This window comes from Plectropomus leopardus, chromosome 1 (assembly GCF_008729295.1).
Source record: "Plectropomus leopardus isolate mb chromosome 1, YSFRI_Pleo_2.0, whole genome shotgun sequence".
Taxonomy (NCBI): Eukaryota; Metazoa; Chordata; class Actinopteri; order Perciformes; family Serranidae; genus Plectropomus; species Plectropomus leopardus.
The window spans coordinates 24,354,815-24,426,532 of NC_056463.1; the positions used below are offsets into that span (position 1 = coordinate 24,354,815).

The 71,718-nt window shown below is 38.5% G+C and overlaps 6 protein-coding genes across 6 annotated transcripts in view; 2 read left to right on the forward strand and 4 right to left on the reverse strand.

Moving 5' to 3' along the window:
* Positions 1-1,361: 1,361 nt before the first annotated feature.
* Positions 1,362-4,188, forward strand: LOC121944443 (nuclear factor 7, brain-like). The gene has a single exon (XM_042488233.1). The coding sequence runs from the start codon at positions 1,545-1,547 to the stop codon at positions 2,967-2,969; it is 1,425 nt and encodes a 474-aa protein (XP_042344167.1). The 5' UTR covers positions 1,362-1,544; the 3' UTR covers positions 2,970-4,188.
* A 1,017-nt stretch (positions 4,189-5,205) lies between these two features.
* On the reverse strand, positions 5,206-28,415 carry LOC121956484 (consortin-like). Its single transcript, XM_042504767.1, has 13 exons — positions 28,336-28,415; positions 24,718-24,804; positions 24,023-24,415; positions 21,574-22,289; positions 19,459-19,489; positions 17,214-17,300; positions 16,537-16,618; positions 15,128-15,149; positions 14,886-14,952; positions 12,847-13,412; positions 12,168-12,356; positions 8,996-9,149; positions 5,206-8,357 (listed from the first exon to the last, which is right to left on the reverse strand). The coding sequence occupies exons 2-13, from the start codon at positions 24,728-24,730 to the stop codon at positions 8,149-8,151; spliced, it is 2,529 nt and encodes an 842-aa protein (XP_042360701.1). The 5' UTR covers positions 24,731-24,804; positions 28,336-28,415; the 3' UTR covers positions 5,206-8,148.
* Positions 28,416-30,006: 1,591 nt separating this feature from the next.
* On the reverse strand, positions 30,007-37,944 carry tfb2m (transcription factor B2, mitochondrial). Its single transcript, XM_042504888.1, has 10 exons — positions 37,815-37,944; positions 35,898-36,260; positions 35,127-35,310; positions 34,822-34,913; positions 34,524-34,677; positions 33,624-33,772; positions 33,343-33,432; positions 32,778-32,837; positions 32,534-32,682; positions 30,007-31,421 (listed from the first exon to the last, which is right to left on the reverse strand). Exons 2-10 carry the CDS (start codon positions 36,183-36,185, stop codon positions 31,232-31,234), a joined length of 1,356 nt encoding a protein of 451 aa, XP_042360822.1. The 5' UTR covers positions 36,186-36,260; positions 37,815-37,944; the 3' UTR covers positions 30,007-31,231.
* A 306-nt stretch (positions 37,945-38,250) lies between these two features.
* LOC121956642 (saccharopine dehydrogenase-like oxidoreductase) lies at positions 38,251-48,987 on the forward strand. Its single transcript, XM_042505018.1, has 12 exons — positions 38,251-38,529; positions 40,641-40,753; positions 42,297-42,377; positions 42,882-43,011; positions 43,113-43,162; positions 43,934-44,064; positions 44,351-44,468; positions 45,078-45,197; positions 45,336-45,392; positions 46,395-46,506; positions 46,975-47,056; positions 47,492-48,987. Exons 1-12 carry the CDS (start codon positions 38,331-38,333, stop codon positions 47,580-47,582), a joined length of 1,284 nt encoding a protein of 427 aa, XP_042360952.1. The 5' UTR covers positions 38,251-38,330; the 3' UTR covers positions 47,583-48,987.
* Positions 48,988-57,210: 8,223 nt separating this feature from the next.
* Positions 57,211-66,540, reverse strand: gcfc2 (GC-rich sequence DNA-binding factor 2). Its single transcript, XM_042505136.1, has 18 exons — positions 66,172-66,540; positions 65,744-65,845; positions 64,945-65,163; positions 64,546-64,794; positions 64,252-64,352; positions 63,350-63,504; positions 63,041-63,224; positions 62,545-62,668; positions 62,369-62,420; positions 61,610-61,707; positions 61,131-61,330; positions 60,901-61,045; positions 59,813-59,934; positions 59,489-59,565; positions 58,838-58,904; positions 58,560-58,706; positions 58,302-58,438; positions 57,211-57,718 (listed from the first exon to the last, which is right to left on the reverse strand). The coding sequence occupies exons 1-18, from the start codon at positions 66,503-66,505 to the stop codon at positions 57,589-57,591; spliced, it is 2,643 nt and encodes an 880-aa protein (XP_042361070.1). The 5' UTR covers positions 66,506-66,540; the 3' UTR covers positions 57,211-57,588.
* Positions 66,541-67,775: 1,235 nt separating this feature from the next.
* The window catches only part of gfod2 (glucose-fructose oxidoreductase domain containing 2), a 7,282-nt gene continuing 3,339 nt past the window's right edge, over positions 67,776-71,718 (reverse strand). Inside the window, exon 3 of the mRNA XM_042505246.1 lies at positions 67,776-71,382. Within this exon, the coding sequence (XP_042361180.1) occupies positions 70,481-71,382 (902 nt within the window). The 3' untranslated portion in view covers positions 67,776-70,480. The remainder of the gene's footprint in view (positions 71,383-71,718) is intronic.

Consider the following 71,718-nt stretch of genomic DNA (forward strand, 5'->3'; position numbering starts at 1 on the left):
AATCAGTCAGTATTTGCCTTATGCAGTGAAAACACACATCCTTTGCATGGAGTTGATCATGTTACTGATTGTGTAAAGTCTTGTGTAATGTTAGCCCACTCCTCTGCAATAGCTGTGCGCAGTTGCTGAATATTGGGAGGAATTGGGACACGCTGTCACACACACTGATCCACAGCATCCTGAACATGCTCAGTGGGTGATATGTCTGGTGAGTATGCAGGCCATGCAAGAAGTGGGATGTTATCAGCTGCCAGGGATTGAATAAAGAACCTTGCAGCATGGGGCTGTGCATATCATGCCGCAACACGAGGTCATGAGTTGACACACTCCCTAAAAACTTCTGACATTGTGTTGTCTGATAAAACTGCACATTTTAGAGTGGCCTAATCCTGTGACAAGCCACAGGCAGACCTGCGTAGTAATAATGCTGTTTAATCAGCATCTTGACACATCTATAACGTGGATGGATAATCTTGGAAAAGGAGAAGTGCTCACTAACACACATTTTTTAAATCTATTTAGACACAACAGAAGCCTACTTTTGAGGGGTGTTATTATGTTCTTTTGAAGTGGAAACCACAAATTATTACACAAAGAACTCAGTATTGCTTAAAAGTTTTAGGCTGAGGAGATACTTCATTAGCTGTATAGCTCCTCAATACTGTCTTTGATGGACTGCCTTCGCTGTGATATTTATCAATTCAAATCATATTTATGTGTTATTATAATGAAAAAAAAAAACCTGATCATTTATTACCTCCAACAAGAAGGTTTACTTTTGATGCTGTTTGTCAGCAGGATTACAAAAAAACTACAGGCACGATTTTCATCAAACTTGATAGAAGAGTGAAGCATGGACCAAGAAAAAAAAAAAACATTACATTTTGGAGCAGATCTGAATTACTGAGCACAGACCAGTATGATTTTTCACTTTCGTTAATGTGGCAAGACAGAGCGTTTGGCTTGGCAAGATAAATGCCATACATCTTAAATTCCAGTAGAGGGTGCTAAACTTCAATAGGGACAAAATCAGTTGAGGAAATATGTTTACTCCATTATCACAATCCACATTACAATTCTGTTTTCTATACCATGATTGTTATGTCTACATTTCCCGCACCATAATGTTAATAAAAAATAATAATTTTAGTGAGATTGCCATCACGTTTTTGGAAAAACACACATTGGGCAGCTTGCATGAATGGGAGAATATGAGAAAACCAGCAGAAAAAGTAAAACTGAATGACAAATTTGATTCCTGGATGTGCATGCTGAGAGAGTGCTGTCATTCAGCTGTGTGAAATGATCACATGCAGATATGCTTTCTGTCACTTGATCCTGTCACCTGTTCCCGGTTGAAAAACAAGAAGTTGTCAAACTGGTTTAGTGTCAGTCACCCTGTAAAAGTGAAAGAAGTCAAAGCTGAAACACCATTACAGGATGTGAGATCTCTATTGGACAACACACGCTTGGAGTTAATCAAGTGGAGAAATTAAGAGACTATAAGTTGGTGAGTCACTGCCAAAAAATAACTTGAAAATCAAATGGCTGAGAAGACTGCTCTTTTTGAAAGTTTCCTGACCTGCCATGTGTGTTCAGAGACTTTCAGAGATCCTGTGTCTCTGAGCTGTAAGCACAACTTCTGTTCAAGCTGCCTGCAAAAATTTTGGGAACAAGCTAAAATCAGAAACTGCCCCATTTGTAAAAGAAAATCTTCAAAAGATGATCCAGGGGTGAACTTTGCTCTGGGGGAACTAGCTGACTCCTTTGCTGGTAGACAGAAAACTGTATCATCTGAGACAAAACAAGAAGAGAATAAGGCCGAGGTGGTGTGTTGTGAACACCATGAAGAGCCTAAATTCTTCTGTAAGGATGAAGACAAAGCTGTGTTTTCTGCCTGTGAGATTTCTGTCCATCAGAGTCACACGGTGGTTCCTATAGAGCAAGCAGTCAATGACCTGAAGGACGAGCTGAAATTTGACTTAAAGTCTCTGCAGGACAAGAGGGACAAATACAAGCAAGTGGAGGAAATATACAACGAAGTGATTCAGCACTCCAAGAAGCAGCTATTGTCCACAGAGAGGCAGATCAGAGCTGAGTTCAACAAGCTCCACCAGTTCCTGAGAGAGGAGGAGGAGTCCAGACTGGTAGCTCTGAGGGAGGAAGAGGAGCAGAAGGGGAAGACTATTAGCAGAGAGATGAAGCAGATCCAGGAGCAGATCTCTTCTCTGTCAGACAGCATCTCTGCTGTCGAAGAAGAGCTGCAGAAACACAACACAACGTTCCTCAGCAGTTACAAAGCCACTCAGAGCAGAGCCAGGGTCCAGAGCTCACTGTCAGATCCACAGCCGGTCTCAGGAGCCCTCATAGATGTGGCCAAACACCTGGGCAACCTGTCCTTCAGAGTGTGGGAGACAATAAAGGAGCAGGTCCACTTCAGTCCTGTCATTCTGGACCCAAACACTGCATCCTCCTGTCTCTATCTGTCTGATGATCTGACCAGTGTGAGACATGGAGACACAGAGCAGCTGCTCCCTGACAATCCAGAGAGAAACACTAATTATGCCAACGTGCTGGGCTCCGAAGGCTTCAGCTCAGGGAAACACAGCTGGGAGGTGGAGGTGGGGGACCATCCTCGCTGGAATATTGGCGTAGCGAAAGAGTCCATTGACAGGAAGGGAGAGAGATTTGCCTCACCGGACTGTGGAGTGTGGTGTTTATGGCACGGCGATGGAAAATATACTAATGGAGCTGCTAAGCCCGTCACAGTGAAGAGTCACAAGAGGATCAGAGTCCAGCTGGACTATGAAAGAGGGGAGGTTTCCTTCTACGACGCCGACGACATGACCCACATCTACACTCACAGAGACACTTTCACTGAGACTATCTTCCCATATTTCTTTATCGGACAAGTTGATGAAGCTGAAACTGCCGATATCAAAATCTGTAAAAGTCATATTTCTCTGTGACGTTCAGACATGTCTGTTTACACTTTAGACTGACTTCACTGTGTCTCACTTAAATAATATATGGCAAAAAACTTTCATACAGGTAAGAATCAAGTAAGTTATTAAGCTGGTTTGCAGCATCTTGTATTTAATCAGACAGCAATATAACGTGTGATAAATCTTCAATACTCCAACTTTTATTCTTATTCTTTAATATCTTGAGTTTTAGTTTTAAAGGTTCCTGGATCTTTTGATGATTTATTTCAGTTTTGTTCATGCTGAAATTTCAGTTTTACACTTTGTGGTCAGAATCTGCGGACACACTCTAGCTCTTATTTATTTCTTGATCATGTTTTGTTCTTCTGCAGAATTGATTTGTTGTCAAAAACTGTCTTTACAGTCTGACATGAATCACGCAAAGTAGTTTTCCTCATCATTTATCATTTGAATACAAGTTTTTTTTAAGAACACACAAATCATTGTTTCAATCTAAAACTCATTACTGAAATATCCTGTGCCAGAAAGGATTTAATTATATTTTGTTTATCAAATGTTTATAAACATGGCTACTTCTCCTTTTGATATTTTGCTTACATTTTCAGTGATTTCAAATTATTGATTTTATTATTTTATTAAATTATATGATTTGTTGTGCAAGTTGTGCCATCTTTTGCTGAAACTGTTTCACATCAGACGGAGAAAAACTCTAACAAATCAAAGCTTGACATCAAAGACATTTATGGGGACATTTTTGCAGATATTTATTAAAAATCATTTTTTCAGTTTGTATTCACTTACCATTAAAAACATTTACATACTTTGATAATTCTGGTTAATTTAGCATCTGTAAGGAGACCACTTCTGCAAAATGCCAGATATCATCGAAGGTGAGTGGCAGATTAGGTGTGCTTGTATAAAACCTGCTAAACTGTGTGACGTTGGAGTCAGACATGTTATTATCCAGATAGTCACAGTCTATTTGAAAGGTATGCATGTTAAAACTGTGAGAAAAAATTAATACGTAAAATAAACAACTAACAACAGAGAACCCTCATGAACACGAGCCAAACAATATGGCTTTTTGAAACAAGAAATGGGCTTTCAAAATGACTGGGTTAGAAAAACAATTTAACATACAGCACTTGATCCAAACAGACCCCTTTTTTAACAAAAATGTGAAAATATTTATTTTTCACAAATAATTAACTGATATCAATTAATAAAATGATGGTTTAAAACACGCTACATGTATGTTTCTTATTGTTTTTGTCATCATGACTCAAATATCCTCAACTTGTGTGTTGTATTTACTAAAAAAAATGGTAAAACCTAAAGAATGAATATTCTGTGAACATAATCAATAAGATATATTATAAGCTGATTGTATTATTTAAAAAACAAACAAACAAACAAAAACAATTCAGAAAAGCGCTTACCTGTTTAAATAGTATCTCCCCTATTCATTTTCCGGTTACACACTGTTAGGAAGAAAAAAGTAAATGCTAGAAATCTATCATATGATTTTTTGATATGTATAGATAACATCTCATATTTACTTTAAAAACAGCCTAAACACAAATGATGCACTTTACCAATATGATTTATAGACTGCAACCTGCACTGTGCTTCCTCCTTTCCTCATGGTCCACCATGCTTGTTAGAAAAGGAGGCGTGGCTTTATGTCCACTTTTGAAGATGTGAAACTCTGTGATTGGCTCACAGACTTCACATCAAAGAAGTACTTAGCAGTGATCAAACAGTAATCATAGCTCCAGACAACCTAGAAAACTTGCATCATCCAAAAAAAACAAATACATAGTTTACAGGTCAAGGTATAAATGTGTCAGTTTTAAATGTATTGTAGCTCAGACTCATGAGGTGTGTTTATTTTATAGCAAATTTAAACATGCATCCTGTATCAGAGAAGACTTCTTCTACTTTTGGGATATACTGAAATGTACCACAGGACTTTTTAACATTGGCAATATAAAAGTTTGTGGTGGTAGCCCTTGAAAGTTTTAGTCTGTTCATTATATCCTCCACCTGTAGTCTTTTCTGCTAAACGTAATGGTGGTATGACTGGAGCAGTCACATCCACAGTTCGACTTACAGACACTCATCTTGCACAAGTCAATTTTTAAACTCTGCACACTAAAACTGGAAAAGCTTTTACATCAGCTTCAAACTTTTTAAATACCACAACTTTCTGACTGTATGAACAAGAGCAGTGGCAAGTACTGTTGCAGGAGAAAAAGAATGGAGGCTCACAAACAGCTTTTTTTCAATGGCTTTAACAGGAGACATAACAAGGTGTTTTTTAACAACAAAAAAGAAAAACCTCATCTTGTTATTACGATCTGTAAGAACAAAGTGAAAGAGTTCATCAACAATTCATAAATCGCCTTTCCTCGGCCTAATAACAGTGCTACACAGTACTGATTCATACACACTAAACTTTTTATTCATTCGTTTCTAAATGTTCTTTTAAAACCAACTGGAAAAATAAATGAATATATGAAATGCTTCGAGATGGAGGAAAAATTATCTATAAGTAATCTGTGTGTAAAGAAGATAAATAAAAATAAACAACCCAAATGATGGTATTCAGAAGAGTTTGGTTATAAAAAAGAAAAGAAAATTCTCCGTCAAAGCCCATTAAGAACAAAAGTGATATAAGAGATGAATAACCTATTAAATGTATGATGGAAATAATTAAGTTTAACCAGCTACACTTGACATCCCTCGTATCATAAATAATTAAAATCATCCAGAAGATTAAATAAGAGGTTTTCTGAGTGAAGGTCATCTGAACCAGCCAGAAGACATGTGCAAATAAAAACAAGAGTCAATCTACTACTCTACATTGTGGGAAAACATCATATCTCAAACTAATTTTCAGGTTTTAGTGAGTGACACAATATGAATATTTTATGTTAAACTGTTATAAATGCATAAGTAAGACACTTGAATCTCTCCTCTCTGATGGAAGTTTTTTCCTTTACGTCCTGACGATCAAGAGGTTTGACTAGGGCAGTTCTCATAGCATCCACTATGACACCACATGAAAGAAAAGATAATTACCGGGACACCAAACATTGTAATATGTGAAAATGAAACATAAAAAGCATGGACGCAGGGCTAAACAAAAAGGGATTCAGCAGTAAAGTGTGAGAATAAAGGACTGATTTCATGGACAACATATAAACAGTCCTTCCCCTGCCTGAGATCAGTTTTTCGTCCATACCCCCTTTCCATCAAATTAGCTCTATGTCTTGAGCTGGTTCCATTCAGGACTCAAAGAATCTGCGTTTTCACCAGTTTTGATCAGTACCATTGTAACCAAGGATGTTTCATTAACTGATGGCGTTACACAATGTCAAACAATTTCTCAGTTGACTTCTCAATTCTCTATTTCTGACCTGTAGAATATGACACGCCCACTGATGTCACATGTTGCACTTCAGGTCAAGAAAACCTGCTATTTTCAGTTCCAGCTGAGGACCAATTTTTCTGGTTCTGAACCAATTTATTTTTGGTTAAAATGCTCTGAACGATCAAAAATTGGGTTTGGGAAACAGAATGGAACCAGTTGCTTGTTGGTGGAAAAGGGTACCAAAAAGGTCTTCTGTTTCTACCAAATACTAAGCAGATGTTAACAGTTTAGAGTTGCAAATAATTATTTTGGATAAAGAAAAGAGGAAAACCTTGACAATCACACACTGAGGGTGATGGACAGATTCCCAAAAAACAGCAAACACACAGGCAGCTTCAAATGATCCCATCGACATCAAGGCCTGTACTGATAAGAGTGCACTGAATAATGATTGTTTCCAACATAACAATTATCATTAATCTGCATTTTTAATGAAATAATACATGCCTAAACAGACCCACTTAAGAGTTGAGTATTTTATGTTTATGTTATTTCTGCATAACTGATGTTCACTGGCATAAACTTTTCACACTGAACCCGAAAACAGTTTGTGAATATTTTTTGTTTCAGCTCAAACCATGTAAAAGCCTGCATTTAGTCCAGGACCAACACAACAATTCCTGTAGAAATATTGCAATATTAAAAAGCAAAAAAATCGTACCATAGTCTGTGCAACATGTTAAACATTCTTGGTATGATATATACAGAGGTGCACTGTGTTCCTGTACATGTTGCACATGCTACACAAAGCTAAATTTACCTCATTGAAACCCATAAACTGATAGTTTGGGCTTTTAGTCTCCAGTGGCAGCCACGTCAGCTAACTGCAAAAAGTTGTACAGAAAAGGGGCAGCGACAGGACGCTCATGTCGAATATGTGCAGGGGAGAAAGTACAGTGAAAGCAGAGCGCTACAGCAACTGCTCACTGCAAATCAATGCACATGGCATGACACCGTGTGATTTTCCCCCACCTGACATATCTGATGTGTCTGATGTCCATTAGCAGCTGAATTTGATAAATACCAAAATAACCTTTTCAATCCTTTTTGTTTTTTTTTTTTACACAAATGCCCCACAGGTGACATACAGCAAAGTTTAACATTAAACTCCAAACATTCATTCATGATGAACATAATTAAGACAACAATTTCATTCCAAGTAGTAGACCACAGAATTGTTTGTTCATTTTAAAATTTTGTTTGCAATTTAAAAAAGTCTACAATAAAAGCAACACTAGTTGTTGCAGCAGTTTGTAAATGCCCGTTGTTCCGCTTCCTGTTTGTGCAGTGTGTATCTTTGTGTGTGTGTGTGTAGAGCATCCCAGTTAATTATGAATGTTTTCTTTTTAGATATCTGTGGATTGCAGCTGTAATTATTTAGTTTTAGAAGCTCTCTGATGTGGACCTGGTTTGAGAGGGGTGTTGGTTCAGTTCTTCCTCTTCTGTTTAAGCAGTCTCCATTCTCCAGTCATCTTCTTTTTCTCTCTGCTCTACTTTCCCTCTCAAACCAATGTTGTAAAGGGACATCTGACCTCTGACGTTTAAGCTCAGTGAGCCCTGGGATTGTATTCAAAGAGCATTAAAAATGTAGTAGAGTGGGCTTTCAAATGCCAGCCATATTTTACTTAATCATTGAGGCAGCACAATAGCCACTTACTCCGTATAGCGGCAGGGACTCCAGCAGCCGCCTGGCACCATTACCGCAGAAAACACTGTCCCAGGAAGCAGCCTGGTGTGATACAGGGAGGCCAGGGGCTCTGTTATCTGCTATGACCCGGAGGCAAACCAGTGCTGGATGTGAGTTATCCCGCGCTGTATCTGGCCAAAGTAGAAGTCTGCATTTCTGGAGAAGTCCTGACAGACTGACGAGTGGGCATCGCCCAGAGCACAGTAGAGGGCGGTGCCACCCACACTGATCACCACAGTAACCAGACAGAGCAGGAAGAGAAGCAGACAGGAATCTCCACCGCCAACATCTACAGAGACAGACAGACAGAAGTATGGGAGATATAATGGGGTTTAGTTTTTTGTGTTTTTACACTTGATTCTATGAATATATTGTTATTAATTGTTTCTTTAATTACCTTAAAACAAACACACACACACACACACACACACACACACACACACACACACACATATACACACAACATGTGCACAGTAGATATATATATATATATATATATATATATATATATATATACATATATATTATATAATTTCAGTCATCTCACAAACACACGGAGTAGCACTTTATCAGTTTATCTATTTTACTAATATTGTTATTTATGTGATCTGTTTGATTTCATTTACTATCTTTTGATTGTCAAATGTTCTGCCAATAAAGCCTTTTGAATTGCAATGAACTGTATTGAACTGAGAAATACGTTGGAGGAAAGTTGCAGAGCAGTATAGAAAAGACGAGAAGTTGCTAGAATTCATCTACTATCTTTGACAATGTTGTCGCAATAGATTTGTTCTTTTGGTGCAGGGGACCTTTAATTAAACCCTGCAAATGTTACAAATAAGCTTACTTATGGTAAGGCAATTGAATAGCTCAATGTTTATGGAGAGATAGGAATATCTGACTTGTAGGAAATAAACACAAACACACCATGCTCATAGCCGTCATCAGGGACTTTGAAGCGGACGCGTCTTTTGGCTGGAGGTTTGTCAGGTCGGGGCTCTGAGCCGGCAGACGCACTCACGTTGTCCACAAAACCCTGCCGCTTCTTTAATATGGAGACCAGGCCAGAGGCAGGAGATATCTGACAAACAAAACAAGATATGTAAGGACACATACATCAACATAACCTTATCTCTATTTATACCAAAATACAGAATTATCTGTTCATCTCCATACGCCGACAACACAGTGAATGACGAATAACATGTTTTACAGAGGGTGCACCTCACCAGCCATGTCCACCAGGTGTCAGTATGTCACAAAGGCAGTAGTATTGAGCTTTAAATCTCTTTATCACACTCCCTCCAACAGATTTACACTCATTTACAGTCAATCATACAGTACCAGGAACTGCTTCCCTATGAAAGACACATTATACCTCAAACAATCAACATTTTTTTGTTGTTCTGTAATTGTTGTTGTTGATATGTGCTGACTGTGAATTTCTATTTGATTGTTTCCTGCTTTCTTTTATGCGTCCTAATGTGTGGAGCACTTTGCAATGGTTTTGAAAGGTACTATATAAATAAAGTTATTACTATTACCCCAGGCTCAATGCTTAAGTGCTAAAAATACATATAATGACTGGCATGGGCTTTGGTTGAGTGGTGGTAAATTGTCAAGGTCAGGCAGAGTCCCTATCATATTTTGCTTAACATTGCTCAATATAGACTCTGTGTGGATGTACCAGCATGATAGTTTGCAAAGCAAAGCCATAAAAATTATATTTTTTTCTAGTCTGTGTACAATAAAGATCAAATTCAGGTGTTGTTTGACTGAAGAAGTTTATATAATATCTGACTGTAGTGTAATAAACACTCCAGACACATTAATAAGTCCATGCTATTCGCAAGTGCCACTGTCGAAAGGGATACTTCGCAGATTTTCAACCAGCTATGTATAATAACTTGAACTTTCGATTGTATTCCAAACAAATTCATTATGTCTTCACTGAATCTAATCTTTACTTTGTTTCTTGTTGACAGACAATTATTAAAGAGTGTTAGCTGTTTAGGCTAAACAGCTGATAACACAGCGACATCACGTGACTGTTCTGAGGAAGACTGCGACATGATAGAAGTCGGAACATGTCAAGGTAAAATTTAACACTCTTTAATACTTGTCTGTCAACAAGAAACAAAGTAAAGACTACTTTAGATTGTACTTTGCATTTTTATACGCTCATCAGCACAGCGACAAAGAGTAAAGAAGCAGACTGATAGAGACCAAACGATGACCCAAACTGTGTCATCCCCCCACCACGGACACAGTATAGAAACGGATCAATAAAGAGGCCCTCCCCCCTTTCTCTCTCTTTAAGGCAGACCAAACTCAAAGCAAACTGTACAACTAGGTAGTGCTGATCAAATATGAACCAAAATTCTGTTACTGTATTGCCTATTTCTTGGCTAAAATGTGTTCAGAAACATACGTATTTTGTGCACTATTTGGCAATGAGAATTTGGGAACAGGTAGCTGGTGCCATACTATTTACTGCTTTGAAATAACAGCCTGGTTTTATAAAAAAGACCATGTTTCCAGCAATAATAATATCTCCTTGGCCGCTCTATATCTTTTATCTGGTAAAAGCAGGCCACTTCTCTGGTTTCCATTGTGCCTGGGTACTTTCTGTCTCCGCTCCATGTGCATCTCCCTGCAGCTACCTCTCTTTCATTTATGTCTCTCCCTGTTCCCTCTCTCTGTTCCCTCTGAGATTTAACGATGAAAATTAGTCAGAAGCAACTGATGTTAAAGTCAACTAATGACACAACCAATGTTAAATAAAGTGATGTATTCATTCTGAAATATTTATATTCAAATAACAACATAGTAATCCTGTTGGGTGCTGAAATTGCAGGTGCATGACATTTTTAGTTTCCTTACTTTTCTTTTAGCATAGGAGAGTTAAAGGTCAAATCATCTTCCATATCTGCAAAACGAATCCATATTCAGAGATATCACGGTAATGGCTGCATAATACCATTAGGGCTGCTCAGCAGGGCACCGTGCTGTCTATTATAAAGCGCCTCGATGAGCAGATACACACAGACAGAAACCTTAGAGAAGAATTTCACTGCTGGAAAATGGGTCTTTTCAGAAAACTGTCTGTCTGTGCAGTAGAGAGACACAAATACTTTGGTGCTACATGAACAGAGAAAACAGAGAAAAAGGGCTGTGGCGTTCGCTTTTGCTCAAGAAGTAGAAAACCTACAACTACCAGAATGCAAAGTGCTGCAACGGATGAATACATGCTCCCGCTGGTGGGTTTTGTGATGCATCCTGGCCACTTTTCTACAGGAAACCATATGAATTTTGAGTAAGAACTAGGCAATGGCACCCTGGTTCAGTACATGAGGCAAAGGTATGGTGCCCACTTCCTGTTCAGAGATTCTCATTACAGCCAAACAGTGCACTAAAATATGTTTCTGGAGACATTTTAGGAAAGAAATAGGGACATCATCTTGGTTTATATTTATGATCAGCACTGCCTAATTTTACAGTTGGATCTGAATTTAGTCTGTATTTGACAGAGAGAAAGATTCTTTGCTCTTTGTGTCCATGGTGGCAGGCAAACAAAAATACCAAAGTACAATCTGTAGTTCGAGCAACAGCCCTAATGCCAACGACAGTCCACTGGATGATGTGTTTCAAGTAATCCAGCGAACTTGAGCTGAGAGATGAGCAGAGAGATCTGAACTTGGTAAAATTATGGTAAATAAATGGTAAAATTCCTTCCATTTTACCATAGTTCATTTACACAGACTACTCACAGTGTTATGATAAACAGCAGGTTGAAAATAGGCAAAGTAAGTCCTTAAAATGGTCGTGAAACTGCCAATTTGAAGTTAATATTTTAAAAAATTGGTTAGGGTTTGTAATTACTTTACAAGTTTAACAATACCACCATACCAGACTACGTGCATTCTTGTACAATTGCTTCTAAAACTTCATTCAGGCACAACAGCACTCTTGCAAATGCATCAACAAATACCCACTAAATCAACTAAATCAATGTGACATAACTTGCTAAACAAACGAAAAGCCTAACAGAGTTACGCTTCTCTCTTACTCATCCACAGCAAAGCATGATAATACACACCTCCTCTACGGTGATGAGTTTAGCCATGTCGTCCAGTGTGGCAGCTTCTGCGATGATGTCAACATGCTCTACTTCGTATTCCTCCTCCTCCTCTTCTTCCTCCTTCACCTCCTCACCCTGGTCCTGCTGCTTCATGTGAGCCTCTTGAGGAAGGCGGGCCTCCTGGTGCAGGCAGGTTTCAGTGCTCTCCTGCAGTGAAATGGTGAAATGCAGTTGTAACTTCCACATCGATAAACAGTTATGAAGACAGTAAATCGGACTGCTACAACACAATTCTCACTGAAGCCATGGAAACCTCTGCATGTTGGTGAAAGCTGTTAAATGATGGACAGATTGCAAAATAGTAATCTGGATCACAGAATGTGTGTTATATTTCCAGCAATAGAAACAGTGGTTTGTTGAAATAAATAGAGGAACTGTGTAGTCATCATGACAGTAATCGTGAGCTGCCATCATCATAACAACTTCAAAAACCTGGAGCAATGCAAAGCTCATCAACAGAGGAAAACAAATACGCTTCTAGTCCTGGTGAAACACTTTATCTGACAAGTAATTTAAGGAAAGTAGAGTGCTAGATTATCGCCAAAACAAACAAACTAGGAACCCGCAAACACTGTGAATGACAGACTTTAAAATTTTGTATTTGTATTTCTCTTTATTTACAAATTCTGAAATGTACCTGGGTCTCCTCATGCAGCTTTTCCTCAGCTCGGGCTTCCTGGTGTAGCTGTTGTATCTCCATCTCTGCCCCGCTGACCACAGTTTCCACTGGGAGAGCTTGCTGACAAAAAGAAGAGTCGCTTTCCTTCTGCTTTTCCTCCTCTTCTTCCTCTCCCTCATCTTCCATCTCCAAAGCCTCGGCTGCCTCCTCCACCTCCCTCTCCTCTTCCACCCTTTTTGCCTCCTTTTCCTGTATGGGACCTAATTCTCCTCCCTGCTGCTCTGCGGGCTCGGACTGATCCATTTCTCCAGCCGTAGAGGGGTGCAGTCCATTTCCTATCATTGAGATGGTGTATCCTACCCCTCCTTCTGCCTCTCCACCCTCTCTGTCGCTGCCTTGCTTGTCAGTCAGCTGATCTCCATGGAAACCGTCCCTCCCCTCTACTTCCCTGTCTGGGTCTTCCCTCTCCTTTTCAGAGACCTCAGGGGAACTGAGCCTATCAGTCAAATTAATGACTGGATGGCTGCTCTGAGAACCGGAGGAGTCTTGGGCTCTCTGCTCCATCCCTTTGTCCACCTGATGGGCTGGATGAAAAAAAAGAAACAGAGAGTTGCGGGGGAGAGTGGCGTTGAGGGGGGGTAGACAGAGAGGTACATGATAAAGAGGACACAGAGAAAAGGTTTTAAGTATCAAGTAGTTGATGGAGCTATTAGTCCATATTTCCGTTGTTTATGTAACAAAAATCATAATAAATGCTTTACTGTGACAGTGTGCTACATGTAGGGAGAAATGCTCTCGAATAAAAACCCAAAGTGGTCAACAGGCATGCATAGCCTTTTTAGAATAAATTGTTTCAACACAGTTACACTCACAATGTACAATGCAATGTGAGCTGCTGGAATCAGATTTTTTAGTATCCACTGCCTAAAACTTCCTAAATGTGGCAAGACAAACTGTAAACCATAGCAGGGAGTCTACAAATGCTACATGTGCCAAAAACAGACCCAAAAGTAGACAGTATATAGCATGTCCAAAACGGAAGCCAGTTAAGACAAGACAAGACACGTTGTCAAGTAAACCCCTTAACCCCTTAACTACTATAATCACAGAAAATATGGAGGCATGTACAAGCTGTTTGAGACCCGCTGTGTGACAGAACATGTTTATTCTGTTTTTAAGCCAGCCTGTTGATTGCACTGACCCTTAAATTAGCACTGGAGAGAAGCACCACCAATGACCAACTTGGACATTAAAGAAGTTTTATTCTTATCCTTGAAGTCCATCATATTCCTTTGTGTGTTTCTGTATGAGAAGCCACAATTGTAGAGGTAAAACTAATAATCACTATGTTCTGTCTCTCTCCTAAACAGTGAGTTACACCAAAGCAAGTGAGTGCATGCATGCCACACACACTGAGTTAGATGTGTAATGAAACTATCCCGACCTTTGCACTAGTGTCTGATTAATGAAACAATTCACTGATAACATACAACATGTCTAAAAATTAAAAATGTCATACCTTGAATAAGAGCTTACTGCTCCATATTAATGACTTTGCATGCTTTAGTCCAATTACAACAAGTTGTGTATGAACGCACCATCCCAATTCACACCGCTGCACTGTACCAAATACTTCCCGTGGTGGCTGCTGTAATGCAGCTTGGCCATTTTGACACAGAACACAATATGGCGGCCTGTGGTGTTGGGCATATGAAAATGCAGAAGTACAATCTGCAGTTCAGCTAACAGCCCTAGAGCTGGAAAACTATTGAGCTGAGAGATAAGCAAAGAGATCTGTGTGCTGGTGAGGTGGATGGAAGTTTACCGTAGTTCATTTACACATATTAACCACATTGTTATGGTACACAGCTGGTTGAAAATCCACAAAGTATCCCTTTAGGGTCCACTTATTAACTTTTTCCAAAACCTTTAACTGAATCAGATGTATCTGTTAATTAATAATTCTTTCACTTTACAAATCTGGAAAAAGCTAGTTAGTTTACAGTGAGTTGGGATATTCCTAATCTGATATGACATAAATGCACACACTCACTCACCTGAGGTACATAAAGGCAGTGCACCACCTTCTTCAAGTGTAGGCCTCAAAAGGTCCACAGATGCACACTTTACAAACACACAGAAACATACACAAAAAAAGCAAGTAAATATATACACTGTACAGGTCAGTAATGTGAAATTTACACATTATTTTAAGTTTAACCTACAGGTTACATAATTACATTATATTAACTCTGTTGTACACCCACACAGATACACACAACAATGATGAACGTCTTACCACAGCATCTCTCGCTCCTGGTCTGCGAACAGAAGAGAGAAAGAGGGACTGAGTGAGATGGTGAGAGTATTGAAGGTTCTGATCTTGGTTTTAGTAAATGAAGACGTGAAAAATGGGTGACCCCTCTCCACTCTCCCAATCTAATATTAGCTCCAACGCATTTCCCTGGCTATTACAACGTGTGCATGTGAGTGACACTGTGTGTGTGTGTGTGTGTGTGTGTGTGTGTGTGTGTGTGCATGGGTTAAGAGAAGTGAAACCCTATCAGTGTGATGGCTCAAATGTCTGAAAGTGCAGCAGCAGCAAAGGGCCATGTGTTTAAACTGTTAACGCAGTGCAAACCACACAAAGATATACAGGCACATAACTACACACACGCACGCACGCACGCACGCACACACACAGCACCTGTTTGAGTGGGAGAATACAAAATGCGCAGGTGTATTTGTTGCGAGACGATGTGTGTCTGGCAGGTATAACTCACTTTAGACTTCCTATTAAATATTGACAAATGCCAAGGTGGACTTCACTTGACTAATTTGTTACACTTGCATGAGCACATCCCACAACAGACACACGTCACACACTCTTCACAAAACAACACAGTAACGCACACACAACAACTCGGTATTACAGAAGCACAATAAAAGATCCTGATATGCAAATTTGCAGTCAAATGATTATTGTGTTGTGAAATGAACATTTTCTGGAATATTTCATCAATTTGCAAATATGTCAGAAATCCCTTCATCCCTTACAGGGAAAAGTAGAGAGACAGACAAAAAAGGGAAACACCCATTCTTATTTTGAAGTGGGTAACTAAATCCCAAACTGTCTTATTTGCACCCCTCTCTTCTATTTTAGTCACAAAGGAACAGAGTTAAAAGGGGTTACATGTTAATGATTTCTTGACTAAGTGGGCAGCAACCCAGCATCTCCTTCACTGTCATAATTCAGCAATAAATCACTGTTCTCTTGGTTTACTGATAACTACTTTACCAATTAACAAGACATAAGGCTGATATAAACAGGTTGTGTCTATTTTTAAAATTTTGATGAAGCTAGCTTAACTTAATCTAGCTTTTCCAGTCTAAACCAAACATGTGACCTATTTCTGCAATTAAATGGATACTGATGTTTTTGTATGACTTTGGTTAAGACAGTAAAAAGGCATATTCAACAACATTTTGGGAGGGCTTGTGATTTAAAAAACTATTTCTTAAGGTCACCTTGATTGTAAGAGAACATTATAAAACAAATATTTCTCTTGTGATTTTGAGAGCACTCTTGAGACCATGAGAGCAGAATAAAAATGCTATTACCGTTCAGAAAATCTAGACATTTAGGTGACAATAAATAAAAACAATACAAAGAACAAAGAGTACAGACACACATGTATATAGACTTACCGACTGTGAGTTTGGCAGATGTTTTTAAGAGTGTCCAGATGCTGGGTTGCCAGGCTGGAGGATGGACTTCTACACTGACTCTCTAAGAGACAGAGAGACACACAGAGATACAGGGAGTTAAAAGCATTGTTATAACTATGAGGAAGCCTCTGTGAGCTGAGCTCCCCTGTAAGCAATACAACAAGTGCAATCTCTATCCACAATCCTGAATGTTTCCTGATGGAATTTAAATGATATGCTCACGGAAACTACATGAAATATATATTAATGGTATCCAATCGACAAGAGACTGCAGTCGTACTTTCAAGTAGTCATACGCTTGATAGCTGTGCGTATGGGTATATACCATGACAAGGAGGATTGTAACATGAAGGCCTCAATTAAAACTGAAAACTAGTTTATTTTACCATTGTAGTCCTTATAAAATTCTTGTATGTACTGCATTATCATCAATATTTTATGCTTTACATGTGATCATTGGTGCCTTAATGTTAGATTTTTATAGCTTCTGTTTATAGAGACACCAAAATCAAAGTTTAATCCTTGATGGTAAAAAGACTGTCCAGAAAACATGTATTTTTAAAACGGAGAATTTATATGAAAATTACTAAAAATATACACTATATCTGTGTATATGTGTGTCTGAGGCATGTGTGCTGTGTGTGCATGTGTGTTACCCCACTGTTCTTGAAGAGCATTCAGGTTGTCCAATACTCTCTGGTGATAGAGTCTCTCTAGTTGGATGCACCATAATGCCCGCTGGTCTGAACATCACAGGTTAAGAAACTCATAAATACACAGACACGCACACTGTACATATTAGAGGTTGATCAATAGTGGATTTTTAAAGGCTGAAAGAATAACGATAGTTTGGAACAGTAAAAATGAAAGTGAATTTAAGTGTAAATTAAAGTGTTAAAAATGAGCAATCTTTGTTTCTTATTAGGAACTGGATCAGTAAATATATAAGTCAAAGTAATAAATACCTACATTAATATATAAATCTGAAACTGAACATCAAACTGACCTTAAAAAATCTAGATGAAAGGGATTATGTTTTTTCAAGCTATTAATTACAGCTCGATGGGTCTTGATCTTTGGGACCTATGCTGACACCAATATCAGGGAGTAAAAAAACATATATTTAGGTACATAGAAACACACTTTTTTACAGCTGTCCCTCAAGCACTTGTTACAAAGATATGTATATAATAGTGGCAGGATATTTTACTGTTTAACAATAAATTTAATTGTCAAAAAAGCCATCAGTGCACTATTATAGTAAACTTCATTGGGAATTTAATAATTTTCAATTACCCCAAGCAGCTTTTTCTGCGTGATGTTCAGTAAAAAAAAAAAATTTAAAATAACTTTTCATATGCTGACATAAATATATCTATCTCTATTGTGACTGACCAATAAAATCAGCCATAGAGATCAGAGATAAGCGGTATTTTTCACTGATATAAGTCTACATTTTGTGGAGATGTACATCCTCATGTGACTAGTGGAAGCTGTGCAGTCATCGGCCACAATCGGAGCCCAGTTCCACAGATAACGATAGTTCATTAAACGTCCTATCGCCTCTGAATAATTGGCCATACTGAAAAATCACTCGACCACTATTGCATAGCAAGCCCTACAGAGAACGTTTTACTCAAAAAAATCCATCAGGTCAAAAACTTTCTTTTCTCTACATTACAGCTGACAGTGGTAAGGGGGGGACTAACAAAGTAGGAGGACAAAGAGAGATGGAGGCAGGAGGAGAGGGGGAAACAGATTCAGGCCAAAAGAGATAAAGGGAGAAAGCACTCTAGGATGCAGTCTCATGTTTATGGATATGAGCAGCCAGAACACAATCCGTCTTTGACATGGCCGAATGCGTTCTCTCTCCATCTCTAACTATTGCTCTATACATGCATCACAAAGCTAAGCTTGCATTACCCTTTCTTTGACTCTTTCATTTATGCCTTCAGACTTCCCTCTGATTAAACCTGTCAAAATTCCCAATTCTTTCTCATGCTAACTCTCCTGCTTTGCTAACTTCCTTCCTTCCTTCCTTCCTCCTGCTCTGTTTTACACATTGTCCATATGGACAGTAAATCTTTAGTGTATTTGAAAAAGAGTACCTCCTTCCATGCGTGTGTGTGCAAAGTATTCACTTTGTGTGTGCATCATACAGCGTGACAATCAATACCACGGCTCTCTGGTTGAGGAACAAAGAAGCTTTTGATTTATGACAGCTTTAAAAGTTTAACCAATTAGCATCATTTAAGGAATCTTCATATCATCAGTCCGGTGAACATCTTTGTAACTGGGTGTTGATCATCATTATTTTAATGTTTACAGGAGAGTTTACTGTAAATGCTGCAATTCTTCTTCATCTGACAAGTGAATTTCTTTGGTAACATATTTTAGTTTTCAATCATGTCATGTTTTAATCTCAGTATCTCACTTCCTACTGCCTCTGGGCTTTTTGTATAAGCTAGCTCAGCTACTGGTGCTTTTCCTCTCTCTTGTCTACCCTTCTGTAATTACCTATCTTCATGTTCTCCTTATTGATTTGGTCTCTTTCTTACTTTCTTGTCTCTCTCTATTCAGCGTTTTCTATTTTCCCCTTCTCTTTTCACAAGTTCCTTTTCTACTTTTTTCTTCTGTCTTCTATCTCTTGCTCTCTTTTTTTAACCACGCTGTCTATAAAGTCAGTGAGGCACAAGGTTATCCACTGAAATTTAAGTCACTCCATATCTTCAAGCTCTGAATCCAGTGTGTGAAATAACACAGATTACAAAACAGAAAAGAGGAAGTTAGCCAAAGGACAACATGTAATTAAAAACAGCAAGCAAGAGGTAAGTGTATGACACTCAAAACCGATATCACCAATATGCACATATAGACACGCCAGCATAATGATAAGGATACAGTCTCCCTGAAGGACAAAGGCCTCTGCAATCTGCAGAGAGAGAGAGAGAGAGAGAGAGAGAGAGAGAGAGAGATTACAACTTTAAAAAGTGCATGCTTTTATTACATCAGTTATGTCACAGGAGCTATCAGTAAAACTGGCCCAAGGGGCTTTGAAACCAGACTGAAACTACTCTTCATGTAGAGTGGTTCTCTGACACGACCCAAGATCCGTCAAAGAAAAATTTGACTTGAAAAAGTACAAGAAAACAGGTAGAAAAAATGTCATAAGACCCCACATGACTTCTATAGTCATTAACTAAAACAGAAAACGGAATCTGACTTATGTCAGAAACATAATAAAATCATTACGCAAGTTCCTAACATGCTGGAGAGACAGAGTGAAAACGAGAGTGAAAAGCAAGACACAGAGACAGAAAAACACGAGACCATGGTTGACACACTACCTCTCTGCAGCAAGTGTTGCTTTCATGACGCTCAGCTGATCTCAGAACAAGAGAAGTGTGTGTGTGTCTGTGTGTGTGTGTAAGAGAGAGAGAGAGAGAGAGAGAGAAAGAACAAGGAGGAGGAAAGGAGGGCACAAGAGGCACGTGCATTTCTTATAAAGTGAGGGGCGGTGATGAAGGAATGACAAGTTGGAAAGAATAAAAGTTTGTTTTCTGTTTTTTGACAATAGTTCCACATCAGCTACAGATAAGGCTCACAAATCCCAAAATGACAGTCCATGATATAAATTACCTTCTGGAAACTTCTTTTCCCTTCCTCCAATATTGGGGAGAGTGTTTGTGATTTTGGCTCATTACGTTTATCACCTATAACACTTTTAAATGAAATAAAATAACTGAGAAAGATTTACAAAAGTGTAATGTATTTGCTTGAGAAAACAATGGTGCTCTGTTTTTCTGAATTAATGAGATTTTGTAAATTCTGAAAAACAAGGATTTAGTTTACATAAAAATTCTGAGTTAACAATCTCATTATTCAGCAAAAAGGGCAAATATCTATTTCCACAAGTGAACGCTTCTTTGAAGATTGAACAAAATGTAGTGAATCTTTTTGTCATAACATGTAAAAACTTGTTTTTTCTTTGTTAATATCTTACAAAGTCACTGTTGTTGGGCAAATAATTTAGTAAGCAGCAGTTCTCATACACAAGGAGATTTTGTGCAATGATGCCTATTTTCTCATAAAAAAGCATGTGCATAGCATGTATGCAAATACAAACACACACACCTGCAAATACACAAGCATAATGACACTGAACAAGGGCAAATTATTTATTTTACTGTGGCACTTTTGTGTAGTAAGAAAGCTTTGGATTAATAACAGGTTGCTGTTTGCATTTGGCTTAAAGCAGTGTTTAATGTTGTTGAGCTGTCTGATATAAGGTAAATTTTTTAAACTTTTATTTCCACACACTGACAACACGACACGACTATTCAGTGGTTAAGACCTTTCTGCATTTCGAAGACACATCTTTTTATGATGAAATCCTGAAAAATCATAAATCATTAGCTACTGAATTTTATCAAAACTTGAAAAAATGAGGCAGAACACAGATACATGTATTGATGTGTCGTGGTAGAACATCCCCTCCCACCTCTCTCTCTCTCTCTCTCTCACACACTCACACTCACACACACCTGTTTGCCTGGAAGAAAGCTTAGCTTAAGTGTGCCTTGTGGAAATTTACATTAGTAAATCAAACTGACAGAACTATTTACACACCCCATAACATACGTGTCCAGTCATGCAGGTCTGTGTGTGAGAGAGAAACGAGCAGAGAAAGACTGAGTGTGTGTTTCTTATGTAGTGTGTATGTGGCTTTTGTGCATACTTGCGTGCATGTCTCTGTTTGTGTGTATAGACGCTGAAGACACCCATGCCTTAGGGTACAAAGTGCCATTCCGATTATAGGCCTGAGTGGATAACGGTGATTTAATAACAAGTGTGAGAGCAAGAGTTTAAAGAGGCTAAATGACAGAAAGACAGCAAGTAAAAACTTGGAGAAACCGTCAATAAAGAGAAGAGTGTCTTTTCAAACGAGTGATCTGGTGGTGATACGCAGCTTGCAGTATCTGACATCCTGTGACAGAAATAAAACAAACAGGTTACCTGGTGAAGGTGCTGTGGGAGGTGAGTGTCATCTCCTCTTTGTGCCAGCTCCTCCAGAGACTCCAGCAGGGCAGGGCTTGGAATAGGCCCTGTGGCGCAGGTGGAGACTGAGAGACAAGTGGGCACAGGTGTAGGGGTTATGTGCTCAAAGTTTGAGGTTACAGGTCCAGTTATGGACTCTGTAGTGGTAGTCGTAGGCCCTGGGGTGAGGGTTAGGGGTCCTTTTGTTGTACTTAAAGGAATGGAAGCAATAGAAGAGTTGAGACTCGTGGTGCCAGCCATTACTGTAAATGTCTCTACAGTTGAGGTGAGAGGTCCTGCACATACGCTGGCAAACCCTGTGGTGCATGTGGGCCCATGATTAAAGACAGGCTTGGTGGATGAGGTAAGAGGTTCTGTCGTGATATTTTTTGCAATCCTGTCTGTAGCTTCTGTGATACACGTGGGCCCAGGTGGGCTGGTAGGCCTGCTGTCTGAGGTTATAGCTATTGTCAAAGAGTCTACAGGCCCTGTTGTGAATGTGGGTCCCAGTGTAATGGACCCTGTGGTATAGGCAACTGATTCAGTGTTATGAGAGTCCACTCTGACATCACTCTGGCTCAGTTTCACTTGACTGGCAGGATACGCAGTTTCTGGACTGGCCGCTGGAATGAGAGGGGATGCAGGCTCTGGACTGGTCCCAGGGCTGAAAGGATATGGAGTCTCCAAGAGACTGCCTACAGAGGAAGAGAGACAAACACTATATTTCCTGCAATATGTTTTTTTGCACCAATTTATTGTGAAAATCTCTATTTATTCTGCTACCAATATTGGGTTTGAGAGATGAGACTTATAGTAAGTCTGTTAACTGTTTATGTACCAAATACACTGACTAGATAGTGACAGGCAGCAGAGTTATTGCAAGGGACAATTCAGCTGGACACACCTTTGGATGCAACTATGGACACTTTTAATTTTGTGTGTGAGTACGCATGTAGACATGAAAAAATGGGAGCTATGCGTTTGTTTTATTTGACAAACACTGTTACAGATAACAGTGTCTGGCTAGCAAGAATGACTCTGTGTGTGTGTGTGTGTGTGTGTGTGTGTGTGTGTCTGTGTCTGTGTCTGTGTGTGCGTGTTTCTCTTCTGTTCCTTTTGTCTTTGTCTTCATGCATTCATCTCCCCTCTCCATCTATACATAGCCTTCTTACATCTTATCTGTCCTGTTTTACTCGCTCGTGTCTGTTAGTCATGTGATCAGAATGACATCATCACTGCCAGTCGGCCTGACCTCAATCCATAATGCTGACTGCTTAAAAACACACAAAAGACATTACAACAGTGAGTAAGCCAGACCCTGACCAGTGTTGACCTTTAATACACTGTTGCCTCTTCATCATCATTAAGCAGTGAAACTCAATACTCCATGATTTCAAAAATCATAGTAAGTGTCCATCTTAAAACAATGATGATAAATACATGTTCAATCAATATTTGTGAACAAGTGTCTTCCATAATCAAAAACTCTTACTGGGGTGCCTAGTAGCTCAGTTGGTAGAGCGGGCGCCCCATGTACAGAGGCTACATCCTCGCCGCAGCGGCCACAGGTTTGACTCCAACCTCGGTCCTTTGCTGCATGCCAACCACTCTCTCCCCCTTTCACACTAAAAGCTGTGCTATCTTATAAAAGCAAAAATTCACAAAAATAGTCTTCAAAAAGAAAAAAAAACCTCTTGCTCTTGCACTGCAATGTACTATTTCGTTTTATTTTATTTCATATTATATATGTGCGTGTGTGTTTGCATCTTTGTCTCTGTCAGTCTAATGCAACCCTCCTTTTAAAGCTCCACTGATCAATATTTTTTTATATCGCCAATGAGTGTATCTGTAATATGAATGCGGTCGCTCACACCGACAATCACAGAGAATCATCATGCAGCTTTGCAGCTATACAGAACATTTTAGTTCCTTTCAGCTCATAGTTTTACCATCTGCAAAATTTATATATAGTTCAGTCTAAATCACTAACTCACCCACTATCAGCAGCTTTATTTCTAGCAACAGCAGGTGGTGGTTTTAACTGATTGATAAATTCATTATGTGCTACCTCTCCAGTGACAAACTGCGGACAAAGTTAGTGAGCAGCTGGCGAAGAGAGCTGAGCAGCCACATTTTCTGGAGGAGACCAACTCTTAAGATGCGAAGACTTACATGTATTAGCTGGCCAGAAAAATGACTCCAAATGTTTGTATTGTTTTCTAACACATCGGCCATGACAACTTAATTATGTATTTTAAGGGTAAACACCCTCAGCTGTGTATGTCAGCTTATTGTGGTGATCTACTGCCCCTAAATGGACAACATAAGTACTACTTATGACAAAAAGTAAGAAGCAAAGATTTCAAACAGTGCTGTGTGTAAAAGTGTACGTTGGCGTGTATATATTATACAAGTGTATGTTGCTTACCGGTTTCTGAATAGGAGGAGTCAGTCATGGGAGTGTCTGGAGACTGGCAGCGAATTAGACAGCTTGATTCCTCTGATTCTTCCTCCTCTTCTTCCTTCATCACCTCATCAAAGTCATCTTCCTCATCCTCCTCTCTGCCTCTTCCTGTGTATCCCTCCTTTCCCAGCTCCTCCTCCATGTCCTTCCCATTGTTATTGACAGAGGCTTTTTGAAGGAGCCCTCCTCCCTCCTCATTTTGTGAAGGGGAGAAACTTTCAGTCTGTGTGAGTATGTTTGTCTCATTGAGATTTAGCGTTTGAGCAGTCAGAGCTTCAGGGTTGGGAAGGTTATCACAGAGATCAACTCCGCCCACCTGAACTTGTGACATTATTCTGCCCTCCCTCTCAAGCTGACCTAGGGAAAAGAAGGATCAGTTGAAATTCCAATAAGTTATCAAATTTAACAAAAACAAAGGACAACGGAATTCATACGAATGTCACTTAGTTGACTTTGACTCCATATTTACAGGTCAGCTGCAACTTGAGACAATGCAACAGCAGCATAAAAAACACCCTGCTTTCTTCATTCTCAGAAGATGTTACTTTCACTCTAAATCGCAAACAATTTAGTCATTTTATTGTGGTTTTGAAGTTGCTGTACTCAAATATGTTGGGCTTAATATCTGTGTTATGCTTTAGAGAAATTTAAACACTTACCACCATGATCCATCGAGCACCCCCCTCAACGTTTGACCTTTCAGCATTAAGGTCAGTGCCAAGTATTAGACAAGCCCTTTTTCAAGCCTGCAGAGATAATCAGAATGAGACAGACGACAGGCACATATCAATAACAGGAATACTGAGAAAAGCAAACATATGATTAAGTCAGACACCACTCAGAGAAAACAGAGTGAGAGAGAAAGGGAGAGACACAAAACAAGTTTAGCGTCATTCCCAAGTTGTCAAACAAACCCTGGGGCTTAAAGAGATTTAAAAACCCTTCAGAGTACAACAGTCCTACCAACACCTTGTACTGCAGTATAATACTACAAACAAATTTAATTATGTACAATGTGATTTGACATTATGGGGATATCAGAACACTTAAATTCACTCTTCAGATACAAACCTGAAGCATAATATATATATTAAAAAAAAAAAAAAACACCGGAAAAGTCTGTGCAAGTCCTAAACCTGCAAGATACCACAACTAACTAAACACTGTCCTGATCAGCTGCACAGGATTACATTTGTTAATATTGATTTTATTCCCTATTTAGAGCAAAATAATGTCCAGACATGTACCTGTCAACAACAGCAATACCAGTGAGAGTCTACTCTACTACAAAACCACTAAATAATAAATAAATAAATACAGAGAGAAAGACAGAAAGAAAAAAAGACAAACAGAGAGATGTAAAGACATTTACAAGATAGCTATATTGCTGTTAATTTATAATAGAAGTATTTCTGTAATGGGGAAAGCACTAATAGTGACAATTTACAATGTAAACCCAAAGCACCCAAGTGAGACAAGCGTCAAAGTTATGCATGGAAATATTGTACATTGAGATGCAATGAATCATTAGTTGCAGAACTATTCACATATAATGGGCAAACAAATTACTTTAAACCACAATACAGTGCAATCCAAAACTACAACACTACAAACTTTGGCCTCAAAAATAATTATACTGTGAAATTAAATGAACACTTCTCTGACACGGTGAGAAGTTTATGCTCCTCAACGATAGGATTTATTACAGTTTGGTCGCAGATGGAGGTGTATGAACCAGTAAATCAGTTTTCAGTGTACAGCGCAAATCAGTATTGTGCAATAGCATGCTTTTAAATTTTACTGCCTTCGTTATGCTCGCAGTCAGCAAAAAATCAACACGGACTGGTAGATACAAAAACTCCGACAGGTTGTTGTGTCATTGTTGCTCCTTACAATCAATCTCTGGACATTACCTTGACTACCAAAAACACATGCAGTATGTATTTAAGTCTGTGAGACAACAGTAAATGGTATGCCCATAAACACACATAAAGGAATCCTGTTAAAACACTGCACTGACTTTTCCCCCTCTCTCCTGGGTAAAATGTGCATGACTATATCTTTAGCCAACTGTCACTTTAACATGCAACACTGTTTTACTGTTGGTGATTTTCTGATTAAAAAGCCTCCACAAACACACACATCCAGGCTAATGTAAGCCTATCTCACAGGAATATCGCTGTCCTGGTTTCCTGCAGCACTAAGCTAATTGTTCCTCCTGTAACCCTGTATTACCCCTAGCAGCACTCAGCCTAGACATTTAAAATTAAAAAGAAAGCCAGGAGAAATACACCTTGCATAATTTTGATTCCCTGTGTCCTCATTCTTATTTAAACCCTTCTGTACATATAATATAACTTATACAGATGTCCCAGAGCTATATCTTCAGGGATGAGTCTATGAACAAATCAGCACTGAGGACTGCTGTCTCTGAAGGGAGGTCAGAACCTATGGGGTCAAAAAATAAATGAAGTCTGTACACTAGAAAATGCTCCCATGGACATTTATGAAATTAACTCCACACGTGTGACTTTTCAGGCCATAGCCCTTCCTCAGACTTTTTTCTAGAGAACCTATGGGGTGACATTACCATCTTGCATCTTACCAAGTTGCAGAGGCTCCTTATACGATATTTTAACAAGAGACAGCACGTTCTTGATACGTACGATAGTACTTTATATCCACAATGGGATGGAAGATTTAACTTTTAAAAGTATAGTGTGTAGGACTTAGGAGGATATATTGGCAGGTATGGCATAAAATATTGTAGGTACATTTTCATTAGTGTATAGTCAACTCACAATATGAATATCCTTCTGTTTCTGTTATCTTTAAATTAGCCATTTATATCTACATAGGGAGCGGGTCCTCATCTTTGGAGATTTCCATTTTGCACCGCCCATTTTTTACAGAAGCCCAGAACCAACAAACCAAACACTGGCTCTAGATAGGGCCACACAACTTTTTGCATCGAGCGCTGTAGTTTACAATCACTCAGCAACCAGTGCCCCGAAAAAACTTTTTTTTTTTACATGAAAATGCTTTATTCAGTATTTTTTCTTGTTTAAATCACCAAGTCGTTCTGTTTTTGGAAAGGAGAAGACCTCTATGAATGACTCACATGTGGGATGAGAGACTGTATTGTATCTGTCCCTCTGGAGGGTAAAATGCTCCCAGCCCACAATAAACAACTGGCTTATGCAACATCAACCTCCAAATTACACACACAGGTGTTACTGTACTTGTCATGCGTATTTCTTGTGTTTTGTGGGTGTGTTCTCTTTTTTTTTAATCTACATTCTCCTTTAATGTCCCTCTCCCACAGAGCCATCTGTCTATACAGCTCTCCTCTTTTAGTCTGCAACCCTCTCCACAGGGGACCATGAATAATGAAAGACAGAAGTGAAAGAATGAGTGGGGAATTCAGCCAAAAGGACAAACACAAAGGTGAAGGAAACAAACCCTGTCCTGTGAGAGGCCACTGCAAAGATTTGAGACAGACAACAAAGATACATTCAGACAGGAACATAGCTAAGAAAAACAACACCACAAAATAAACTGTTTAATTTATAAAGTAGCCTATTAACGCATTAAGGAAATCTAGCAAATTGCAAATAAGAAGTAAAATATTTACAGTTAGCCCCCTAGTCAGGTGTTGGCTTGTCACTAGTTCAATGAGTGTAACGTTGGTGATTAACCTGTTTATAGGAAGCAAAGGTTTGTCCTAGCACTGTGTCCATGCTGTTATTATATATTTAATGTTAGCTAAGACAGATGAGTGACAGAAAACACAAATGCAGTGAGTCACTTCCACCATGACACCGATTTTGTTAATGTCAACTGGTTAGTTGCTAACGTTCATTAGCTATTTCTAGGTTTGGTTAAAAGGCTAGCGTGTCACGTTAACAGTAAAATACTGAACAGAAGAATCGCACAGTCGCTGTTGTTAAGTAAGTGCTGATTTAACGCTACCCCCACTGAACAGGGCTGAACTGTTTCATCACCTTAACATGACAAAAAAACGTATGAGCAGCTAGAGCTACAGCTAACACCTTACGTTAGCTGTTAAGTCGCTACGGCAACAAATTAGTTAGCATAATGTCACGGTATGTATGCTGCTGTTAGCTAACTGGCGTCAGCTAGCCGAGTAATAGTAAACACATCTGGAAAACACAGCGCGAGGAAAACGTTTAAAACGCGTTAGCTTTACATAAATGCGCTAGCTTTCTAATGAGCAGCTAGACGTTTGCACACAAAACAGTGAAACCGGTACTCACGGCTGAAAGGTCCGGCTGAATGGTAGGAGCTCGTGCATCGGACAGTGTGCTGATGTTGTTGTGTTGACTGTAGGTGTAACTGACAGACAGTCAGGGGTCGGTGCTGTCATCAGGCCTGGACTGTGAGCTGCAGGGGGCACCGCATGCACTGTCGCCCTCTACTGTTTAGACACTCAGTACATTGAGTTTTATTTATTTATTTTTTAAAATTTGTTTATTTTTGGCATGGGCCTTTCTTAACAATACTGCAAAGAGTATATATATATATGCAAAAGATAATTAGGCATGATAATATTCTTTCAGTACATGTGTTTAGGTGCATGCATGTCCAAAGCTGAGAAAGAACAGTGAGAAGAGGGGCTCAGAAAATAATACTTAAGATGAGGAAAATACAGAGTATAGATAATATTAGGAGGGATATAATACTGCATATACATAATATTCAATATAATAATAATACTATTTAAAAAACAACAACAAACAAACCAGAAAATAAAAAAAAAGCTGACAAGTAACATGACACATAATATAGAAAAATAAAAAGATAACGGATTTAGCCCCTTCAGTCACCCTCTGAGAATCCAAACCCTTTAAATGAGGCTTCAAATCTACCAAATCATCTTTACAATAAAATAGTTGATTCTTCATTAAATCAAATATTTCTTCATTTCTTGCACTGCACTGTAATTTACATTATTGTACTGTATGCTGGTCTTAGTTAGGTTTTTATTTTCCTTTGTCTAGCTCTTGAATGATGTTTTTAATTGTATTCATATCTCATTTTTTATGTCTTTCTTTTGCACTCTGTCTCTACGCTTTTTATGTTTAATGTAAAGTACTTTGAATTGTCTTGTTGCTGAAATGTACTGTATAAATTCACTTGCCTTGCCCTGCTTTGTGTGCATGAAATAAAGACAGATAGCTCAAGCTTTAATGACATATGAGCACATTGTTCCAAAAATAGAAATGGTTTAAATGCAACGTGACCAACCTAATATAACACCACATGCAGCCAGAGAATAAAAGTAGATTTAGCCTGACTCCTTACAACCATCGCATAATATCCTATACATAAGTACACTTCAAATTTTTTTCCTTTTGTTTAGTGTAGAGAACAAGTACATTCTGGAAACATTCATTGTTTCCAGAATGTACTTGATTTACGAAACAGATGATAAACAGCCTGAGATATCTTTTGAAAAATAAGTGCAGTTTCAACAATGTGTCTCAGTTTTCCCACATCAGTATACTTCTCATTGTCATCATATGTGTATTTTTCTATTCATTTCCACCCTGTGTAGTAATGCTGCATCACCACACCAAACTCAGGTTTTGGCAGTGCCTTAGCAACAGCAACCTGTTATTAATCCAAAGCTTTCTTACTACACAAAAGTTCCACAGTAAAAGAAATAATTTGCCCTTGTTCAGTGTCATTTCATTATGCTTGTGTATTTGCAGGTGTGTGTGTGGCCCATGGGACATAACGGGCATGCTAAAGGGTTCAATCTGGCCTACTGGATGACTTTGCCTACCTAAAATTGATGCACTTGTAAAGCCAGTTTTCAGAAGCAGGTTTAACCATGAGTAGCCTACTTAATGTAAATTAATGTTCAGAAGTTTTTCCACCCTGACCAGAATACAGTTCTCTGAAAATAAAAACAACCAATGCTGTTTGCATTTGGCTTAAAGCAGTGTTTAATGTTGTTGAGCTGTCTGATATAAGGTAAAAACTTTTATTTCCACACACTGACACCACAACTATTCAGTAGTTAAGACCTTTCTGAGTTTCGAAGACACACCTTTTTATGATGAAATCCTAAAAAATCATAAATCATTAGCTACTGAATTTTATCAAAACTTTTGATAAATTTTTTTTAGCAAAACACACATATGTGTATTGATGTGTCGTGGTAGTATATCCCCCTCACCCTCCCAACTCTCTTTCTCTCTCTCTCTCTCTCACACACACACACACTCACTCTCTCTCTCTCTCTCTCACACACACACACACACACACCACATATGAAATTCGGATTTAATTATTTCTTCACAAATCATTTCACATATGCAGATTACACAGTTTTTGACATATTTCAGTAAAGCTTATGCACACACAATGAATGTATAAAAATATCAGACTTAACACTATACAATCAAAAATGATCTTGCACTGACACTCTGGAAAAATTACGCAATACAGGATACATACAAGGTGGTGTTGTCCGCTGTCACAGAATGCTGCATCAGCAAAACTGCAGTTTTATCAATCATTTGAATACGTGAACATTTCTGAGTTACAAAATCATTTGCATGACCTGGTGCATCCATGACGCTTTTTTTTCCATCCACCTTGGACATGCTGCTCATCTTCATACAGGGAATTTTCTTTCCCAGGATAATCATATGACCTTTATTTTGCAACAATTTTAAATCTTTTCAGGGCAGAAACCATTTTTTTATCCCACTGGAAAAGAAACAAATCTCAACGAAGACCCCCCAAAAAAGAATCATTTATGCTACTAAGTTTTTGTCTTACATTTCACCTCATAAGACTCCCAGCTCAGCAAAACATAGGGGGGCATATGAACTAATGGCTATATCACCCCAACTTACAGCAAGTCACAAACTTCATCACTGCATTGACTTCCTACAAAAGTGTAGTATGTCAGGTAACAAAAATGCCAGATGAAGTTATTCTTCTGCGTTCATTTCATGAGAATTTTTTATTGCTTTTTTTGTGTCTGCATGTATGTATGCATGTATTTTCTGTGTCCCCCATATTACTTCATCACACATTATATTATTCTGAGTTAAATTAAATTATGATTTAATTATGCATGTCTGTTTTTGAATTTAATTTCTACAAAACTGTACACATAACCTGTAGGTCTATATTTTAGACCCAGCCCTGCCTCAGTGGGTTCTCCAGAATCTCGTCATAAAGCCAGCTCTGTGTGAACTCCTGACTCTTGTCCATCAGCAGAAAGAGGTTAAGATACTCCTCTGGATATACTTGGCCTGTCCGTATGTCCTCATCCATACCCATCTCCAACAACAGCTTTCCGCCACTGCCTGGAGACCACCGACTAAAAAAACACAAGAGAGGGAGAATAAGCAAGAGGTAAACAAAAGAAAATACTATAGGTGCCCTTTGTGTGTCTGCAAATCCTCCGGTAAGAGCAGGGGGCAGATATACAGACCTCTGTGTAGAGTCATGACTAAAACTGTGTATGTACACAGGCAGTAATATGCTTTTTTTCTCGTCAGATTTATAAAGCTATGTGTACATCTGATTCTATTTTATAAATCTCAGTCATTGCTATGCTTGGCACATAGGCATGAGCATCATTTCCACACCTGCAGTTTACCATAAATGCACGTAGAAAAGTCCTTAAACTTTCATTTCCATGTTGACACTTGACCATTCATTATACCTGTCAGTGAGAAATACAGTAAAGAACCTGTATTTTAATGACTGTGTTGCATCGGTGAGGTTCTCCAACAGTGCCAGAGCAGCCGTCTTTACGCAATATTCATAGCGTCTGGACAACCAATTCATCATATTTTTGCAAAACACTGTTGCAGTGAAATTTTGCTTGTCATTACTGTATAAAGAATGAATATTTTTCCAAAATTTTCATTGATTTTTACTAATTCCATGACTTTTTTTCCATGACTGTGGGAGCCCTGGTTATGAAACGTAAGAAGAACAATCAATGATTCTTTTGGGGTGCTCATATGAAAACTAACTTCATAAAATGTTCCACATGATAAAATCAATCACAAACAGGGAGATAAGATAAATAACAATAATGCTGAAATGTGTCACTCATAAATAATTTAAAATTAACTTTATAAGTGCTCCTTTGATTGACATTTTACAGAACACAATGTAAGCTGTAAAATAAATAGAGAAATAAAACAATCAGTGAAGTTGGCAAAAAAAAGCTTCATGGTTTTCTGTCTCTCAACCTTTATTCCATTTCCTTATCATATTACCCACAACTATCTCAGCTCAAACTGTGTGTTTTTTTCCCTGCTCTGAAGAATGTGTGAATTATGTGGAAAAGGGCATACACATGGTCTTTGTGCGTGCATATCGTTTATGCACTTGGTCCCAGGTCCTTGATGCAACATGTGCAACTGACTGCAGGCTTGTCTCACTAGCTGTGTGTGTGTGTGTGCGTGTATTGCTTACTTGAGCAGGTCAGAAAGCCTGGCCTTCCTCTTTGCTAGACACTGTTTGATCATCACCAGCAGAGTTAAAGCATTAGTAGGAGTGAGGCCTGTAGAGAATAGATCAGCCCGTGGAGACAGACGCACAAGGTACATGTAGTTGTTGGCAACCTGAGGGAAGGAAGAGGAAGAGGGGAGACGTTATATTAATCAGTAAATCCCAGTCAACTCTCCATTGCAGTTAATGAGTCTGCTCTCTTCTTTACCTTCCCCTTAGAAGGATGTCCACGCTGTTTTGAAGAATTCACAAACGACTCCAAGGGTTCCTACACAGAGATGAGGAGGTTGACAAATTGAAGACTCTATCTATCAAAGTTATCTTCTTTATGAAAAGGTAGACACTTTAGTGGCACGATCCACGGCGTTAGCTTCAAGGATGTAAAACACTGTAACATGCTTTTTAAACTAATAAACTGTTGTCTTTGCTTTAAACTAGTGTTTAAATGTCAACTCTGAAGGGATAGTTTGGATCTTCTGAAGTGAGGTGGTTATGTGGTATTTATCCATCGTCAGTATATCATATACATTAGGGCGGATGGCACGCTACTTAGTTTGGATAACTGGCAGGATTACCACCACGGAAGCTGAGCAATGTACTATTGTGAACAGGGACAGCAGGTGTACCAACTGTCATGTAATGTAGCTAATACTGACCACTGTTAAGTACAGCGTAAAACCCAACTTCAAAAGATCTGAACTATCCCTTTAACTGGTTTCAATACATTTTCATGGTCACCAAAATGTTCTTTGTCACCCTCTCTCCCATCATACCTTGTGCAGCAGTTCGATATCGCAGGCAATCTGCCAGAAGACACCGAAGGCTCTGTAGGTTACCATGTCACCTGGTGGTGCAACCAGTTTCTGATGGGAGAAAACAAACTGTTAAATATTTTACACAAAGATAAAAAAATATGAAATAATTAAAAAAAAAAAAAGAACAGACACAAGTTTTCCTCAGCTTCAGCTAGTGATTGGGGAATTACCACAGCTGAAAGCATAAGGTGGTTTTCATTTCTATAGCTGCAGAGGTAAAAATTCACTTGTTCATTTACCATGTATTCCTTCTCGCTCATGAAGAAGTTGAGCTCTATTCTTCCATATCTGTAGACTGACAGCCTTTCAAACAAAGCATATACCATCTTCAGTAGCAGGCTACGCTCATTGCGCGCGGGCAGGATACCCACCACCTTCACTGGGATGTCTAGACACACACAAACAGTGCGCGTGCACACACACACACACACACACACACACACACACACACACACACAAAAGCACATACTTTAGGGGGAAGGTGCAATATACAATGACAGCGTTCATTTTGTTGACTGTATTATTGTGTAAAAGCCACATACTGAGTCACTTTATTAAAAAACACATAATAATAAAGAGAATGTGTACAATGCATTAAAACACCAAAAAGTCAGAACAAAATGGCTTCTTTAGACCTAAGTCAATATTTAGTGTGAAACATGGAATGGTACACTCATAATGAAAGGTACCTCAAACAATCAATATTGAGCGTTGGACATGTCTTGAATGCAACTTGGTGTAAATACTCCATAATATTAATGTTGTAAATCTCATATTATCATATTGTTCAAGATATGCTAGGTGGAAAGGGAGATCACACTAAATACTTGCAACTTTAGCCTGCTTAAGTTGTTTTATTCTAAAATATAAGCATTTTTCAATACTGTATACATATTTCCTGTATGTTCTGGTTGTAAAGAGACTACTGAGAAATAAATATGTATGATCAGTATAACCTTGCTAAAATTAACAAAGTTTAAGGTGGCCTGAGGCTTTTGCACAGTACTGTATATGGTTTTGATGTGTAAGGTTAGGACTTGAGAGGCTGAACTACAGGGGCAAAAACCCCATTTGTGAACATGTTTGTGATGTGTGAGAGGTTGAATTTACAACACAGCAGTGTCTTGGGTTTTTCTCACCATCAGTCCAGCTAGTCTCTGATATTCCCAGGTTAGTGAACAGTTTGTCACTAAACATGCCCGGGGGTTTCACGATTCCACTGCCAATGGGGTCTAGTCTGAAGTAGTCACAGTGAACCGTTTCCAGCTGACCATCGAGTTTAGCTTCCAAGTACTACAAAACGAAAATAAAATCATTTGTCCAACTGTTACATGAGGGAAACGGGATTAACTGAAGAAATAACTTGTAATGAGAGTAGGACCCAGATTAGTTTATCTGCAGATACAAAAAGTCGTTTGATGCGTAGCTGTTTGTTACCTGTAGGTCAGGTAGGAAGGCCCTATCCCCTTCAAGAACCACAACTCTCTGAGCTCCAGCTTTAAGAAGTTTCCTGGTCAACACCCCTGGACCTGTGAAAGACAGACACAAACACACCCATCAGTTTAATGTTGTGTCACAGACAATAAATCATACGTACACATATTTTCCTTTATTGCACCCGAATCAAAAACAATATGTTTGCAAATGTTTGTGCCAAATTAGATAGAAATACCAAACCAATTTACAAATAACAAAAGGTCATGCATTAAGTGCGCCTCTGTGTTTCTCTGTGACTTACACACCTGGGTTACAATCGAAGACAACAGTTTTAACATCTTCAGGAACCACAAGCTCTGCTACCCGTTGAGCCAGGTCTGGGTCCACTATGAAGTGTCGCTTTGATCTACAGGCCTGAACAAGGCATAAATTTGCTTCGTCACTCCCAGGATCCAGGATGTCATACTGAGACAGAGGACGATACTGGCCCTGGAGAAAGATAATAATAGACACTGAGTGAAAACAATCAATTTTCTATTCATTTTTCAGTTCACTGAAACACAAACAAAGTAGCCAAAAGAACCTCAAGAATTATACAGTGTATTAAAATAAAACCATCTAAATTGAAAATGTAACAGGGCATAATTGGATCCTAACAGCAGCATAAAATAACTGAATACAGCAAACTAAAACACAGTATCAATGAGAATACAAACAGCTGTTTGGGGCAAAACATTTAGGCCTGGTGCAGGGTCAGAGCCATGTGTTGTGCACCTCAACAATTAAGGGAAAAAACAGCTGATTATGGGAGGTATCAGACCATGGTGTTGAAAAGAAGGCAGATATGCTGGAGTTAAAATATGCTGTCATGATCCCCTATGAGAAGTTGGTGGGCCGGGCTGTTTGGCTTGCCCTTCTGTCACTGCAACCAACACGTGAGATGGCTAAATCGTTGGAGGATCATACATCATTTGTGATAACACATCATGTAAATACCACAAAAACAAAAGATGAGACATCTGTAAATCCACAGCAGATAGGTTATGTATTTCATTGCCAAAAATATGTTTGCTTACCTGTAAAGCCACTGCAGACAGGTTCCTGTGTGTGAGTGCTGAGGAGGGAGATGTCTTTTCTCCTTGTGACTGTTGGGAGTTTGAGCCAAGTGTGGGTCGACCAGGGACCAAAGAGAAAGAGTCGAAGCTGTAGGCCCTTCTATGAAGCACAGGAGCCCCAGGGACACAGAGTTTAGAGGGACCCACGGGGACCAACACTGCCTCGTGCAAAGAGGATTTTCTTCTGATGGTATGGCAACAACCAGAGCGCATAAGCAGCTTTACCACTGTACACATCTGGGTGGACATGGTGGACCTGTGGAACTGCAACTTCAGAGGAGTAAGAGGGAGGAACACTGAGGGACCTCTTCAAGAGGTCATTGCCTAGAGAGGTGGGGTGGGGGTAAGGATGGGAGGATAAATCTTATGAAAAACAGACATTTAAGTTACACTTAATGATATTTGAACATGTATCATCATGAAATAACTTGGGCAACACGCAAGAGTCCCAGAACTGTTGTTAAAAAAATGGTTCTAGCAGCTAAAATGCTGTCTAACCCTAGAAACCTGAGTATATTGGCTTTTTTAAATCAAAAACAAAGGAAGAATGCGATCAGCACTTCAATGAGAAATGTCTGAAAAGTTACACAAAAATGACCTTAAAATCAACTTAATAAGAAAGTAGTAATAAGTTACAAGAAAATGATCTGAAAATAATTTTTTTTTAAAGTAAAGAAGAGACAGAAAATGAGTGCTGAAACTACTTATACAGATATTTCATGACATAATTTTAAATACATTATTATAAGAATTATAAATACAGTTTTCTGTACATTATTCCTCTTTGTTTTGTTAATATCTACTAATATTTTGAGGTCATTTTTTGGTCACCTCTTACAATTTTTTTTTTGCAATTTGCAGGCCAATTCTAATCTCACCAGTTTTCTCAGGTCTCAGAGGTTTAAAAGCTTGTAAAAGGCATCTGAACGCAGCACAAGAAAACTGATGTCAGTCCAACTGTTTAAGGATGAACTCGAGTATTTAAAGGGTGAATACATGAATACATTTTAAATGACAAGCTTTGAATGTGCAATGTGATTAAGTTACAAACCACTTGATGGCTAACACTCTTAATAAGAAATGCCCCAAATATGTGTAAGAAATTGGTAAAAACGTTACACAAAAGGAACTTGAAAATACGTTTTAAAAAACATCAGCAAGAAACAAGTGAAACACTACAAGAAAATTACATTTTAATAAGAAAAATAGCAAGAAATTAGTAATAAGTTACAAAAAAATTACCTAAAAAATCAGCGCAAAATAGCAAGAAATTAGTGAAAGACAAAACAAAACAAAACAAAACGTTATAATAAAATTATCTGTAAATAAGCAAAAAACAAAAAAACAAAAACAAACGACAAGAAAATAAACTAAAGACAGTACTAAAAATGCATATATAAATATTTGTGTAACTACTTTTTCTAAACGCTAACAATATTTTGAGATAATTGCTTGATCATCTATTACGATTTGCTGGCATTTCCTTAAAGGTTGCTCATTATGATTATGATGATGATAATGATTTTTCCCATGTTTTGGAGAGAAATCAGTGTGAGTGCAGTATTTTCACCCGGCACGTGGTGAGCACCGTGCGGTAAGTTAAAACCCTCACTTCCTCGCCTAAAAGTGACGGCTCACACTATCGGCCTCCCTGAACAGGTACTCACTGTCATTAACTCTGTACATTCGCAAACTTTGGTGATTAACATGCCAAGAGGCACAACAACCTCGCAAAAAAAAACTGCTAGGAAAAGGCACTGAACAGTTTGATTACATTGACCATGTCAAAGTTATTAGCCGACCCGGCTAGCCCTGAGCTAACATACCTACAGCTAAAATGCATTTAATATCGTTTCATCAGAAAAACTACCGACATACCTTACTGAAGAATATCCGATTTGCATCCAAATCTATCGATATCAGTGATTTAAAAGCGGCTTATCTCTTCCAGTTTGGTAAAAATCCTCCGTGACATTGAGCCCTCGGCGGTGTTTGCGGTTTGCGCAACTCTCGTGGTGCTGCAGGCGCATGTGGATGTCGTCACTGACAGGCGACTACTGCGAGGACCAATCACAAACTTTGCTATGCTAACATCAGAGCATCATTGCGAATATAAAAATCTTTAAAAAAAAACATTTGGCAATGGTACCGCATTTCTAGAAAAACATAAATTAACCACAAAATACACACCTAACACCACATACTGTCTTTGAATGGATTTTTTTTTTTGCAAAAGAAACCCCCTGCTGCTGTTGTTATTATGTCTTTAGCACATTAGCATAATGTTGCTACGGAAGTAGAGAAAGCAGCGCAGTCAGACCCTCGCAGCAGTGCTGTCAGTCTGTCAGAGGTGAAGGTATCGCACTGAGCTCCTCCGGCCTCTCTGCTGTCACTATGGCGCGTGTTGAAACATCATCCAGCAGGCCGTACCACCTGGTGATCTTCGGAGCCTCCGGATTCACGGGACAGTTTGTGGTGGAGGAGGTGGCCCGGACTGTGTCCGAGGGTCCGAGCGGGACTCTGAAGTGGGCTGTGGCCGGCAGAAGCAAGCAGAAGCTGGAAAAAGTTCTGGAGCAGGCCGCCCAAGTCCTCAGTATGTATCTGATCAATCCTATTGGGTGTGTATGTGGAAGCAGGTTGTCCTACAGCAAGGATAATTCCTCTGTTAAACTGAGGTAATGTCACATGTAAGGATAATGCAGTAATTTAATCTGATTTTACAAGAATACTACGTGTGTCTGCGGCAAATCGAAATTGCTTAACTCCTGTTCTGACTAATCTATCCAAGTCTGATAGTGATCAGTTCAACACGAGTTATACCTTTAACTCTGACTGAACTCCAAAGTACAAGCAAGGTTACAACAAAAAGTTCATCATTTAATTAAAGCATTTGTTTTGTTGTCATAAAGGAGCGCAAATATTAATGCAGTCACATCAACTCCAATAACTATGCAGCCAATCCTTTGTTTTAATATTGAAAACTTGGTATACCCTGGGATTTGCCTACATTTGCTTACTTAGTCATGGTAGCTGGCAAAAAAATAATCAGGCACTTGAGTATGTACAATAGCAAGTAAGCTGTTGCCCTGCTGATACAGTGACCAGCAAATGGTTGGCATTGATACTATTATTTTGAGTAAATATATTGTTTGTTGATCGGCTTTCTTTCAACAGTATTCATTTTTATTTTATTACTTAAGAGACAGAAATTAGGTTTGGAAATAATGATCAGTTTTACTTTTTCTTAATCTACTACCTATTAATCATTTTTTTGTAATTGATGTCAGTTTGATGTCTGCGAATGCCCCGAGTCCATGTTCATCAATCCTCCAAAAGTCAAACATATAGAGGTTACAATCATACAAATTGGAGAAAAACAGGAAATTCTGCCTGTTGAGAGACTTTATTCAGCAAATTATCTGCATTTTGATTTCGAAACGCCATATAATTTAAGCTACTTTTATTATTATTATTATTATTATTATTATTCATGGCTGCATTTGCTAATACAGTCACATCAGCTAAAATGATCATGAAATTAGTCGTTTAGTCCATTAAATGTTAAAAACTATGTATCCAAAGGGATATGTCGTTATTCACTTACTTAGTCCAGCCAGCTGGCAAACCAATCATGAACTTGAGTATGTGCTTTAGCAAGTAACTCACTGCCTTGCTGCAACTCGAAGCAACAGTAACAAGTTTTCCTACTAGATAATGTAAATAACTAATCAATTAAACTTTTAGTATATAAATTTATCTATTTAATTGCAACAAATGCTCCTCACAATTAAGCAAAACAGAGAAAAACAGGAAATTCTGTCTGAGAAGCTTTTCAGCAAACTTATTTTTACCTTGTACTTAGTAAACATCTTAAATGGCTAATAAAATTTGAAAATACTTAGCAATTAATTTTATGGTTGACTAACTGAAGTACTGACTAATCATTTCAGCTCTAACAAAAATAGAAATATAGTATAATTCCCCAAAATGCAATTAAAATGTGGAATATGTAACAAAATATGTACTGAATACCAGTATACATGTATTAAGTCTGCCTGTATATTTGCCTGGTTGACAGTTTGTATCCATGCAACACTCTAAACATAGAAAATAAAGTCTATGACTCAATCAAGACCAGGGAGCTATTCTGCTGTCATGATAGTAATGTCAGTTTCCAGAGGATTAGTTAGTTATTCTGTTGTCCCCTCCTCTGCAGCTCTCTCCGCAGGGAGTGTGCAACAGCTGATGGAACAAACTGTGCAATCCCTCTCCATGACAGTGCGCACGCACGCACACACACACGCACACGCACACGCACACGCACACACACACACTCACAGCCTGACAAGTTAGCTGGTCCAGTTGTTCAATAAACACTGAAAACTGCAGTTTGAAACAGAAATGTACCTCTTCTCTCACAAGAACCAAATTGGCAATTTTAATAACAACTTTATAGTTTGTGCAAGTTCCTTGCTTTGTAGGACAACTTATGTCACCTGTGTTGTTATAGTCCGTTGTTTGTTGTTCCTCCTTTATTTACAGTGTCCTCATGTTCACACAGGTATACCCAACTCGTATATATTCACACCTGGTAATCGTGAATATCTTCAATTATTAACTATCAAGACTAATGTGGGAGAACTGTAAACATTTGTATTAAAATATAGTATAGCATCCATCACTACAAAGTGTGTGTTTATGCAGGTAAGCCGGAGCTGAGGTCAGAGGTGGACATCATCGTTGCAGATGTAGAGGAACCAGACTCTCTGGCTGCCATGTGCAAACAGGCTGTGATTGTCCTCAACTGTGTCGGGCCTGTAAGTAGACAACTACACAGAAATGTGTGCGCCTGTGACTCTGTTTTCTTGACACACAGATCTCTCTCCCCACTCACGACATGAACTATTTTTTTCCCTCACATCATCTCACAACGTTGGCATGTTGGCATCTCCCTTTTGCATCAGTGTGGCTCCACATATCCCTGTTTTTTTTTCTCCTTTTCTCTTTTCCTCTCTCTTTCTCTCTCACACACACAGAGCAGCCTTCATTTACACAATGAAGGCCACTGACTTGCAGCACACAATAAGTCGTATTGTGTTAAAGTCAGAATGGAAAGTAGGTTTTCAGCATTGCTTTGTGTCCTATGCATCATTCAGGTTCTTGTTTTAAACCAAATTCTTCTGCTGCAAGAACCACCACTGTTGCACACAGCAACACTTTGCCAGTGTGGTTAAAACAGAGACACCCAGTTGAAGCCACAAGACATATGTAATGTAATAAAACAAAAATGATCAGGTTGAGAAACCCTATATAATATTCTTAAGACCACAGGTCTTACATAACAGCCAGAACATGAACAAGAACATGGTGTGTTACATGTGAAGAACGTTCCTCACTCTGCAGGTCGGACTGTTTCGTATGACCTGAGGCAGCCTTGGAAACAAAGTTACACAATTTACTGTTAAAGACCACAGACTGAAAGCCAACTCATAAGAACTACAAGAATCGTATGACTTACATTTAATATTGAACATGTGTATATGATACACTTGACAGCACAATGAACAAGTTTAACTGGATTTTCCTGTAAAGCCAGGTTTCTGCAGCTGCAGTGTTTCTGTGTGGAAAGCCACAGAGGGATCACATCTTTGTTGCTATACTGGCAGCATTGGGGTGTCTGTGTGGATCTATAGCATTCAAAATGAATTAGATATGAAGAAATCTATAGTTTTTGCATTATCATGGTTCTCGTAACCCAAGAAGCCTCTTACAACCTTTAAACCTTGCTCGACTTTGTGTGTGGAGGATTGCACTGTCTAGTAGCAATGTTAAGTGAAAAGACCTTGAACTGTCCAGTTGCCCTGTGATATGCAAGGGAGGAAATTAGTTGTGACATTGTAGATATGAGCTGCGACAGAGGACAGTTTCTTTGAGTTTTTGATATGATGGTGTCTATGCATGCATGCTATACCAACTGCTTCTCTGACACCAGATTTCTGTTGAATAAACGCATAATAAAATGAGTCAATGAAGGCTGATCAAGTTTACGGAGTGCTTAATGGCAGGTTGAAATGAGTGGCCAACATTATTTTACCAGGAAGCCTTGCAAAATCACAACATATTAAAATACATGTACACCATGACACAACAATTCACAATAAAACAGAAACTGACAGAGCTAAGTGTGTGTCTGAGGAGATGTGTTTGTCTGCACCCTCTTCAGACCAACACAGGGATTTAGCAGTGACAAGAACTAGAGTTGATGGGGAATCAGCCATCTGCGAAATAAGAGGAAAAAATAAAACAGTGCATTAGTTAATTTGTGTGTGTGTGTGTATGTGTGTGTGTGTGTGTTTATAGTACAGGTTCTATGGCGAGCCAGTGGTCAAAGCCTGTGTGGAGAATGGAGCCCACCACATTGACATCAGTGGAGAGCCTCAGGTATACCCAAAGTGCTGTATTTCTTTGCTATATTGTTGATTTTTCGCTATACTTTTTCTTTTCTTCCATGTGACCTCAATCTTACACCCAAAACTCAATATTGCTCTTATATTATTAATGAAACATAATTAAAATTAACAAAAGATGCTCTGATTTCCTTCAATCAGCATGTTTTCTTGACTCAAACACTTGACTCCTCAAAACTTACAACCTATATTCAAAACGTAAACAATATTGTTGAAACATGTTCAAGTAACTGACCTCTACACTATTGATTTTGCACAATATTTTCGACTTCAATCAAGTTGCTAGGCAGGATTGTACAAACAGGAAATGTAGGTGTGCCAAATATTTTTTAGCAACCATTTAAAACCTTTCAGCTGTTGGTAATGACAAATTTTAAACAAATACAAAGAGAACACATCACAAAGTGCAGAAACATAATAAAAAAGAGCTGTATGTGTGTCTACACATTTGCATGCGGTTCCTTCTGGTTTTATGCAGTTTCTGGAGGGCATGCAGTTGAACTACAACAGCCAGGCAGCTGACAAAGGTGTGTACATCATTGGGAGCTGTGGATTCGACTCCATACCTGCAGACATGGGGGTCCTCTACACCAGAGACCAGTTCAAGGGTATGCACATGCTGATACGCACACAAACACAAGGATGCATTTAAGATGACCCCCCCGACACACTGCTAAAACATGGTGTGTGTTTGTGTGTTCACCTACAGGTACACTGACTGCGGTGGAAAGCTTCCTGACTGTCAGCTCAGGCGATGAGGTATGAAACTGCATTAGTCAAAGTAAACATTATTGTCAATTCAGTCATATATACAGGACATAGACAGGATTGAAATGCCATTTCTCCGGGACCCCCTCGCTGTACAAAATGCAAGTCCACAAAAGAATAGAAAAAGTACAAAAAGTAGGTAAGTACTAAACAAAAATATTAAAATTACAGTTGAGTAAATGAGCAATTACCCAGAAGTCCAACAGTGAAAGAGCCTGTCTTACCCATTTCTTTATACTCATTTAATATATTTATGTGGTATCATGTAATTTTTCCTCAAAGGTCGAGTGTGTAGGATTTAGGGCAATATCTTGGCAGAAATTGAATAACAATTCATAGCTATGTTTTCATCAGTGTATAATAAGCTGGAAATAAGATTTGGTTTTTTTTTTTAATAATCTTAGAATGAGCTGTCTATATCTACATACAGAGCGGGTCGCCTTCCAAAGAGTTAGGCGTGTTGCTCTACAGTATCCCAGAATGGACAAACCAAACACTGGCTATAGATAAGGCCATTCAAGTTTCGCAATGGCCTCCATAGTTCCCCTACATGCTTGACACATGGGAGAAGTTTCAATTCTGCAACCTTACAGCTAGATGCCATGAAATTATACACATTAGACATTTAACTCAAACATGTCTTGTTTTTCCTTTTTCCTCATTTATGTCATCCTCTTTCATTTAATTCATGCTCTCTGTCACCTCGTCCTCCTTATTTTCTCCCTTTGTATCGGTGTGTGCGTGTCTGCCTTTTTCTGTCAGGGTGGTTGTATCCATGATGGCACGTGGCAGTCGGCTATCTATGGTTTCTCCGACAGCCACAAGCTCCAAAGTCTCAGGAGGAAGTTTAATCACAAACCTCTCCCTACCGTTGGCTCTAAGCTTAAACGCAGGTACGTAGAGTAGAAATGCCTTTTAGGGTTCCTTTTTAAATTAATCAGATCCTTTACTTTTCCTCAGTTTTACTTACACTGCAATTTTGTCAATCTTGGTAAATAAATATTGTATAGTATACAGTATGTTTGCATTCAGAGCAAACTTCAGTTTACATTCAGAGTGAAATGTAGGCTAATCTACACATTTGAAAACTACTGTTGGAGACAGTATGTCTGTACTGGAGACCACTGTTGTATCTTAGTCTCTGTTTTTCAGCACGCATTTCTTTGTTTGTATTTGTAGGGGAGCTTTGTTCTTCAGCAATGAGATCCAGCAGTATACGGTGCCGTTCATGGGCTCCGACCCCTCCGTTGTGAAGAGAACTCAACGCTACCTGGCAGAGGAACATCAGGCCAAACCGGTAAGTCTTTCATTTCTGTGTTTTCTTTAGTAACGCTTCCTTTGCACTGACTTTCCTCCAACGTTTTACTTCTTAAGAGTGTCCTTGTATAGAAGCATCATTGAGACAGTAGCAGTGTGTCTAATTTCAGATATAACCAATTATGATTGATGAAGTTTTTGGGCAAAGTGGGTTTTGAATTTGGGTTAACAGAGATTCTCTAATCCAGTAGGCATGTCTCTACAGAAAAATCGGTATTAATGAAAAACATGCTGCTATCTTGTTCAATTTTTTTTTTCTTTAATTGGTATGGGACATGGACTTATTGATTCCCCCTCCACTTTCTTTGGACAGTTTATGTTATGCTGATTTACTTTTTAATTGATTTATTTTTTGATCATCTAATGAGATATGGCTTTTGATGGTTTAACTTTTAGTTCAGTAAATTATCCTCACCAGTTCTTGTTATTTTGACTATTGAAAGTTTCCTTTTTATTACTTCTGAGAGTCATCGTGTTGTTCAGCTCAATTTCCTCAACTGTCTTGCTTTCAAGTTAGGGTAGCACCAATATGAGCACAGGGTGAATTATGTTTGTTGAGCATCAAATATTTTGTCACTGCTGACTCTAGGTTCAGTACGGAGCGTATGCAGGAGTCGGAGGAATCGGCAACGTCATCAAGCTGTTGTTTGCTGGCATGATTTTCTGGCTTTTAGTCAAGTTCAGTTTTGGACGCAACCTGCTCATTAAGGTAAAAAAACAGAATTTAAGCTATTGACATTTTACAACTGACTACAACTGAGTATTCTGCTTATTATTGAAACAAAGAGGTCCCATACATGTGTGCTGTTAAATTTTACCGTGCTTATGTGTTTACTCACCTTCTCAGCACCCAGAGTTCTTCTCTTTTGGAGTCTTCTCCAAGGCTGGGCCGACAAGAAAGCAGGTAAAGTGCTTAAAGAGGAGAAAATAAGGTTCATACACTCAGTTATTCTCTGGTGGTTGTGCTCATGCATATGTAAACAAATCCATTCAGTTTAGGTAGTACAGTAAACTTTATTACAGACTCAGGGTCCAGATAAAGGACAAGATGTAACATAGTACACTGCAGTTCACCAATGTCTCCACAGCTAGGATCTCTATCATGCAGTACTAAACCTTGTTTGATAAGCCCAAGAAGATTTCTTTGTCAGAGTCATTAAGCTGGCAAATATGAAATATATACAATAGGAATAAGATGAGAGGGTCACAGACGTTTACCTTGTGGTCAATCAACTAGTTTAAAAGAAAATGGAGATTGTAACACACTAACAACAAAAATAAAGACATTAAATCTAGCAATCCTCAATTCCTCTCTCGCAGCAATGCACTAGAGATATTGCACAAAAGATGCCCCTCATGCTTTGTACCACACAATTGCTTGTGTGGTTTTCTTTGGGTCAGTAACTCGCTGCAAGTCTTTGTTAGTTAACCCATTACTGTGGTCACAGTTCGTTACAATGGCAATGGTACACAAAAATGCTGCCACTCTGACCAACCTGCTATGTTGATTTGAATGAGAATATCTGACTTACCCTTACTCCTCTAAGAAATCGCAAGATTTCTTAAAACAGTTTGTATGGTATTGACTACGGCAGTTACATTTCACTTGTACTACACCATCGAGGTCGTAACATTCTCATAGTGTCATAATAAGCCACTCAAAGTCTCTGTAAGCTTATTTTCTGTTGTTTGACCATAAGTATGCAGTATGGAGTGGCATACAGTTCTGAACAGACATTTTCACTCCATCTGGTCACGCACTGAGCTAGTGTAAGAGAATGATTGCTTGAGTCATTTGTTCTATAGTAAAATGTCCAAGATATTTACCTCGTTGCAGGTATTAATATACTAAGAGGAGGAAGCTCTGGTTGCTGACGTGTTACGTGTTTGTTCACGTGTGTATCAGATGGAGGCTTCATCCTTCCAGTTTGCTTTCCATGGAGAGGGCTACACAGAGGGACAGGACCCCTCCCAGGGAAAACCTAATGCCAAAATCCGCACGCTGGTTCAGGGACCAGGTAACTGAAAATCCTAGCATAATACGAGGTTTTTAAACGTGGTGTAGCCAACAGATGCTTGGGTTTCCCTCAAACAGTTTGGTTTTAAATATTTTAAGCCTTCCATGAACGCAGGAACAAAATGTGAAATCTGTGGACTAATGTGAACGACATCAACGATGTTCATACACTGAATACAGCGATAAAACTAAGCTTAATTCATTTTGCTGGAATGTCAAGACAAAAAAAACGACTTAAGACAGATCAGACTGACTTTTTTGACCACCTTAAACCAAATGATTGAGATCACGGGAGCTAGCCACTATTCTCGTAAAACTCATTTTATTTTGACACTGTAAATTTGTCTGTGACAGTGACATCGCTCAAAAAGTAATTTGGTGTGAAGCCGGTTGTATTCAATACTTAGTATTTCTGTTCTGTCCAGGCTGTGTTTAGTGGTGATTGAATTATCTTTCTGTTATTACTCAGAGTGTGGATATGTGGCCACGCCCATCGCCATGGTACAGGCTGCTCTAACAATCCTCAACGAACCCACAGCCCTGCCCAAGACGTGAGTTATCACACCCCTCATCTTCTGCCTGACAAAAAAATGACTTTATACCTAATAAAGCGCACAGCATGAACTGTTAAAGCAACTTTACTATTCCAACAATCCTCCGAGATGAGCCAATGTGAGACCTGATACATAGGTCACACATTTACGTGAGGGAAGTTTTATGAGAACAACATTTTTCAATCTATCTAGCTAGTCCATGTAAATGGGTAGCTACCATTTGAACTGGTTGATTGATAATTTCTGATAAAGAGGACATGGCACTGTGTAATACAATACCATAAAAGTTATTCTAGACCATCCTGTAGCCAGAGAAACAATTGATTTGATGTTTACAGTTCAGTGTTTTAACATCCATGAATTTCATGAATGTCACTTGATAACATTTCTGAGACCTGTATGTGAAATGAATTTTTCATCTTTCATTTCCAGGGGTGGAGTTTATACTCCAGGAGCTGCTTTTGCTAAAACAACACTGACGGACCGCCTCAACAAACACGGCATCCAGTTCTCTGTCATCTAAAGTTTGTCCCCTTCCCTGATGCCATACTACAGGTTTTTCAGCACTTACTAATATGCATATTAACAACTGGAAAGTTTTAGAAGAGAACTATTTCATCACAAGGGGGCTTGAGATGGAGTGCACTTTCAGATTACGTTCTAACACTTTTTGATGGTACTTTGAGCATTTTTTTTTCATTTGTTTAGAAACTTGTGGGTCTTTGTTTGGCTTAAATGTCTACCATTAACTCTGCTTGAATTTTGGCCTGGGTTTATGTAATTGTTTTTCATATTTTTACCAAACTAGACAGAAAATGGTTTACTTTTAGTTTCTCTCTGACACTGTACACTATCAGGTGATAAAAGAGAAAGCTGGTAGGTGGTACTTTCATCATACCAAAGTTTGATTAGTGGCATTTTGTTCAAATGGAAAGTAAACTATGATCTGACAGTGTATGATACAAATTCTCTAATGACAGTGTATCCACATAATCTGAATAAAAACTGACTCCTCAGTTGCTACATCTTCATGATACAGTCTATATGGTGTGAATGGATAGTTCTATTGACGACCCATGTAATTAAATAGCAACAATATAGCAAGCTAATAGCTTTATAGCATTAATGTAATGGTCCTGGGCAGTATTTCCCATGGATTATCATTTATGATTAGTAAAGTGGGTTGCAATCAGTGCTACAGATGTCACAAACTGTATTAAAAACTGTCAGTGTCAACTGTGTACGAAAAGTACACTTATACAATCTTTGTAAGTGTTGTCCTTGTGACATACAGTAGCTTCCTACGCAAAAGGGCATTGCTCGCTAAGTAGCACTAACATGGTAGCTCTACATGTAATCTGGTTCAGTGGAATAGAGCTGTCGACAGAGAATAGAAACCTGCTGTGGGTGTGTGTGTGTGTGTGTGTGTGTGTGTATGCGTGCGTGTGCACGTACATGCTTGCCTTTCCTGGCTTGGCCTGTTAACTAAAAATCATGATTGTTTTTGACAGATAATAGTCAGACTATCATTAAATTCTCCTTCCTTCTTGAATCTTGTTTTGGAACTGAATGTTGCAACAATTCACCGATCCAAACGTTCACTTTTGAGGCCCGCCAGAAAATGCATCTAGTTGTTTGTGCACGAAATGGCATGAGTTACTTCATGAGACTGAGCGAATCCTCTCTGCTGTTTTGTTAACAACTTTGTGGAAAGTTTGTGTTTTTTCTTTTATCTTAAGAAGTTTCTCTCTCCTGCAGACTAGAATTGTTGTATCCACAGTGTGATCTCGGTCCTTGCTTTCCACGTTTGAGTGTTTGAGCATTTAAGCATTGTGTGCATGTGACAAGAAATGTTTTGAGGGTGTTTCTTTTTTTGGCGTGCTTTGCTTTGTATGGGCCTCATAAATAAAATCACTCTGCTAATAGAAGTAAGTCTTGTGTCTTTCTTTGCATAGATTTATGGAAACATGTCAGCCATGTGCACAGCTGCACATGTCAATTGGAAGAGGTTTTCATCTTAGATCAGTGGTTTACATCAATAAAGATATTAAAAGATTATCTAGCTATTTTACATCCATGCTGAATCTTAGAGTGAGCGATTGTTCTACAAGATCACAGTAAGTTTATGATCACATTAACTATGCAGGCTCACCGCCTGATCTCATTAACTAACTGGTAATCACACACTTTCTGCAGCACTTCGGGATCAGCTGTAAATATGGCAGAGACAAGCCTCTAACAAAGCAGGGCCTTAAATCACTGATTGAATCTAAATATAGAGACTACTAAAAAGGCATACAACACCATGTAATGTTAACTTAGAGCCTGGGACTCTTAAAACACAGGTTCCTTAAATCAGGGGACCCAGATACACACAGATGCCTAAAACACCAGTCATTAAAACATGAAAATAATTAAATAATTTACACCCTGCTTTGCAGCAGGGTGTAAAATCACTAAAATTCCAGGTCCATTCCAGTCCAGCATATTCTCTCCTATGTACAGGTTCTCGGCCTCCGTGGCCCCAATGTTGCGCCCACTTCATTTATGTGATAACTTACCAATTACAGTACAGATTCAGATTATGAATATAAAATATAAATCAACTAAAATTGGTACATTCGGACTGTTAAGGTCAAAAAACGCTCCACTGAAACTCTGACTTGGAATTTGTCATTTTGACTATTTTCCACCGGATGATGTCATTTTGACCATATTTGGCACATGGAGAAAATACATACGAATTGCACTAGATGCAGTGTCAGTCAGTGTTGCTGCTAATCATTGACATATCCCAGACTCTGATAATCTTAAAAAAATCTACAAAGCCTGTAGAGTATAGAAAATATGCTAATTTTGTGTTTTGTTTTTCTTTACAAAAACATAGTGACATCATTAATGAATAAATATTTTATATTTGATATTAGGACTGATGTTGATTTTAAAAAGAAAACAATGAAATTAGAAAAACATATATGTATATTAATGAATAATATTTTTAGAGCCTGATGCAAGTGCATTTTGTGTGCAGAGTGGTATGTGCAGAGTATGCGCATGAGCACACTGCACAAAAAAATAATTATATGTAAAATGCTGCTGCTTCTCATTGATATATCCCAGGCTGTGCAAAAATAAATACATAAATAATCTACTTACCATGCAGCTTATTTAAAATAATTCTTTTTTTCTAAAAACATAGTGGTATCATAACAAAAATCTGGATTTAAAGAGAATTTGTTAAATTTCTGAAAATTATTATTTAATATTTATGATTAAGACCGATGTTGATTGAAAAAAATAGCAAACAGCTTAATTTTAAAAAACCTCATTTTGACCGCAGAGCCATATGAGTGTGTCGTTTTCAAGTGGGCCCTAAGGTTTGAAGGCCTTTTTTTTTTGCACCACCTCATAGATAACGAACAGTCCCTAACCACAGGTGGAGGCGCTTGCGTTAGCAGGTGGGAAACATATATCAGTGGGATGATGGGTTTTCTTCTAATTCCACATGAACAAAGCTTTGCCTTTCAAAGTATAAAAACCTCACACACACACACACACACCCGGCAGCCAGCTGAGGCTAACATTAGCCCTCAGCGGTTTAACATCCAAACATGAACGTCATCACGTTAGCCTGCTGCTGTCAGTACGGACATGCTACAAAGCCATTAGCTCAGCTGGATTCTTTACGATTCATTCTCCATTTCATTTTAACCATAAACACCAAAAACGCCTCTGACTCACTGAGACTGGGCGGAAACAAAGAGCTGACTCCTACCTGCTGCTGAAGCTGTCAGAGGCTCTCAACTATGTGCGTCCATTCCCCCATTATTTAGATTCCTTGAGTCCATAAATCCCCCAAAACAATCCGACACAGTTTCAGTCCAAGGCACAGACTCCCAACACTGCCGTCTGCTTTGGTCACAGACTGGAGAAATATTCTGGATAAAGATAAAAAGCTCCGGGAAACAGAGACGTCTTTATTTCTTCTTTCATGCGAAAACACCTGTTGACGGCGGCGGCTAGCTGATGCTAATTTCTCGGTCGGGAGCTAATACTCTACCTTTTAGCGTTAGCATTGTTGCCACTTACATTAAGCATCTTGAGGTTAGTTGGTTTATAATGACATTTCTGTTTTGGTTAATTATCTAAAGTCAAAACCGCCTACAACTGCGCCGTTTTTCTTCCACTATTTTTTTTTTACCCTTATTGAAGAAATCAAGACCCTCAAGGAACAAACCATTGGACAAAACAACACTATAAAGAAACAAACCAATGCCTACACGGAGTATAAAAAGGTCTCCATGGAACAATCCATGGATCAAAACAACACATTTATGCAACAAACAAAGTTCTTCATAGATATGAAAAACATGCTCATGGAACACAACAATACCCTCAAATCATAAAACAGAACAAAACCATTCAGGAACAAGCCAACACCCTCATGGAACAAAAAAGACCTTCATGAAACAAACCATGGAACAAGAACAGACCTCCATAGAACAGATCAATGCCCTAATGGACCAAAAACAGACCTTAATGGAACAAAATAAGACCTTTATAGAAAAAAATAAGACCCTCATTGAACTACCGTAGGGACACAATGTCCCAGGATCTGATCGATAAGGTCACGGCCTGGGAGCGGGAGAGGGCTATGCTATTGCAGGAGATGGAGAATTTAACAAATCAGTATTTGAGCATTGCTGAAGTTGAACCCACAGATGAACCGGACGAAACAAGGAGCAAGGCTAGTGACGCATCGGTTGTGGACATGGAAGAGCTGCAGCGGCCTAAAGGCAAATGTCCTAAAATGCTTAGGTTTTGGAGAGAGAGAGAGAGAGAGGAGGACCATGGAGCCTACTGAGCCTGTCAAGGTCGACTGTAGTGTCCTAATATCACAAATTTGTGACGAAAAGAAGAAGGCCTTGCTGAATATAGAGGTTAAAAAAAGAAAATCTCCTCATTCTGTTTTTATTTAAATTTTACTCAATGTCCCAACAGGGGTCAGGGTTATATAATGAAGCTAAAGAAAAACAAAACAAAGTGTAAAAAAAAACAAACAACAACAAAAAAAAAACATTCAGGCAGGCAGAGATTCAGTCTACATTTAAAAAACAAGTCATTAAAAGAAACATATTTAACAACAACAAAACCAAAATTCCTCAGATCTCATAGACAAAAAAAGCTCTTCATCAGTTCAGGATTTGGTTAAAGTAAAGTTTTTCTGCAAAATGATCAAACAGATGTCAGAGTCTTGGAAATATAACCTCTCCATGCTGTTATCGTCCACTCGGCAGGACAAACTTTATCCATCGATCTGATTGGCTGCTTAGGTTGTTTACCTGCAAAACACGACGCAACTCTGTTTACTTACTGATATTATTTCTGTATTGAGCTAAAAAAATAGAGAAATCATTGTTTGAAATTTTATGGTCCTGCAGAAAAGACAAAATCTGATGTGATCAAATTGAAACATCTGGTTGTGACACACAAACACAGCTGTTTAAACTCTTTAATGAGTATTTAGTGGATAAACAAAGAATAAGTGTGTTCTCTGTCCTCTCCAGAGTCACATGGTGCGGGTTTAACAGAATGTAGCACAAACAGGGTTCATACACATCTTTACCAATACATTTAGACCTTTTCCAGGACTTTGAGGCAGAAAGACCATGCATTCTCAGCAACAACCATCAATACTTATTAAAAAAGGTACAAGGTGGATTTATTATAATCAGTTTTTTTTCATTGAAAATATTTAAAGAAACCAAGTTTTTTGGTGATTTTTAAAGAAAAAAAAAACAGCAATATTTTTCCTCTAAAAACAGCCGAAACATTTATTTTAAGTTTTATTTTTCAATTTTTGGATTTTAATTTTTAAATTAATTAAAAATCACTAAAACACCAATACATCATTTATCACAGTCAGAAACTATACAAACAGAAATGGTCACTGAAAATTCACATTTCTGATGGTCTTTGAACACATAATGTGTCATTATGCATGTTTGTGACACAAAATTCCATGCCTTTTTCAAATATTTGAGGATATATTTAGTTTACCAAAACTTTTTCAGGCCTCAAAAATTCTTTTTGAAAATTCCATGACTTTCAGGTTTTTCATGACTGTGCGACCCCTGGCAAAGACTGGAAGCAGGGGGAAACTGCTCGCTTTCTTCACTGTGCGACCCTACAGAAGGGGCCATTTATGATGGAGAAAATAATTTTGGGCAAAGTTGAAAAAAAGTTGAAATTTCAAGACTACAGTTGAAATTTCGAGAAAAAAGTCAAAATTTCAAGAATAAAGTTGAAATACAATTTCGAGATTTTCCAACGTTTTCCCCTCCTCCTCACCAGCCACCAGCCACCAGCCGCCACAGAGTGGTGGGAGGTGAGGCCCCAGGGCGTGGTGGAATTGAGGTGGGGATCATCATCACAGGACATCATGTCACATAAAATGTCAAAATAATCAAAACACACTGTGTAAAAATGCAGAACTAATAACCTTCATGTTTTTGAGTCTAACAGAAATAAAAGTTTGTTAATGCATTTTTTTTCTAAATTTATTCCAGCATTCATTTTTCACATATTTGGGGTATTTATTTACATATTCCTGATAAGTAATTGTTTATCTATTTCTGTATTAACATCTATTTCCCTATTTGTTTTTTTCAGTCATTCATTTGCGCATTTATTTCCTTCTTATTTTGGTATTTGTTTATTTATTCCTGTAATTACTGATATATTTATTTCCTATTTACAAGACTTATTTTCGGCATTTATTTAGGCATTTACTTAATTATTTTAATATTTGTGTTCTTATTTTTTTTTATACATTTATTCATACATTAATTTGTGTATTTATTTATTCCCTCTTTATCTATTTATTTCAATATATCCATTTATTTATTCCTGTATTTATTCATAGATTTACTAACTACAGCATTTACTTGTCCTTTTTTATTTCCCTTTTATTATTTCTATTTTAATATTTATTTGTTTATTTATTTATTCCTGTAATTCTTCATACATTTATTTTTCTATCTATTGATTGATTGCTGTATTTATTAATACATTAATTATCCCTAATTATTCCTGTAATTATTTACACATCTAATTCCCTATTTACAGTTTTTATTCCAGTATTTAATTATACATTTATTCATTCCTACTTTATTCCAGTATCTCTTCATACATTTATTTACCTATCTATTGATTGATTTCTGTATGTATTTGTACATTTATTTCTCTATTTATTAACTTTCTGCATTTATTTTGAAGTAAATGAATACTAGAATCAGTCAATCAATCAATTAAAATGGAAATAAATTAACAAATATACAAATAAAAAGGAATAAATATTGAAATGAATAAAATGTAAATAAATACATATATAAATGTATAGATAAATAATGTAATAAATGAATTTTGAAATAAATGAATGAATGAATACTGAATAAATAAATAATGAAATAAATTAATATATTTATGAACAAATAGGATTTAACATTGAAATAAATAAATACATAAACAAATGTATATATAAACAATGATATAAATAAATTTTGAAATAAATGCATAAATTATCAAAAGAATAAAAACAGAAATAAATGAATACATGTATGAAAAAACCCGAGTCAATTAGGAGTTTCTCCTCTGACATTTTCAGTGGCAAAAATGGTCAGAGTGGGAAAAACATTATGACAACACTTACAATGCAGCAGCTTTGAATAAACAATCAACGGTCTGTTGTCACCTACTCCAAAAGTGTTCCATACTCATTTCCACCAGTTAAGGAAAAGGATAAGATGTCTGAGTGTTCATGCAAATTTCTTTTCTGGTATTACACAACTTCCCTTGCTGATAACACAGATGTTGGTCTTTCTATTTCCTCCATCTTCATGATCAGTTACTTTTTGGTGGGCCTCCCAGCAAACATATGGGTGGTTTGGCTCATTTGTCACAAAACCACAGAGATGCTGTCTTCAGGACTCTATCTGCTGAGCCTGGCTGTTTATGAGATACTGAACTGTCTGGGACAGCCAGCTCAGCTGTACTGCATGTACACCTTCGAGCAGGTCCGTGATGGCCTCAGTATCGTGTTGGAAATGCAGTGGATGTTCCCAGGTTGAAACCACTACAGTACGAGGTGGCACAGTGTGCTCTGGCCTGGTGTGTCTTCATTTCAACTACTTGTGTCCATACTACCAGCAGAAGCAACCTTTGGACTGTTGTGGTTTATTCCCACAATGTGCATGCTCTTGCTCTGCTGCTTCTCAGCGCTGTGTTCTCTGAAGCGGCCTGGTCCAGGAGGGAGGGAGGGGGTCGAGAGGAGAAGCGGTGACAAGATGAAGGAAAGAGCCTTTAACATCATTTTGGTTCACTTGGCATGTTTTTTGTTTAATTATCTACCCTTAATGATTGTTATGTATGTGAAAGGCACCACTTATATTCCAGGTATTGTTATGGATCTCATCGTGAATGTGGGAATGCTCTGTGGACTAATTCAGCCCTTATGTTACCTGCACAGGGCTGGGAAACGATCCTGTATAAGAGAGCATTCACCGGAAGGTTAAATAGGCAAAAATAACTTGTGCTAGATGTACAGTAAAAGTTATTTCCCTGACCACACAATGCTACAAATGCTCTGTGAGACTTCAGATCTGACTTTTTATTTGTTGATGGAAATACATATCTGGGGCTAAATGCAGTTTCAGCCCATGTAACTGGTAATGTGGTCTTTGCTGGTGTGGTAGCAAGACAAACACCAGCACAGGTGATCATTTGCCTTCGTGACGGATAGTAAAATGATTCTGTAGCTGTTAAATCATTAGTCATTGTGTGGTCAAAGTGTGATGACAAGCTGAGTTGCTAAATTTGTTGGACTTTTAGACCCTTTGTGTAAATTGTGCATGCAACAGCTTATAAACTTAAAGTACCTAGTCAAACCAGAATGTTTTCTCCTGCTGAGATTTTAAATTTCGATGCACAAATCTATCTAATCTCATCCAAACGCTTATCCAGATAACTGATATACTGTCCGATACAGCCAATAACACTACTATGCCAATAGAGTTGACCTAAATAAGATATTGGTTCATTTTGCTTTCCCAAAGAGCTGACCTTTTGTACTGGTTTCCCTGACAACTGCTGTAACAATTCAAATTGTATATATGGAGATATAAAATTTCAAGAAAAGTGGCAGCGGCCTGACATTGTTTTGATGTGTGACTTCAAAGTGAGATTATAAGTATTAAGTGTAAATAATACAGTTTGAGTGTAAATAATCTTTGACATGACAGCAGTATTATCTAAATAAAATAAGTTATTTCAGGGTATCTGCAGGTATAAACAACTTCTATCTTCTTTTATGCTGTAACTAAGATGACTTTAATAAGAGATTTAATATTCCATTGAATGGCTTGTCTCAACCCTGACATATTCTGGTGCTCAGATGACCAAAAGCTAGAGTGGCTGTTCAACTTTGATGTGTTAAAGGTTTGCCAATTTTGTGGCGAAAGCAAGCCTTGAATAGAAGGCAAGATAGATTGTTTAATTAGTATATGTTTTGATTTTTCAGTGCTACACAGTAAATGTCTATGTGAGTGATCAATGAACACTGTTTTACACAACAATGATCCAATTATGTAGGATGCTTCTGTTGCTTTGCTGCATTTTCTTTTCTCTTCTTTTGCCGTCGGAAAATATGCACTGGACTCTGTTCTTCTATTGGTTGATTTTATGATATCTTGTAAGCCCATGCAGGCTGGGTGTAATAGCTTGTACAATATGATAATAAAAAATTAAATTATTCATATACACAAGTTGTATTTAAGACTGTTAAAGACCTTTTTAATCCCACTTTAATTTTAAGACCAAACCTGCGATTGAAATACAAACCAAAAGTGAAAAGTTTAAGTAAACACCGATTTCAGTTAAAAATGAACAGTAAGGTAAAAAGCATAGCCCCCGCGAAATTCTCACAGTGACATGACTAAAAAGCATTAGACCTGTCCAATCTCAATTTAAGCATTTATAATACTCCGTATAGCCTTTTTAGTAGTCGACGTGTATGTAAGACATCTTAAGACTTTTAAAGGACTCACAGCCACTATGCATTTTAATAAATCTCAAATATTTATTCATAAAAATACAATTGTCTCCTGTACAAAACAGACAGAATTTTTTTCACTACTAAAAATGACAGAAAGGTGAATTGTTTTGTTTTCCCCACACAGTTTATGTCGGCAGTTTCCTTTGTTGAACAAGTCATTTGTACCATTTGTTCGATCATATTTTATGTGCCACATCGCACGCACCATTAAATATGTATCCAATGTTTTCATTCTGTATTATGGGCCAAAGTGCTGGTCTGACTAGCCGTATCCATCCACCATGAAAATACAGGTCTGCCCTCATGGCTCTTTCCACAAGGCAGAGACCGCTCCCTTTCCTGCTGTACAACGTCATTGACAATAGCTTTGCTGTTTGCTGTTTTATCTTACTAGTCACTCCACAGCTTTTGATGTTCATTAAGTCTCTTGGTTAAGCAGCTGGTGTGAGTAGATGATGTCTTCATAGTGGTATTTCTCTGCTATCGCCATGATAGAGTCATTGCACCTGATTCTACTCAAAATCTGCAGCACTTCAACAACAGTAGACCTACAAGTAGACAGGGACATAAAAGAGCTGATTTGAGCTGATCATTGCTGTAAATACATGAAGAAAAGTCATGAATTTATGGGACAAACAATGAATAAACTAAACAGTCATATTTTGCCACTTTGTCATATCATGGCAAAATAGGGCGACAAATTTATGTCCAATTGCTGATGCATAATCAAGTAACCACAAAAATGCAGCTTCTTCAATACCAAAAGCATTTTGGTTTAAAGGGCAGTAAGAAAATTAATTTATTTGTCAGTTGCGTTACTTTAAAAAGGTGAACCTACTATGCAGGATTTTCCAAAAAAAAAAAAAAAAAAAAAAAAAAAAAACAGGTGCCAGACTGTAAATAACAAGCATCAAAGAGACGCAGTGCCAAAAACACTTAACTATAGCGAAGCGAGTATGTTTGCAGTAACATTAACTGACAGTCCTGAATAGTATACCTTTAATGACATGATATTTAAGACACAAGAGTCTTTTTCTCCATTTGACTGTGACAAAGTTGACCTTACACCAATTCACAATTCTTTCTTACGGAAAAACATATTTTTAAAATGTATTTATTTATTTTTATTACCTGGTGTTCGGATCTTCAGGAGGCTGCTGTTTGCAGATGGTATGAACCATCTGAACGAGGTGGTTTCTGAAATTCTGAAGCTGAGGCAAACAGGCATCCTCTCCTTTGAACCAAGAAAGCGGCAAACTATCTGCTATCTGGGGAAAGAGAGAGAGACAGAGAGAGCAGTAGTATGAGAGTACAACAGAGACAATTGTGTAGACACCAAAAATACCCCGTTACACCCATACCCCGTTAAAAAATGATAAATGTAAGCACCTTTCTGCATGCATGGACAGCAGTGTTGTACAGTGTCTGACTGCACACAGTGATCATAAGGTATCGGTTCAGGAGTTTGTCCAACATCAGTTCCTTCAATACAGACTCAGGAAGCAGCAAATCCAATTTTCCCATGTTACCTAGTAACTAATTTAAACACAAAACAACACTGATAAACAAACAGCAGCCTGGAAAAAAATTAACTCCCCACTTGGAGAGACTGAGAATATAGAAAGCACACAAGGGCTTAAATAAAAACATTTGTTTGAGAGCAGTACTTTTACGGCCGTCCAGAACTGCTGATCCCTGAGGCGACGCTGAGGAGACGATCTGTCTTCTAGGAACCTGGTTAGAAAAGCGAACAGTCTAATTAAGTGACTGAAAATACTATAGACCGTCATAAAGTAATTTGACACTATCTGGATTGACCAGATCTTTAAACGAGGGCTGCGTGATGTATCACTATATTTTTGACCAAATACCTTGAGACTGCTATTGTAGGATTGACTATTGGTGCATTTACCCGATGAGATTTTTGAAAAAGAATCATCAGAAATGTGGATATAATGATTAAGTGGGGAAAAACAAATGATAGATCAGCTAGAACAGTCTGTTAAGTTTATAAAATGGCATTACTTAACTTTAATGCAGCCTTTAAAACCAGGAAAAGACAACACTTTTTATGTCACAATATCGATATCTTGCCCAGCCCTACTTTTAACAATACATCAAAGGTTAGAGGTTATTGATCAATAATTTGATCCACTGATTAAGCAGTAGCATATGTTGTATTTAGGTCTACACTGTATGTGAAAGAGCATGAGCTGGTAGTTAGAGAAATGTCCTGGATGACACAGGGGTGAAGACAGCTTTCGCCTCATATGTCATTTAAATAATGACTGAGTTTAAACGCAAGAAAAGAAACTGACTTTTTGGGGTACAGAGGGATGAAGACATCTTCATCTACACAGCTCCTCAGTCGGCTGATCGCAGCCTCTCTGAATGCCTAAAAAGGACATAAATACACATAATTTACACAATCATGTTCATATACTGTGTGTTTGACATGCACATGATTGTATATTAACATATTGTATGTTGAAGTGTTTCATGTCATGTCTTAATTGTTTAATATTAGAGTTTCTAAAACTACTATGGAGCTTGGGACGTAATGCTTTCACCTTAAAAATTGGCTAAAATAGCAAAGCAAGATAATTTTGATGTTGACAGCTATGTGTAAGCGTTGTCTTTACCTTGACCGGTTTACTCTGCTCTCCTTCAAAGATGGAGCAGTCCTCCTTCAGTCTGTGACAAACATCAGACAGACAGACGGACTGATGGTGGGACATGGGATCCCACGCCAGCTCCACAAAGGCTAAGCAAAGACAGACCAAAGAGAAAATGTGACGTTTCTGTACTTCCACACATCTGTGGTCTATTGATTTTTATTTTTATTTAACCAGGTTGGTCACATTGAGATTTTTCAAGGGATTTTTCAGAATACCCAAAGGTCTAAAACAGACTGATGAGGTGAAGGATAGTAGATTGTTCGAACAAAAAAAGCATTGTGTGTTACCGTAACAGGCAGTAGAAGAGCAACAAGCAGAGGAATACATCGAATATTTTGTTCTTAAAGCGTGGATAGAAATAAGGAACATGTACAACAACTTGGGAAAATATCCTTTTTTCTCAAGGAAATCATGTGATTGTTTTTAAGCCTTGCCAGACTACATTTAAAGCCTGTTTCTACCTTCTACAAGCATGCGTTTGGTGATCCAAACACAAACAGACAGCTGAGACACATCACTGTTGCACCTGTGTCTATTATGCATCTCCAGCTGACCATAGATTTTGTTTCATTGGTGACTTACGCAGGAAAGCCAAAGGGCCCCAAGCACGGCTATTATGTTCACACTCTCGCTAGCATGCTCACTAATCATGTTAGATATCAGCTGTAAACAGAATTCAAGACGTCTTCTTCCATTGGATAAAACGATTGAGATTCACACAACACTTTGTCCAACTTGTCATAAAATGGGCTCGTAATAGAGCTCAATGCACGTCCTGCACTGATGACGGATTTTCCCATTATGTTGAGGATGCATCGTGACACTTGAGTGTTTACACTGCAAAAGATATGTGGTCGAAAGCATCCCACACCCCCTAAGCAGGTGGTTTGAGTGGTCCGATCACAATGCTTCTTGGTGGTTGTTTACATTTGTATTTAGCACTAACCACTTGTGATCCCACAGCACATGACTTGCATCTTTAATCAGCCTTTACCAATTATGTGCTCTTTTCTTGCATTTTAACTTATAAACTTATTAAAAATATGTGCTACCTGTTATTTTGGGTAGGACAGTCTTTTCAATGACCATAGACAGTGTCTGTCTGTCTGTGTGCTCCAGCTCCTCATGGCCATGACCATGACAAAAGGTCTCCACTGCTGTGAACCATGGGAAGTTTTCAAAGTCCCCACTGTTGTCCTGAAACACACAAATTACATTGAACACATGTCATAATAATGGCATCTGTGTACTTGTATGAGCTTGTCTTTGTGTTCTCATGTACCTTCAGTGGGTTCCATGCCAGTAGCTGATGTCTTATGATGGGGTTCAACAGCTTGGGCAGACACAGAGAGATGTAGGCGCTGTGGTAAGAGTCAGAGTAAGACGCTCTCCATTCTTCAAACCGGGACAGAATCTTCTTAACGTTGCAGAAGTCATCCTGCACGTCAGAAAACACTGACCGGGACCTTAACAGGATATCAGCTGGAGAGGGAGCAGGAAGGAAAGAAAAGACAGACAAGAGTTTAATTATGTTTTCTTCCACTTAGGATTTTCTGCAATGTTAGAAAGGTAAAGAATGAGAAAGAAGTAAACAAAGCGAAAAAAGGAAGCTGCACTAAAATATGGACTTACTGTATATTGCGGTCTGGCAGAATTTTACTGTGTTACACTTTATAGTCTCAAAGCTGTTAGAATAAAACCCTGGACTATAGGTTGAGGCTTTCAGTTGAACAAAGCTTAACAGGTGGACTTCCACCTCACCTATACTCCTCTGCAGCTGCTCCTCCTCCTCTGCTGAGGGCTGTGTTTCTTCAGGTATAGCTTCGTCTTCTTCAACTTTAACACCAGAGTCTGCCTCACTGCAGCATGTCAAACAAATATTATACAAACATCTCTGTAAGAGCACTTGTTTCACAGACCTAGTAAAAAACACTTTTTTCCATGAGTGCGTGTATAAATATACTGGTGTTAATGTTTATTGAGACATATGTATTCTGAACATTTGAACTAGGTTCGAAACCCTCTTTGTTCACTGTAACTATTCCCCTTTCTCACGCTCTCTTCTCTTCGAAAGCGAAATGAGAAGAGAACGTGTATGTTCTGTTTGTGCGTGTGTGTGTGTACTTCGGGCCTGTGTGTATTTAACATGAACTAACAACAGGGTGAAAAAATGTAATTTCACTTCTGGGAATAATTTATGACTTCTTCTTCTGCTGCTGTCTTTCCCAAACCTCTCCTTGAGTACCAACTGTCCTGCATGTTTTGATCTCTTCTTGCTCCAACACAGCTGATTCAAATGATCATCTCTTTATGAACTCCTGAAGCTTCTTGATGGCAGGCTGATCATTTCATTCAGCTGTGTTTCAGCAGGGAGAGATCTTAAACATGCAGGACTGCAGGAGAAGGTTGGGAATTTTTTTTTGTTTGTGTGCAGAATATAGTTAAACATATGAAAAATGTAACAAATCAAAGCAGAAAACTAGAAAACTTATTCCTCAAAGATGTTTCTATGACACTCACTCTTTTGTTTCGGTTCCACTGGTGGAGCTTCCTCTCTGCTCATCTGTGCTGTCTGAAACAGTGGGATGACAAAAATCAAATTCATCTAAATATTTCTCCCAAGAACTATTTTGAGACAACTGGCAGTTGTATCCCAAAAGCTTACACATAAACAAGGACACACAGAAGGAACTCACAGCTGAGCTGCTGCAGGTGGTCAGCCTGCTCCTTGACTCCCTGTCGTCTCTTTGCCATAAGCGCATCCGTATGGTCAGACAGCAGAGAGTGCAACTCCACTTCCAGCGAGTTAATCTCAACAACCTGTCAACAATCAACAAGTGATCATCATTTATCCTCAGAAAGGGGGAGTATTTCTTCAACTATTTGACTAACCATTCTTCATTTGATCATTTCAGGTGGTAAAAGTACACAATGACGGCACCAGTTACAATGGTTACAGTTTGACAACCAATCCATTAAATGTAGCTACTAAAACCTGAAGGCTGCCACCCAGCTCTAGAAACTAAATCTTGCAACCTTCTGTAACAATCTGTTATTTGTTATTATACTGTCAACATCTTGCAAATGTACAATTTAAGGTTCTACTATATCACCATTATGAATTATATGATGTTTGCTTTCATGTGATAGCTGACAGTGGAGATTTACTGAACAGATTTACAAATTTCTGACCTTCTCTCGTAGACACTCTACCAGGTTGTGGACATAAAGGGTCATAACCCTGTAAAATTTAAGCTGCCTCTCTGAGGAACTTTCTTCCAGAGTCTCCATGGAGGTTTTAGCGCTCTCAACATCGCCCTCCATCCTCCTCAGCTCTGCCTGCCGTGCTCTGTGCACCTCCTTCAGGGAATCTAGTCTAAAGACACAAAAAACCCAGATGTTATTACAATATAAAGGCATATCAGACCAATATTTGAATGTTATCACTTAAATTGATGATGTGTTGCAACATTTAAAAAAATTAAACTACAGTAAACTTACTTAACAGTGATCCTCTTCTTGATCATTGAGACGCTGATGGGAGGAAGAGTCTTTGGGATTCTGAACCCTGTTGATCTCTTCTTTTGTGGTCGTCCGCCTCGCCTGCTGCTACTGCTGCTGCTGCTATAGCTGCTGGACTCACTGCCAGACGGGCTCTGAGGGAAGAAAATAGGAGGGTAGGGGATGTCAAAGCTGCAGTACTGACGGGCATAGTTATACTGATGGAAGGCTTGAGTCTTAAGACAAGGAGACTATTCTGCCATTTGAGAACACCACATTTTTTACTAAATACAGAAAGAGCGAGACACAGAAAGGTGACACTAGAAAAAGGAAGTAAAATTTAATGACCAATGAAGTGAAAAATACATGTTCACAGTTTTAATCCTGTGTTTCTGTGTTAACTGATCATTTATCTCTTGTCATATGGCAAATATATGTCAAAAAATCAGGAACAGAGTAGTCTTACAATTCCTGTCATTTCTGTCTCCGTCAAACAGTTTCAAATGTTTGATGACTCATCCTGCACTCAGGAGCGTTCACGAAAGTTCATCCAGTTGAATGAGACTTGAGACTTGGGCAACGAGCTGGTCGCAGTGCTTATATAAAACTGCACTTCGCTGTTTTTGATTTTTTGTAGCTAGAGATGTGAAGAGATGTGTGTTTGGATATCAGTAAAATTTGTTTTCATTTCAAAAATGAAATTCATTCATCTCTCCTCTGTCATGCTCTTGGTCTAATGGTGAGGGAGGTGAGTGTGGAGTCAACAGTCTGTTTCAGTAGGAAATGTGTCACACTGCACAAGCTAAAGACACTCTAACTTCAGTGTTACAGGGACTAACAGAAAAAAAAGAATTAAAAAACTGGGAGAAAAGAGTAAGTGGGCTGCCTCAGTCTGTTCCTACCATTTCTCCTGGCCGTCTCTTGACTCCTTTCTCAATTTGTGTTTCCTCCCAAAGTTCCTGCTCTTCTCCATCAGTTCCTGAGTGACTGCCATCACTTCCTCCTTGATTACACACAAACATACAAAACAATACGCTTCACATCCAAACAGATTGGTAAAAAACAAGACTTGAGCTTTTTTAGGCAGCCTGCCCGTCATAATGTAATTCACGTTTGTAGAAAAAGTGCTAACAAAGTGCCAATTCCATGAAAAGACAGATATCACCATTACAATAACTTCTCCTTGCCTCTCATACCAAGTTTCTCAGCAATCCTCTCCTTAATGCTCTTCAGTCGCGGAGCGAACTCAATTCTTCTCTCATGATCATCTGGCTCATCATCATCATCATCAACTCTGTCTTCTTCATCTTCCCTGCTATAGTGATCTGGGGTGCTGCCAGCGGAGCTGTGGCCATCTCTACTCAGGGAAATGTATTCTTTCTGGGCTCGAGTGGCGCGACGCTGCCTCCTGGCTGCCTCGATCTCTTTAGCATTTGGAATAACTACTGTAAAGACATATTGACAGACACATAAATGCAGGTGCACAGAAGAAGTATGCATGGTAGATATACACGTTAAAACACTCAGAGCTTTTCCTCCCCAACAAAAGACAAATACCGACATGCAGTAGAGGCTACACCCACAAAAACACATACCTGGTTTAATAGCAGAGCGGCTGGAGCTTGAGGCTGAGCTTGAGGCTGAGCTAGCTACTGAGGGACACCTGGCATCACCCTCCTCACTTTCATTATAATCACTGTCGCCATCATCTTCATTATCATCATCATTATCATGGTGCAGAGCACGAGGTGAAGCCTGGCTACCATATTCTCGCCTGGGAGAAGCAGATGATGACACACCTCCATCTTTGAGGTCTGGAGGAAAGGGGAGGGAGGCATGCAAATGCAAAAATAAATATGTAGATGTTGGCCAACATTATCAAATTATTATCTACATAATTATTGAAGTCAGATGAAAAGATGAAGTATTACAAAGATGTGGTTAATTTGTAGGCTGACACTAAAACTTTTCAGCAGGTAAGAGTTTTACATGGATGCCTTTTTCAAAACAATGTGACTCCACACTCGACCAAATCTTCTTTGTCTGGGCTGACATAATAATACTTAATCCAGACCATGTTCCATCAATTCATGAATAAGCATTTGTCAAATTACACAACAACCTCTATCTTATCAGGGTAGACAATCATTTGCCAGTTAGTTAAACTGATCTGATATGCAGTCTGCCCTCTTTTATAAAAATGACATAGACAAAATTGTACATACACTACATTCGTGTTTTGATAGATGTACTCAACTAATTCGCAGAGATATTTAGTGTGCGTATACTGTATTTAAACATGATATTTGTGAACTTAACGTGACATCTATCATAGTGTCCTGCTAGTGTGTAAGGATCATTAATGTTTTTGATATAAACCAGTCAGGTACCTACCTCGTCTTTGGCTGGTCTTGGCAGGGGAAACCTCTTTTTTTCTTACTTGGAACAGCACAGCTTTATCAGCAGACTTCTTCAGCTTAAAAGCTGGTTCCTCAGCTAAGACAGAGAAAAGAAAAACTGAGTTTCAAGACCAAAAACTTGCAGTTGAACCATAGATGCAGAGGTACGATGGTAACCGGCGATATAATCCTATAGCTACAATTCTACTAACATTTAATAAACCTATATAATTTTGGGTTTTTAATATAACTTTAATCCTGAGCCATGTCTGCAATTAAGGCAAACTATTTTTAACATTTTTTTTATTATTATTCTTAGGTTTTCGTGATATATGGTACCAGTGTACGTAAAGTTAACGTCTAACTGGGGTCCATCTTTGTAAACACTGACTCGAAAAAGTAACATATTTATACTTTATTTACCTTCTTTTTCATCGGAGAAACTGAGGATGGAGATGCTTTTCTTTTTAACCCCATCTTTGTCTTTATTCCTCTCCTCTCTGTCTTCTGTCGCCTCCAACGTCTCCCCGTCCTCTCCGTCGCTGCTGTCCGGCTTGGTAGGCGTCGCTTCCCGCTTGGAGCTGCATGTTATGCCGCGGCCCTGGCTCGGTTTAGACGGCTTATTTACCAAAGCTGGACCTTTCTCGGGTTCCTCTCCATCTCCGGTGTTCTTCTGCTCGTCCTCCTCGTCGCTGGAGTTCTCCTTTCTCTGCCGAAAGTTCCTCCGAGGCTTTTTATTGAACATTTTGCTAACCATACACGGAGGTTGTACACTCAACCCAAACCGTTGTACGTCAGGTCAGAAACCGTTTGACAAAGTCGCAAAACGTAACGTTAATCACGCGCAGTGCACTATGGGCCATGTGGTTTGCTATCCAAAGAGAAAAAAAAAATGAGGCGGTGTAGTTGTGAAATTAAAAAATAATTTAAAAGTTATTTTCACTGCTCGGTAGTATCATAGCGGGCAAAAATATTGTAAAACATGCAGATATTAAGTGTCTTGAAAGGCCTTTTGTTAGTCAGATTAGAAAGTAGTTACACATATTGCTCAATTCTATTGCTAAATGTAGCCAAATTTATGAAAAAATGTGAACATCTTTATCAAATGTGTTGTTATTATCATTTAAATTAAGTTAATTTCTTAATTTCTGTGGTTTATGAAGAAAACTGTACACCACATTTGACCATAATCAGGTAAAGTCTTTCAAAACTGTAAAACTGTTCCTGCATATTTATCCCAGTCAGAGCAGTTTGTGTTCATGTCAGTTTTAAACTTCTGCATAGTTACTGGTAGGGTAATATTTATAAATAATTTAAAGGGTTACTGTCCATTTATGGACTATATTTCTGGTTGTGTTTTGAAATATTTTGTAGCTATACTGTAGATATACTGTAGATCAAGATATATCAGTCTACTGTTATTGAAAAGTTTTTAAAAGCTTGTTTAAAGAGATAAATGAATAAATGAGTAGAATAATTTCAAGCAAACCTGTGCACTGAGACCGGACCATAGACTGTATATAAAGATATATATCTTTATATACAGTCTACGGATCAGGTAGAGCTACATTAGGTTCTTCACATAAAAAGTTCAGAGATGTTTCTAGACAGTATTCTGTAATCACCAGCACTGCTTGGAGCTTCCATGGAGATTTAGTGACTGTGGAGGCGAAGGAGGAGGCATGGTGCAATGTGTTGCATCATGCAGTAAGGATACTAGAATGTGATTATTCAGTGTGGTTTTAAGTGAAGATTAACATGGTGCTAGCTCACACTATAATATTGACACAACTGACCTGAGTATATAATTATTTGATATACAAACTATTAGATTGTTAAAAATGTAAAAGAAAAAATGTGAACAGCATTACGGTAATGACCATTTCAGTAAAGAACTGTGTATCTTATTAACTAATACTGAACATCTGTGTTCTATGGTTTCAATATACAGTGACTTGGTAGGTAAAGGCCATTTTTGTCTTTTTATAATTAATGAACAGAAGTCTGATCAGAGACACTTGATGAATACAACTGTATTTATTTTCGAAACATCTGTCAGGCAGACGGACAGTACAGTTTCCCAACTTAGATGCAACACATTGTGTTCAAAAAGCCATATTAGCAATTAAAACGACACTAAATCTAAACGATAAATATTACAACAGAAATTTCACAGGCTGAAAACACAAACACTGAACAGATTAAACAATGGGAATCTTCCTCCACACCAAGATATAAATAAATACAAAAAGTATTCCTTATACAGACATATGTTAAATTCATTTTCGCAGTGAGCCGGCTGGTACAAGCATCCCACTACATATTAAATATGTGGCATTTTATCAGTAATCAGTGCAAAAAACAAAACAGAAGTTAGCAAAAAGGTGAAAACTTAGCTGGAATGTATTTTAGTAGTGGTGGGTTAGAGAACATCCTGCAGACAAATGTGATGCATTTGTAAAGACACTTATGTAAACTTATTTGTTTTTGTAAAGCACTGTTGGGATAAGCGTGAGGTAAGCGTGTAACGTGTATGTATCCTTATTTGCAGATCCTGCGTGGGTCTAAGAGGGGAACAGACCAATCAAATCATACCAGCACACTGTTTCTGTCTCAGCAGCAGTGCTGCAGCCCAATATAATTCAGGATATTCAGCAGTACAGCGAGATGCAGTGAGTGACAACCGCAACCATTTAACACTTCTTTCTCTTGTTCTAGTTAGTTCTGTCTAGTTAAAGAGGCACACATTTCTACTCTAATGCACGTCAGATCCAGTGGTTCTACTCAATGATCAGTGAGGTTTCAGGGTAATGGTGTGGATTCAAACATCTGAAACAACTTTGAATGCATGGATTGCATGAAAAAAAATCTTGTAAAACATTTAAAATTACTTCAATCATTAACACATGTAAACAAACACATTTTAAACTAATTTAAATGTCAAATGCCCTCAGGATCTGTATCGAAAACTTTTGACAGTTTAACAATAAAAAAAGTCCCTAATCTGTAATTTCGAGAAGAAGCCTGATTTTGCTAATGTAAGATTTTACGTGGTACTTCATCTGAAATCTGTAAGCTGAGCATCAAATACTCTTCCTGTGTAAAATTGACAGGTATCTGTCAAAGGTGGCAATTTCCTTCTTCACAGTCAGTTACTGCAGTTCAATAAATTACCATCGGCGAGCTTCAGAGAGGAAAACAGGTACCTAACATATAATCCACTTCACTTCTGTCCTTCCATATGTTCTTTGTTCCAGCCAACAATCACCCAGAACATTACTATAACACAGCATCTGTGTTGCACCATCAGCCTCACTGAAGCTTTTTAAAGTAGTGTATATATCAGGAAGTCGTCAATTTTGGTGTAATGATGACTGATGAACATATGGATGACACAGGAGTAGTTTGAAGTTTAGATACTTTTTAAGCTCACTATGAACTCCAGCTCACCATAGCTGCTCTGCCTGAAGAGAGAAATGTCCTACAGAGTGAGTGACACTCAAAACAAAGATTTAAGACCAAATATCACTTTAGGTATCGAGCATTTTAAGGGTTGGTGCTACAAATTAAAATTTTCATTTTTCAGTTTTCTACATAGCTTATTTAACTCATTCCCTGGTGTCTTGCGTATGCCCTGTCATTACATAAAAACCTACAAGCCCTCTTAAATGTATGCTTACTATTACACATTCCAAGCATTTAAAAAAATAAAACTAAACTCTGCACAGCTCCATTATTCTTATTCTTCATTTCACAGAGGCTGAGCTCCAATGGAGCATCATTTGAATTCTGCCAGACTGCACACAATGTTTTGAAAGTCAAATCATCCTCATGCTTTGAAATTTACATTCCTGTCTGACATAAACACTTCCTTTCAGAATAAGGTGCCTTTTGTGTTGCAAATAAATTACCACCAAAAAACATCTAAATGTTGTTGTACAATAGGGATTAAAATGTTTTCCTGGTTGGACTGCACGCTTGCATTTGGCTTTTAATTTGAGCCAAATTACTAAATTCCTAGCTTGGACATATTGAGTGAAACCCAACTGTTAAGCCAGCAATAACTGATACAGTGCAAAAATCTTATGGTTCTCAACAAAAAGACTTAACATGTCATGACCCAGAGCTGGGTTGTTAGAAGAAAGAAATCAAATGCTTGTGGAGCAATTTAACTTTGTTTTGATAGTGCTGATGCCCCGTCAAGCATTCAGTTGTGAATTATAATCTCCAAATCAGAAAACTGACAACTATAAGAATACAAATGTAGTTTCCTCAAGAGGCTCAATTCCCATGAAATTTTGCTCTTGGCCAGTATTTGACATGGGTGTGGTGCATGGCTGACAGGTGACGTACTATTTATCAACCTTATTTAGCAGGAAATTTGGAGTCATGACTTGCAGCTTCAGTGACAGCAAAGACACTATCTACTTTTCCAGCATGGTACAGGTAATAAACATGTAAACTGGGTACTGTTAGATTTTGACAGCTATTATTTTTCTCTGTTGAGAATCAGAATAATGGAGCTGTGAATAAAAAAAAATTAGTGTACACACAAATCATAGCCGTGAAGGTACAAACACCCACAGCACAGTTATGTTTCTAAAGCAAAATATTCTGCTCAAAAGTAGTCATGGGTAATGTAAACTGCCTAGGCAGCTGAGTTTAAGGAAACACATTCAGAGCCCAGTTTTGTCAGACACATGTAGTAGTTGCACTGGGTGTATAAATATATTCAGTTTTTGTTTCTCTGCAGAGCCTCACACAGGTTGTGATTCGGATCAGGCTCCTGACTCATGATCTCAACACACTCCCATTCTCCACTACAACTGGACCGTTTCACCGCCTCTACCACCGTCTGCACATACAGACCATCCTCAAATGTTGGCGCCATGGCAACTGGTCCTCGCTCCCATGACCTGCGCTCCTGGTGAGCCTGAAAAGACTGTCTCAGTGCCTTGACCATGGATCCCAGCCCCTGCAGGTGAGGCAGAGGCATGTCTTTCACCTCTGGTCCCACCCACCCACTGTCGCCTATCAACAACTCCTCACCTTTACTCCCATTGCGTTGACCGTACAGCTCTGTTCCCCTGGCAACCAGTCTCCCAGTGGATCCAACTACCATAACCTCGTGCACAAACGACCCTGGCATGTTGAAGTTCAGGGTCACAGTGCAGCAAACACCTCCAGAGCTAGACCCAGTTCCACCCATCAACATTTGGAAGAAGCAAAAATCATCGCTGGTGACGCGGCGGATGCCACGGATCAAACCATTTTGTTGCACAAAGGTCCGCAGTAACCCGTGAACACGATGGGCTCGCGCACCAGTTAGGTAGCTTAAAAGGTCAATGATGGAGGAGCCGACAGTGTGCAGACCGCCTCCTCCCATCAGCTCCTCACATGTCCACCCGTACGACTGATCCAGGAGGCTGGGGCCGTAGACTCGGACATCACACACCTGCATTTCGCCAACATATCCATCCACAAGCAGCTGGCGCATTGCCATAAAAGCTGGCAGGAAGCGCAGGGTATTACCCATGATGCTGAGCAGCTGTGGGTAGTACCTGGCTGCAGTCACCATCTTGAATGAATCCACAGCAGTTGCAGCTTTCTCACAAACGACATTCTTACCTATACCTGCAGAGATAGAGGGAAAGGGAAGGGTTTTCATCATTAAGATCAAACTGAATTCAGTTGTCTGAGTTTGGACCTTTGCTCACTGACCCAGTTTGTGTCATGTATTTTTAATCCATCATCCAAAAACTAAACCATTACGCACAGAAACCTTGCACACTGGCTCCACTGCATTTCATTAATCTAGTCTTTGCACAAATATGCAATATGGGACGAAATGGAGAGACAATTTGGCTGCCTTGATTCTCTCTGTAGTTACCTCCCTGGCTGCAGCCACTGTCTGCCCCCGTGACTTGCATTTGGCACCGCAGCTGAAAAAGCTGAGCTGTCCTCCCTGCC

Bases quoted from the DNA above. Each gene is read 5' to 3' on its own strand.
- LOC121944443 (XM_042488233.1), top strand. From the start codon at position 1,545: ATGGCTGAGAAGACTGCTCTTTTTGAAAGTTTCCTGACCTGCCATGTG.
- LOC121956642 (XM_042505018.1), top strand. From the start codon at position 38,331: ATGGCGCGTGTTGAAACATCATCCAGCAGGCCGTACCACCTGGTGATC. The intron at 43,012-43,112 runs GTATGCACATGC...GTTCACCTACAG, and splicing joins CACCAGAGACCAGTTCAAGG to GTACACTGACTGCGGTGGAA. The intron at 45,198-45,335 runs GTAAAAAAACAG...TCACCTTCTCAG, and splicing joins GACGCAACCTGCTCATTAAG to CACCCAGAGTTCTTCTCTTT.
- tfb2m (XM_042504888.1), bottom strand. From the start codon at position 36,185: ATGTCCACCCAGATGTGTACAGTGGTAAAGCTGCTTATGCGCTCTGGT. The intron at 35,311-35,897 runs GTAAGCAAACAT...ATCTTTCTCCAG, and splicing joins TGTCTGCAGTGGCTTTACAG to GGCCAGTATCGTCCTCTGTC. The intron at 32,838-33,342 runs GTATGATGGGAG...ATCTCTGTGTAG, and splicing joins ATATCGAACTGCTGCACAAG to GAACCCTTGGAGTCGTTTGT.
- LOC121956484 (XM_042504767.1), bottom strand. The intron at 19,490-21,573 runs GTAACCTGTTTG...CTCTCTCTGCAG, and splicing joins TCCCACAGCACCTTCACCAG to ATTGCAGAGGCCTTTGTCCT. The intron at 12,357-12,846 runs GTACATTTCAGA...ATTTCACTGCAG, and splicing joins AGCTGCATGAGGAGACCCAG to GAGAGCACTGAAACCTGCCT.
- gcfc2 (XM_042505136.1), bottom strand. From the start codon at position 66,505: ATGGTTAGCAAAATGTTCAATAAAAAGCCTCGGAGGAACTTTCGGCAG. The intron at 64,795-64,944 runs GTATGTGTTTTT...ATGTCTTTACAG, and splicing joins CCGCTCTGCTATTAAACCAG to TAGTTATTCCAAATGCTAAA. The intron at 64,353-64,545 runs GTATGAGAGGCA...TGTGTAATCAAG, and splicing joins GAGGATTGCTGAGAAACTTG to GAGGAAGTGATGGCAGTCAC.